The sequence below is a fragment of the Hemiscyllium ocellatum genome, chromosome 10 (assembly GCF_020745735.1).
Source record: "Hemiscyllium ocellatum isolate sHemOce1 chromosome 10, sHemOce1.pat.X.cur, whole genome shotgun sequence".
Lineage (NCBI taxonomy): Eukaryota > Metazoa > Chordata > Chondrichthyes > Orectolobiformes > Hemiscylliidae > Hemiscyllium > Hemiscyllium ocellatum.
Window position 1 is genome coordinate 91,292,720 of NC_083410.1, and position 72,089 is coordinate 91,364,808.

Genomic DNA, 72,089 nt, shown 5'->3' on the forward strand with positions numbered 1-72,089 from the left:
GGGAGGCAGCATTGAGAGTTCAGAACTTTAATTGTTGATGGAGCAGGTTAGACCGTGAACTGTAACCCTGGTGTCTCCTGTTACAGCGCCATCTTTCACAAACGCCTTTGCCAAGGTGGAGACATCATCCACCCTGTCCAGGGCAGGCCTAAGGTCAAGGAGTGAGCCCTTCCCTGTATCGCAGTTATCGAGCAGATGTTAGCAGAGGTGGGCAGTAGATGTGGGCGTGGCTGGTCAATGTGGTTGACGTGCTGCAAGAGGCTGAGTGAGAGAATGCGGTTCAGTGGAGGTGTGGCCAAACTGACTCTGATGGAGAGGAGGAGATGTTGCAGTTGATCACTCACCTGGAGACCCATTGGGAAGCTGGAGGCTAAGGGGCAGGAATGGGAGTACACACGATAAGATTCAGAAGGACCAAGCTTACTCCAGGAATGGAGGGCAGAAGAAGGGAGATGTTGTCACCATTGGCGGAGGGAGAATGTTGGCATCTCCTCTGAAATGGAGACGTTTGTGACACTGTTCAACTGATTTCACAGAGAGGGCAGGTGTCCTCTTAAATGATCACAGATGAAGGTGTAATCATCATTAATCTCTTCTTTTTAATAACAGATTAACAGTTGATCTCTGTAACCACTCCTCAGTGAGCAGCGTTGCCCACTGAGGGGGAACAGGGAGCTATACAGGGGCTTTGGGCTTGTGTCTGATGAAGCATCACATCTTGATGGGTTTGTGCACATCTGCTGAGGGGTAGCGGGTTGGGAGGTGGTCACAAGCACATCCCAATCTCTGGTGGAGGCTGATCGTGCAGCCCTCAGACACTGACAGCAATGGTGGAAGCTGACGAGATGCTGTGCCCCAGTCTGATGGTGATGAGCCTCTGGAGCTGTCTGTTGTGTGACAGATACTTGATGTGCAATCAGCTGAACTTCAGAAGTGCTTGTACAACATCAAATGGACAGTGGAGGAGATGATACAGGTCAGGAACACAGTGATCACATTTCACAGGAGCATGCAGTGTCCCGGTTGGGAAAGTGGCAATTCTGACACAGATTCTGAATCAGCACCTTCCTCAGGTGCTGTGGTGTACGCATTCCGATTTGCAATAGGGTTCGGGTCAGTGTTTGGGTTAGTGTTAAGATTAGTGTTAGGTATAGGATTAGTGTGAGGGAATGTTTTGTGTTATGGTTAGGATAAGGGTTAAAACTGTGTGCTCGAGTTAGGGTTCGGGTTAGGGGAGGTGTTAGGATTACGGCTAGGGTTAGGGTTAGGCTCAGGGTTAGGATTAGGGTAGGTTTAATGTTAGGTTGAATATTTCCATTAGCGTTAGTGTTAGGTTTCACTGTTAAAGTTAGGAATACTTCAATCTATCGTTGCATTTGTGGTTTGGTTATGTTTAGGATTTTGGTTCGGATTCAGGAAAGGGTAAAGCATGTTTGAGGTCGATGGTTAGGGTAATGGTTAAGAATGTGGTGAGGATTAGGTTAGGAAGTGGGATTCTGTTTCGTGTTCAGGTTAGGTTTCAGGTTCAGTTGGGGTTACAGTTGGGATTAGGCAGAGGATGAGGGTTAAGGTTAGGGTTTGTTTGAAGGTGAGGATGAGGTTTGGGTTTTGTTTTGGTTCAAGATGTGTGTAAAAGTCCGGGATCGAGTTAAGGTTACTGTGATCCATTGCATTGTCACAGAACTCAAGGAGCAAGAGAAAAGAGGATGGAATTATCTGAACTCATTGCCAGGTCATTGTCTTTCAGTTATGAAAGTACAGAGGGCCAAGTGAGCCTCAGAGTGGGACATGTTGAGGAGCAGTGACCATCGGGAAGTACCTGTCAGGGCACTCCTGATGGAGACAGTTACTCCTCTACCCTCTGCCACTGACACAGTGCTTCAGAGAGCCATGGTGATGAAGGAGATTCCCGACACTGTGCAGGAGAGCCTCACCATGTCAGGGTCAAGACAGACTCAGCCAAACAGAGGACCACCTCTAAGGCCATTCCAGACAAAGGGATATTAGAGTCAGCCGCCTGCCTCCAGGACCACTGGCAGCACATGGGGAAGGCTACAGTGCAGCAGTCAGGAACAATGTAAGAAATCACACTGAGTCCATATGGGAGAACACGGGAAATAATGTATGATGTCTTTACAGGAATGGTATTGCTGATAAACTTCATTAAATACATGCACATGAGGATGGATGTGTAGTTCCTGCTGTCATTCATTTGGCTGGTCTTATAGGTGGATGTTGACTTGAGGATTTAACCAGGGTTTGTTGTTGGTGTGTGTCCCAGCATCCTTTTCAGTACCTGCCTTACCTTTGCCATAAACACAATGGTCCAGTCACTGGTCATAACTTGAGGTGACATTGTCATGTTGAGCAGGATGGTAATCCTTTTGCCAGATAGACTTGGAGTTTGCGCGAATCTTATTGCAACACGATAGAACATCTGATTTATGTTGTTTCACTGAGTTCATGAACCATCTCTGCAATAGACAGCCATTCCCTCCCAGAATCTATCTCTCCAATGACTGTGGTAGATTGCCCACTATGAAACCGAGGGGTGTTGAAGGTTGTATGAGTCATGACCCCTCCCTGGAATACACACACATATCTGGAGAAGCCTTTGTTGATAATTGCTGACTAATTGGACACTGAGTGAGTGAGCCCCTTTAATATTTACAAATGTCCCTGGTTGTCTCACTGAAACCTCAGCAGCAACATGCTTGTAATCGATGACACCTTCCAGTTTTGAGAATCCAGCAAGATTCCTGAATCCTGTGGCCATATTCCTGCCTGGTGAACCTTATCTGTGGTGAAAGTGATGTCGGTGTGAGCACACGAAACCCTTTTCAATGTTCCCACCATCATACCGTGTTGTACAGGAGCTTACAGCCCACTGTAAACATCTTCATGTCATGCTTACAAAGAGCTGGAGGCACAAATGCTCAGTGCCACGGGTAACCATTAAAACTCAGTTTAAAACTCAAATGAATGATTGCAAAGAGCTGGAGGCATAAAAGCTGCAGACATTGAACACCCATCAGGGAATTGGAACTGATTTGTCACAAAGAGAGGTCAGTGACTCCCTGGAGTCTCAAAGCCCCTAACATCACACTGCTGGGAAAGCCTATCCCCATACTGAATTGTGTGTGCAATCTCTGTAAAATAGAATGGATCTTGTACAATTGTGGTCAGTTGAGCTGAGAAGGAGCTTCGATTTTTTAAAGTTTGTCAGTGTTCAAAGGAGGCAGCCCGTTCCCAAACCCCACCCTCACCCACCCTTCTGTTTAGTTATAGACAGACATAAGGCAAAATGGTGGGGGGGAACACCCACTCAATCCATTCCTGTAAAGGGATTCTGGTTGGGAAAGAAATTTGCTTCCGTCCAATCTGTGCAATATTTCTACATATTTGTGAGTTTGTCTGAAGGGAAATCTTAGTAAATGCCTGTGGATGAAAGAAATAATATCTCAATATTGTAAGATGAAGTCAGTGGGAGGAAACACGTGCAGTGTGAACCTCAGTGTAAACCCATTGGGCCGAAAGGTGGTTTCATGCTGTAAGCTCCAAGCAACGTTGTGTTACTAATCTGGGGATTCTGCTTTTTTCTTTGTAGCTAACTTTCTGACAATTGTCCTTCTAAGTCGTGGAGGCTGTGGTCTATCCAAAGGGATCTCCCTTTATTTGGTGGGTATGACAACAGTTGATCTCCTGGTCATTATTTCCAATGTGATAATCTACTACATGCTTTACTACTATTTTCCATTTTCATTTCTACGCTTCACCTCAATAAGGAGCATCAATGAGGTAATCAACTTACACAGCTGTTGACTGTTCTGTTTGGCTCACGGTCGCTTTCACTGTCGATCGCTTTGTCCTCATTTGTTGCCAGAGGTTGAGAGCAAAGTATTGCAGGGAGGAAACTGCAGCTGTGGTTATAGTGATTGTGATGATAATTTTCTCATTCAAAAACATCCCTGTGTACTATGCTTTTGAACCAATCTATATAATTAACAACGTGGAGTGGGGCGCTCATTTCAAACCGGACTACTTTATCTTACCAGGATGGATCACCTTTGACTGGCTTGATACAATCTTAAACCCACTATTGCCATACTTCTCATTTTACTGCTCAACGCTCTGACTGTCCGACACATTGTGGTGGCCAATCGAATACGCAGAGCACTGCAAAGTCAACGCAACACCCAGAACAGCGACGATCCAGAGATGCAGAGCCGAAGGAAATCCATCACTTTACTGTTCGCCATTTCTGGCACTTTCATCGTGCTGTGGATGCCATACGCTATATTTTTCCTCATTTCTAGAATTACAGATACATTTTATGAACCAGACCATTATATGGATCCCTTACTTATTGCAGAATATACTGGCGATATGTTTCAGCTGCTGAGTTCCTGTACAAACACATGTGTTTATGCATTGGCTCAGTCTAAATTCAGAGAACAGTTGAGAATTGCAATAATGTCTCCATTCCGTGCAATTATTAAATGCGTCAAATACTTTTTCATTGCATGACTGGAAAAAAGGTTGCAAAGTGTTCATATCAATCTATATCATCCTGCGAAGAATTGTTCCTCATTGTTCGATGTTAACTGTAAATAATAGTCTTGTCTCTGTGGTGATATTCCTACCACTGCGTCACAGGGTCATGTGATCAAGCACATGACTGAGGCTGACAGAATTCCACTTCAGATGAGCTGTTAACACAACACCAGTCCACGCTCCTCATTGGATGTAACATTTCCCACAGCCTCCTTTGAGGACAGCAGTGAAGTCATCCATGATCTTCTGTCTAATATTTATTCTCTAAACCACATCACTGACAGCAGATTGTTTGATCATTTCTCTTATTGTTGAATGTGAGGTCTCTCTGTGTACAGATTCACTGCTGCATTACAACAATGACTCATTGCTGGCTGGGCCTGTATTTATTGCCTGTCTCGAATTGCCCTTCAAAAGGTGGTAGTGAACTACCCTTTGACCTGCTGCAGTCCTGCTTTCGGGTGACCCACGATGATCAAAGTGAGGGAATTCCAGCAGTTTTCTGGAGTGAAGGAGATAGTTCCATGTGGAAGCTAAAAAAAGCCGTATTAGAATGTGCAACCTGTTCAGGGGGCGGTTGTGAAGAAACTGCCAGATTGCTTTCAAGGATTTTCTTGCAAGGGTAAGGTTTACTTCAGTATGCTAGGAGGAGCAGGTGAAGAAATTAAATTTTAAGAGATACAGGAGCAAGTCAATCTTTGTTGGTGAGAGATGAGGAGATATGTGGTATGTCGCAGAAGAAGTAATGCCAAGAAACGTGGTAACATGTGGTATTCATGGTGAGAAGAGCAGTGTCCCATTATATTAAGTGAAGTTGGTGAGTCAGGTGGCAAATGGAGAAGTGTTGGTTGGAGTAATAGAGAAATTCTTGGCTACAAGAATACAATTTATCCTTGGGAATGATATAGCTTGAACACAGGTGTGAGTGAGGCCTACTGTGGTTGAAAAGCCAGTGGAAAACCAGACAACTATGGTGTTGCAGGAAATATATCCTGTGATTTTTCCTGACTGCGTGTTACCAAGGTCACAAAGCCACAGGTTCAAGTACGAGGAGAAATCAAAGAATAAAGATGCAGAGATGGAAAGTGCAATTATCAGAAACCATGTTTTATTAAACAGTTGAGAAAAGGAAATACGAACAAATGGAGAATAAAGTGGATACTTTTATTTCAGAGCAATTAACTGAATTAGAACAGGAAGATGAAAAATTAAAGATTGGTAATAAAAGGCACATACAGAAGAAAAATCTCAATGTGTGCCAGAATGTCACTATGTTAAAACTGACATCTTGATGAGGAAATGGAGGCCATATTCAGGTGGATATGAAATGGGCAGAAATTCATCAAGTTATATTACCAGTGGGTTATAAAAAGGAGGTGTGGGTAGCACATGAGTTTCCCGTTGGAGGCTATTTGGAAGTAAGGAAAACCCAAGCCAAAATACAAAGGCATTTTTATTGGCCTGCATGACGAACTGGTTAAAATTTGTGAGTCATGTCATAAGTGTCAGTAATGGATGTATCTACTAGATTTCCAGTAGGCATTCCATTACGCAGTATCTTGCCTTGAAGGATTGTAGAATATTTACTCAATTTTTTAAAACTAGAAGTGGACTACTCACAGAAATACAATTCGATCAAGGGGCAGATATTACATCAAAATTATACAATGAAGTTACCAATAACTGAAGAATAAAACAATTTAAGTCCACTGATAAACACAGGGAGTATTAGAATTGTGGCAGCAAACTTTAAAGACCATGTTGAACGGCTTATAGTCATAAGGATTTAGAGGACTGTGATAAAGAAACTGTATTTGTACTTTTTGCAGTTAGGAGTGCACCTGATGAAGTAACTACATTCAGTCCATTTCAATGAGTTTTTTAGCCATGGGATGAGACGGCCACTGAAATTAATTACTGAGACATTGGTCATTGGATACCTTCCAGAGGGAAATTAAAATGGCCTGAAAGAGTCATTACAAACACATGGGTGATATGTGGATATAAGCTTGGAAGTACTAATCTGACTGTGAATGATGTAAATAGAGGAAACGCTGTTCCCATTAAACAACATGCTTATAGATTTAACCCTCCAATTTGGAACAGGTTCAAAAAAAGAGTGAACGCATGCTGAATGGAACTCACCCATAGTGATGCTGCTAAAATCAGATGGTACCCGATGATCAAGTGCAGATTTCACAAAGCCTGATTCATATCCTATTCCACATTTGGAAGACTGTACTGAGAAGGTGGGATAAGCAACTTATATTTCTAAGTTGTACTTACACAGAGGATACTGGCAGGTACCTTTATCTGAAAGAGTGAAGAAAATTCTGGCTTTTGTGATGCCAAATGGACTGTATCAGTTTAAAGTCATGCCATATGCAATGAAAAATGTGCTAGCCACATTTCAAAGGTGAATCAACAAAGACATTTCAGGATTGTCCAGTGGTGTTGATGACCTGGTGATTTTTTTCACATGTGGAAAGAACATTTGGACCATCAATCGGAATTGTTCAATGGACTTTGGGAGGTAGGCTTGGAGATAAACCCAGTGAGTGAGTTCCAAAAAGCCCAAGTCATGTTTTTGGCCTATGTTATTGGACACAGACAGATTGTCCCATGCGATGTGAAAGCAAAGGTGATTGGGGAGTTTCCCATACCATCGACACTGATGTTAGTACTATTAGTTCTGAGGTTGAATCGTTTTCATCACAAGTTCTTGCCAAATTCTAGCTGTATGGTTCCTCCACTGGCTGAATTATTGAAGAAGTGCAGAAATGTTCAATGGACAACAGGCTGTCAGAAGACATTTGACAGCCTGAAAATTGTGTTAACTACCGCCCTGGTGTTAGCCACACCTAATCACATAAAGCCATCCAAAATGGCTATTGATGCGAGTCATATGAGTGTCAGTGCTGAACACTTGGAAGAAGATAAAAAGATCTATTTGACATTTTTCCAGAAAATTGAAGAATAATCAACAGAAATATTCCACAATTGAGAAGGAGACCTTGAGCTTGGTGATGGCATTGCAACATTTCAACACTTAACTTTATCAGTAATGTATCTGAGACAATTGTATATACTGATCATAATCCGTTAAGGTTTTTGGAAAAAAATATGGATAAAAATTCCAGGTTCTTTCAATTGAACTTGCTATTGCAGGCATTGAATTTGGAAATCACATACGTAATTGCTGACATGTTGTCATGACTTTGATGAAGGAAGACAGAGTTGTCCTGTGGTGGGATAAAACAGACTGAAATGCACTGTAGTAATGCTGAGAGTCAGTGTAATGTAGATGCACCCTGGGGTACTAATCGTGTCAGACTAATGGTTTTCAAAAATGAAGCCATCTTTGTATATTAATGGCATATTTTTAAGTGGGGAGGTGTGATGGTGCTTTGGCTTTAAAAGATGCAATCTGTACTTTTTTTATGAAGAATGGTTGAGACAGAAATGCTGCAAAGTCAGCTCCAAACCCAACAGAGAAGCAGCTTGTGAAGGCTTAGGATTTTTAAAAAGTTGGAATAATAGAAGCAGCCTGAATGGTTGGGGTCAAGCTCCAGCTGCACCAGGACTTTTAGATTTACCTTTCTGTGGTTGCTGGGGTCTTGAAGCTCTTGTCCCTCTCTCTGTTACAGCTAAAAACTGGGCTTCTCTTCCTGCTACTAGAATTGTATGTGAGACAATTTGTTTTATTCAATATGCCTTTGCCAAGGCTGTTTTTATGAGACGTTATTATATTGGAACATTTTATGAGTAATAGTTAATATATCTATTAATTTAAGCATTTCAATCGTGTTAAAGTTAAGCCAATTCTTTCATTTTTATTTTGTCTGTATTTTAACTGTCAAGTAAAAATAAAGTATGTCATGTTTAACTTCAATTAGCTTGACCAATCAAATTGCATCTGCAATTCAATGCCTTACACCACTTACCTTTAAGATAAGAAATTGTTAGGGTCTGGACTATCTTCTTAATACATTCTGAGAGGGTTTGATCTGGACCATAACATAAGTGAGAAAATTCTGAATTAGGCATATGATAAACAGACCATGGCAGGAAGAGATAGAGCGCATATCCAAGACTAAACCAATAGATAAGACTGGAGGTTTCCAAAGGCAATAAAACTACAGATCTGAAGGCTCAGTGTCTGAACATGCACAACATTTGGAACAAGGCAGATGAACTGAGAGTTCAAATAGAAATAAATAAGTAAGATCTTATCGTCATTACTGAGACACAGCTGCAGGATAACACAGACCTGCAATTCTGGTCTCCCAGCTAGAGGAAGAATGTTGTAAAATTGAAAAGCGTTAAGGAAAGGCTAAAAATGATGCTGCCTGGGTTGGAGGATTTGAGCTGCAGGGAGAGGCTGAATAGGTTAGGGCTATTTCCCCTGGAGCATCGGAGGCTGAGGGGTGACCTTATCCAAGTTTTATTGGATAGTGTAAAAAGACAAGATTTTTTTGTTTTCTCCCGGGGTGGGGGAGACCAATACTAGAAGGCATATGTTTTAGGTGAGACGAAAGATTTAAAAGGGAACTACAGGGCAATTTTTTCATGCAGAAGGTGTTATGTGTATGGAATGAGCTGCCAGAGGATGTGGTGGAGACTGGTACAATTACAATATATGAAAGGCATCAGAATGGGTGCATTTATAGGAAAGGTTCAGAGGGATATGGGCCAAATGCTGGCAAATGGGACAAGATTTATTCAGGCTATTTGGTTAGCATAGATGAGTTGAACTGAAGGTTCGGTTTCCATGCTGTACACATCCATGACTCTATGAGTCTGTGAGAAAGGCCGCAATACATTTGTGTGAGTGGTGCAGAGGCCCCCAAACAGTAACAAGACAAGAATGGTATGTAATTGTTGCCAAAATCAATTTATGATCTCGACTTCTGATCGACTGCATTTTGCTTACCCTGTTGATGTTCTTTTTGCTGCCATGTGTTCATGTTTAACAATTTCTCTTCTGTCTGCCTTTATCATGGCTGAGTGCGTGTATTTGGATTTTACATTAGATTTCCTAGTGTGGAAACAGGCCGTTCAGCCCAACCAGTCCACACCGACCCACTGAGGAGTAACCCACCCAGACCCATTTCCCTCTGACTAATGCACCTAGCACTATGGACAATTTGACATGGCCAATTCACCTGACCTGCATATCTTTGGACTGTGGGAGGAAACTGGAGCACACGGAGGAAACCCACACAGACATGGGGAGAATGTGCAAACTCCACACAGACAGTCACCCGAGGCTGGAATCGAACCTGGGACCATGGCACTGTGAGGCAGCAGTGCTAACCATTGAGCCACCCATTTAAAGGGCATAGTTTAAATTGCATGGTGTTAGATTATCAATCGTTTCTTATTCTCTATTCTTGTTAAAATTTTGTGTTATAATTAACAGTAACTTTTTTGTTAATGACAAAACGTGGCAGGAATTTTCCTGAGTGTCAGTCAGTCAGTCAAATCATTGCTCACCAGGTTTTGGCGGCTTCATCAGGATTTTAAACATTTCTACATTTTGCAACAGCTTGTGTAAGAGTGAGACACAACTGTCCGCACTCTGCTCCCAGCTGAGTTGTGATAAATGAAGGTGGCAAATTATGAAAGGGGAAGGTCAACAGAAATGCAGTGACAGATGTGTGAGAGGATTCTTCAGAATGTACATAATAGACACAATCCAACAAGAGAGGGTGAGGGTAACTCAACCAGGTTAAGGTATTGACAGCTTAAAGAAAAAGCATATCATTGCACAAAGATGGGAACCAACGCAGAGGACTGGACAGAGTATTAAAAGCAGCAAATTACCACTGAGAGATTAATGAGTAGGAAAAGTTTAGAGTATAAGAGAAAGATAGCTAGAAATATAAAAGCTGTTAAGTGTTAAAACAAGTACTTTATAAAAGAAAAATAGTTGGCAAAATGAAAGTTGGTCCCATAGACAGGTTTTTTGCATCAGTCTTCAATGCAAGTGATACAATTAACATCCCAAAAACTAGCTGTAACCAGGAAAAGGAAAGGAAGGATGAACTCAGAAAAAGTGAAAGCAACAGCAAAGTGTGACTGAGCAAATTGTTGGAACTGTGGGCTCACAAATCCCTGAGTCCTGCTGATGTTTACCCGCAGGTCTTTATATATATATATTTTATGCACTGTTTCTAATATTTCAAATTTCCTGAGATTCTGGTGCGGTTCCATGAGATTAGAAGAGAACAAATGCACCATCTTTATTGAAAATGGGAAGGAGTTAGACAGCAAGAAATGGCAAAGATATCAGTGTAACATCTGTCACAGGAAAGTGTTAAAATCTATCATGAATCATTTTACGGCAAGGCATTTTGAGAAATTGATGCTAATCAGGCAGAGTCAACATGTTTTTGTGAAAAAGACATTGTGTTTCCCCAATATATTGCAGTTCTTCAAAGAAGCTCCATGTGCCCTATATAAAGAAAGATATCCTAGGTCTAGATTTTCAGAAGGCATTTGAGAAAGTGCCATGTCAAAGGCTGTTGTGGAAAACAAAGGTTCATAGTGCCAGAGGCAATGTATTGGCATGGACAGAAGATTAGCAAGATAACATGAAGTGGAGAGTGGGCGTAAGTGAATCATTTTCTGGGTGGCAAGATTTCATATGTGGTGGCTCAGTGGTTAGCACTGCTGCCTCACAGCGCCAGGACCCAGGTATGATTCCCGCCTTGAGTGATGATCTGTTTGGTGTTTGCACATTCTCCCAGTGTCTGTGTGGGTTTCCTCCATGTGCTCTGGTTTGCTCCCACAATCCAAAGATGTGCAAGTCAGGTGAATTGGCTAAATTGCCCATAGTGTTAGGTACATTTGTCAGGGGTGTATATAGGGTAGTGGAATGGGTCTGGCTGGGTTACTCTTCAGAGGGTCAGTGTGGACTTGTTGGGCTGAAGGAGCACAGCAGTTCAGGAAGGATCCGAGGAGCAGGAAAATCCCCGTTTTGGCCAAAAGCCCTTCATCAGGAATACAGGCAGAGAGCCCTGAAGGGTGGAGAGATAAGTGAGAGGAGGGTGGGGGTGGGGAGAAAGTAGCATAGAGTACAATAGGTGAGTGGGGGAGGGGATGAAGGTGATAGGTCTGGGGTGGGGCAAGGGTGGAATGGATAGGTGGAAAAGAAGATAGGCAGGTAGGACAAGTCATGGGGACAGTGCTGAGCTGGAAGTTTGGAACTGGGGTGAGGTGGGGAAAGGGGAAATGAGGAAACTGTTGAAGTCCACATTGATGCCCTAGGGTTGAAGTGTTCCGACGTGGAAGATGAGGCGTTGTTCCTCCAGCCGTCTGGTGGTGAGGGAGTGGTGGTGAAGGAGGCCCAGGACCTCCATCTCCTCGGCAGAGTGGGAGGGGGAGTTGAAATGTTGGGCTACAGGGTGGTGTGGTTGATTGGTGCAGGTGTCCCAGAGATGTTCCCTAAAGCGCTCTGCTAGGAGGCCCCCCGACTCCCCAATGTAGAGGAGACCGCATAGGGAGCAACGGATACAATAAATGATATTGGTGGATGCGCAGGTAAAACTTTGATGGATGTGGAAGGCTACTTAAGGGCCTTGGATAGAGGTGAGGGAGGAGGTGTGGGCGCAGGTTTTGCAATTCCTGCAGTGGCAGGGGAAGGTGCCAGGATGGGAGGGTGGGTTGTGGGGGGTGGGGGGACGTGGACCTGACCAGGTAGTCACGGAGGGAATGGACTTTGCGGAAGGTGGAAAGGAATGGGGAGGGAAACATACCCCTGGTTTTGGGTCTGTTTGGAGGTGACGGAAATGTCAGCGGATGATTTGGTTTATGCGAAGGTTGGTAGCGTGGAAGGTGAGCACCAGGGGCGTTCTGTTCTTGTTACCGTTCGACGGTTGGGGTCTGATGGTGGAGGTGTGGGATGTGGACGAGATGCGTTGGAAGGCATCCTTAACGATGTGGGAAGGGAAATTGCGCTCTCTAAAGAAGGAGGCCATCTGGTGTGTTCTGTGGTGGAACTGATCCTCCTGGGACCACATCCATCAAAGTTTCGCCTGCACATCCACCAATATCATTTATTGTATGAGTTGCTCTCGATGCGGTCTCCTCTACATTGGGGAGTCGGGATGCCTCCTAGCAGAGCGCTTTAGGGAACATCTCCGGGACACCTGCACCAATCAACCACACCGCCCTGTGGCCCAACATTTCAACTCCCCGCACACTCTGCCAAGGGCATGGAGGTCCTGGTCCTTCTTCACCGCCGCTCCCTCACCACCACACGCCTGGTGGAAGAACGCCTCATCTTCCACGTCGGAAAACTTCAACCCTAGGGCATCAATGTGGACTTCAATAGTTTCCTCATTTCCCCTTTCCCCGCCTCACCCCAGTTCCAAACTTCCAGCTCAGCACTGTCCCCATGACTTGCCCTACCTGCCTATCTTCTTTTCTACCTATCCACTCCACCCTCCTCCCAGACCTATCACCTTCATCCACTCCCTCACTCACCTATTGTACTCTATGCTACTTTCTCCCCGCCCCCATCCTCCTCTCCCTTATCTCTCCACCCTTCAGGCTCTCTGCCTGTATTCCTGATGAAAGGCTTTTGCCCGCAACGTCGATTTTACTGCTCCTCGGATGCTGCCTGAACTGCTGTGCTCTTCCAGCACCACTAATCCAGAATCTGGTTTCCAGCATCTGCAGTGATTGTTTTTATACTTGTTGAGCTTAAGGGCCTGTTTCCATACTGTAGGGAATCTAATCTAATCATGTGATTTGCCACAGGGACCAGTGCTGGTGCTGTAACTGTTTAAAATGCAGAGATAAAGACGTATGACGTGAATGAGAGTATGGTAGCTACATTTGCTGATGGTACAAAGATGGGTTGGAAAGTAGTTTGTGATGAGGACATTGTGAGACTAAAATTGGGTATAGATAGATGAGTGTATTCCTAAAAAACCTGGCGCCACAGAAATATTTTGAACAGCACCGACAAGATGTAGTCAAAGACACCCATGTCTTTCCAAGTCGAGGGAGAGAGCACAGCGACAGGAATAATGACCCAAAAATCCCTGGTCCCTCGAGACATCAATCTTCAACTGCACCAACTGTGCCACTCTGGACAAGAGAGGAAAGAACATCTTCCATCCTGCTCTTTGCCAGGTTGTGAGGAGCTTCAGGATGTTCTGATGTTGCAAAAGGCCTGACATAGTCCATTCCTGAGTGCAATTCTTTGGTGTGAGAGAGCACACGTTCCATTGCAGTGAAGGTGCATCTCCCCATTTTGGTTCAATGCACAAAACAACATCCAAAGACAATGCATCCTCACTGAAGCTTGGAAATAAATGGAATAGTCCTGGAAATTAATAAATACATCCTGATGTAGGATTTAGCACTTGAAATAAGTTAAATGCAAAGAATTTGACTGGGGCAGATGGACCTCAGTTTGGCTTCATGTTCAAATTGGTGATGAGACTATGCCTAAAATAAGGAGAAACATCACGGGATGTTAATGATCAATAGCATTTGAACTAAAACTCTAAATGTATAAGTATGCAACAAATTCTACACCAACCGGTGTAGTACATTATCAGCAACAGTTACAATAACTCACACAGAACTCCAGTGACCCCAAGGATGGGATAGAAAATGGGTTCAATATCAATGAGCAGAAACATTAGATCCACCAGATTCCTGTTGTGTGGGGAATTTGAGTTTCCTTCAGCATCAAACAGGTTTCATTAACGCTATGAGCTCACTCAGTCAGTGAAGCCATTTATGAATCCAGGTGAGTGACACTCACTGAGCCCAGGACGCTGACGCAGTTGTTGTAACACGTTCCAGCCACTGGAGGAAACAGATTAACTCACTGAGTTTAATGTATGGCGGTGAAGAGAAACAGAACTGATTTACTGACACTTGATAAAGTAAAGACCAAACACTGGAGCAAAAACATTGAATTATGAAACTAGCAACAGAAAAATGACCATTGAACTTCTCAGACCTGCCCTGGCTCCTGTCAGAATGATCCACTCACACCCATTTCTCACTCTCCTTTCCCCGTACTTTTGTCCTTTTCAGAAACATTTCATGGATTCTCCTTCCTTTTGGTTGCTGCACACTCTGACAGCTCCATGTCCAAACATGTGCAGGTTGAGTGGATTGGCGATGCTTGGGATGTGGAGGTTAGGTGCATTAGCCGTAGGAAATGGAGAGTTACAGCGATATAGTAGAGGGTCGGTCTGGCACCCACCAAACACATCTACCCATCCTGCCCTGGTCAGTATTCCATATGGGATGCTCCATCTGCAATACACTGGTCCTTTTCTCATTCTTTGGAGGGTCATTGTGGACTCATTGGGCCAAAAGGCCTATTTCCACACCATATGGCTTCTATGATTGTACAATTCTATGAACCCTTGTCCATGTGTGCTCATGTGTGTGAATCTCAACTCATGGCCTCACAACTGCACAAGATTCCTAAATCCAGGTTTATATTGGAAGCTGCCAATGTAAATTTGTTACAATGTAATCCCTAGTGAGAGGCTATGATGCAGGGTGAGAGATTGATGAAGAGAGGCAGATGTGAGTTTTCAAGATTGAGAGTACATCACAGTGAGTCTAAACCAGAGTGAGGAGGGAATGGAATGAGGAACTAACAGAGTGAAGGGGGAATGGGAATGACACAATATGGAAGGTGTTTAGTCAAAATGGAGGACAAAGCACATGGTCTCAAATTCTGGAGGGAAAAGACAAAGTGCCGCACATGAAGAATTCCTGCAAAAAACCCTGACATTACTTGCACTTCCCTAAAACTAAGTTTTATAGTTTTGCACAACTTGTATCTACACTGTTCATTAAGAAACTTACTTGTTGACTCACTCAGACAAAATCCCTATCAAGTCAACTGTAAATGTGTAACTTTATAACTCTTATACTACTTCCACACATTTTTAGTCTACAATTTGGTGCCACCTTTTTTACATTTACAGCTAACCTAATCGCAATCATAACACTGTCACGAGGGAAGTGTGGTCTTTCTAAAGGTGTCACTTGGTACCTGATTGTTATGGCTGTCGCAGATTTGCTGGTTGTTGTTATTCAGGACATACTGTACAAGATGAATTACTTATATCTACACATTGTATTCTTCCCCATCCCTCCTGGTTGTAGCATCAGAGACGTCCTTGGTTCCACAGCTGTAAGTAGCTCAGTCTGGCTCACAGTCACTTTCACCTGTGACCGGATGGTGGCTATTTGTTTCCAGAAACTGAAGACAAAATTCTGCATTCAGAGAAATGCAGCTGTCATTATCACAACTGCCAGTTTACTGAGTTTATTAAACAAAATCCCATTGCATTTTAAGTATGAAACATACTTTTGTATAATCACCTGTAAATACATGCAGTACCCTGCATGGATAGCTTCTGACTGGGGGAATCATATTTTAACTCCAGTGCTCCCTTTCTTCCTGATCCTGCTGCTCAATGCTGTCACCGTCAGACACATCCTTTTGGCTAGTGCAGTCCGCAGGAAGCTGAGAGGACAACAAAACGGGGAAAAGCCGAATAATTTTTTACCGCTAATGGAGTCAGGTGTTACTAGGGGACATAGCTTTAAATTAAGGGGTGGTAGGTATAGGACAGATGTTAGGGGTAGATTCTTCACACAGCGGGTTGTGAGTTCATGGAATGCCCTGCCCGTATCAGTGGTGAACTCTCCTTCTTTATGGTCATTTAAGCGGGCATTGGATAGGCATTTGGAAGTTATTGGGCTAGTATAGGTTAGGTAGGATTCGGTCGGCGCAACATCGAGGGCCGAAGGGCCTGTACTGCGCTGTATCCTTCTATGTTCTAATCCAGAAATGAAGAATTGAAGAAGATCTATCATTTTGCTCTTTGCCATATCGGGCAGTTTTATCCTGTTATGGATCACTCGTGTCATAATTCTCGCGATTCAGTGACTTACTGGGTGGTGTACATTAACATCAGAGGGTTATTGGGTGGGAGATCTCATAGGAGCAATGCTTCAGTTATCCAGATCCTGCAACAGCACATTTATTTACACAGTCACACAGAGCAAGTTCGGAGAGGAGATGCTGAATACTGTGAAATATCCCTTCGTCACCATCCAGAATTCCAATAAACGACATGAACAAAGCTGGTCAATGTAAGCACGGTCCGTAAAGGAATATTATTATTCATCTCCAGCTCAGCTGCTGTTGAGGCAGTATGTGCAAAGAGATTTGAAAATGAGTATCAGATTGTTCCCCAAACTGTGTGAACAAATGATTTAACAAAAGTGTGTTGTGAGGGCATCTGCTCCTGCTCAATAAAGATCCATGACTATCTCATTCATGGAGTCACAGAGTCACAGAAATGTACAACATGGAAACAGACCCTTCAGTCCAATGCATCCATTTGCCCCATTTGCCAACACTTGGCCCACATTCCTCTAATCCCTTCCTATTCATGTACCCATCCAGATGCCTTTTAAATGCTATAATTGTGCCAACCTCCACCACTTCTTCTGGCAGGTCATTCCAAACATGCACCTTCCTCTGTGTTAAAATGTTTCTCCTAAAGCCCTTTTTAAACCTTTCCCCTCTCACCTTAAACCTATGCCCTCTAGTTCTGGACTCCCCTACCCCAGGAAAAAAGATCCGATCCCTGCCCCTCATGATTTTATGAATCTCTATAAGCTCACACCTCAGCCTCTGATGATCCAGGGAAAACAGCCACAGCCTATTCAGCCTCTCTCTGTAGCTCAAATCCTCCAATCTTGGCAACACCCTTGTAAATCTTTTCTGAATGCTTTCAAGTTTCACAGCATCCTTCCTATAGGATGGAGAACAGACCTGAACACAATATGCCAAAAGTGGCCTAACCAATGTCCTGTACAGCTGCAACATGCCCTCCCAACTCCTGTACTCAATGCTCTGAACAATATAGGGAAGCATACCAAGGGGGTTATGACTTTTTGTGCATACCAAAGGCCATCAGCTTCACAACAACTATCTGATTGATTCTTCACCTCTGACAGTGCAGTGAGTGTTTTTGTGTATTGAAGAACATGGCGTCAGGCACAGAGAGAAGAATACTGCCTCATGGTCACTTTCAATATTAAGCTTCAAGGACAGAATTTAAGATAGAATTCAGTAAAAATGTTTGAATCTGTGTTTCTTTATTTCATGTAATGATTATTTTGTATAGACAATAATTGTAATAAATGGATATGGTATCACAATTCTCAGTTTTTGTCTGAATTTAGTCTGGGCCAATGCATAAACGCGTGTGTTGTACAGGAGCTCAGCAATAGAAACATATCTGTGGTGCAGTAATGGATCTGTGGATTGATCTGGCTGACAATGACATTCCATAATGATGCTCTTTAATCCTGGAAATGAGGAAAAATACAACATTTGGCATCCACAGCATGATGAAAGTGAAAAAGATGGCAAACAGTAAAGTGATGGATTTCCTTCGGCTCTGCATCTCTGGATCATCGCTGTTCTGGGTGTTGCATTGAAGTTGCAGTGCTCTGCGGGTTTAAACTCAGTGCCCCACTGCACTGCTCACCATCATTGAGAATGGGTATGTTTGTGGAGTCTCTGCCATTGGTACAAGTGAGCATCATCACCATTTCCCACTGGGATTTACATGGGACGTGAAAACAAAGGCGATACTTTTAAAAGTGTTTGGGGGTTGTTTTCGGTCAGTTGATAAGTGAATGGGACATGGTGCAAGGTAAATATGGACCGCAGTGTTTTTGACTGCCAAAAGGTTATGAAGAATAGAACATGGGAGGCCAACAAGCTGTACATTGGTCTAGTTAGGTCAAGATGCAATGGGAACAAGTGAGGGTTTCAGCAAGAGATGAGTCAAATATGACTCTGTTTACAGGAAGCCTGCTTTATTATTAAACAGTTGTCAGAGGGATAGAGTCAGAAGCTCAGGAACAGAGTTGGCTGCAGGAATATAAACCAATGCTTGTCTCCCTCTGAGCATAATCTCCAAGCAGTGCCATGGGATCTTTTACAACAACTCGCCAAGGTAGAGAGGGCCTTGTGTAGTGCTTCATATGGAAAATGGAAGCTCAAAAAGTGAAGTATTCCTTCAATTCTGCACTGGACGATCAATCTTGACATTTCACCACAAGCTCTGAAACAGAGACTGGGAGATCCAGGACACTGTTCAATATGACCATACCTCGTCCCTATCCCAATGCCATATTCTTACTTTGTCCCCATACTCCTTAATATTTTTATTACCTGAACCATTATCAATCTCTTTCTTGGTGATATTCAGTGACCTGGCCTCCACTGCCTCCTGTGGGAGAGAATGACATTGGGTCACCAGCCTCTCAGTGATGAATTGCTTCCTCATCATATGGGACTGGAATCCAGAGCCTTGTGATTTAGACAGAGGGGATCCCAATTGAGACACAGTTACACCTGGAAAGGAAATATTTACAGGGAATGGACAGGGGAGTGGGAAAGACTGGATAACTCTTTCGTAAAACCAGCCCAAGCCAAATAGATTCTTTTCTAATGAGTAAATGAAGATAAGGGAAAATCAGATACTCAAATTGAAACTTCAGTCTTATTTCATGTTCAAATTCATTTTTATCAATTCAATCAAAAAGACCTGAAAGAGGTGAACAGAGCAGAATAAACAGTCTCAGATAAATGAGTAATAACAGTGTTAAACTGTATTGTAACAAATGGCAGTAACCTCTGTATTTATCGTGGCATGTGAAGAGTTCCTGCACTGATGCTGCGGATATGAGGTGAGCAAATGGTCTCGGGGAACAGAAACATGGTCCTATTTGTTGTTCATTTCTCAGACTATTTCTATTGTTCAGAAACACAACAACCAAATGTTTAAGGAACTGTCACAAACAGAGAACATCTGGTGATTCAGGGTCTGTCTTCATTAATTTCTGTCATCTCTGCTCTCGAAAAACTCGGTCTAATGGAACTCTCGATAATCGAACAGACAACTTTCATTTCCTATAATTTTTTTGTATCTTCTGAGTCCCTGGGAAGAAGCTAAACCTGATTGCTTTTATCTGAATCCCTTTCTCACTCTGTTATTGTTCTTGATGTATCTTTCAACGTACGACACCTCATTCTCTCTCTCTGCGCTGAGTTCACTTTTAGGATATTCTTTCAATTAACAATTCTTTCTGCTATTTATTAAATTTATTCTCTCTCAGCAAACATTTTGGCATTTAGTATCAGGTGTTTAGGAGGAGATTAATGATAAATTAACCAACCTTGAGAGGACTCTATCACTGAGGGTTTTCCTTGCGTCATATATGTCTGGGTCTGCTGTCAATCCATGGACAAAGATTGATCGCTATGATTAATCAACAACCTCATTATCCTGGAACATGCAAATATCAGGATGGGAGAAGGCAAACTCAATAGTCTTTGCTCTTCTGTCTATAAGTTCCTGTCTCCCATGTTATGTTCATAAAACATCCCAGTTTGGGGAAGGAATGTACTGCATTGTAATCTGTGCAGTATCGCCACCCTAATAAGGATATGGTGAATTTATCAGTTAGAGGCTCGTCACTGTGGAAGTGAAGAGGAAAGTAACATTTTGATATCAAAGTCAAATAATGCAGATGCTGGAAACCTGTGGAAGTGTTTTGAAGAAGAGTCTTACTGGACTGGACTTGAAACATTAACTCTGTTTCTTTCTCCACAAATGCCATGAGATTTACTGAGTTTCTCCAGCATTTCCTATGACATTTATATGACATTTTGATATATGAGAGGTTGCAGGTTGTTGTGGAGCATAAACACCACACAGGTATGTTAGAATAAATGACCTGATGCTGAGCTATAACCTCCAAGCAATGCTCTGTCATTAATTTGGAGATTTTGCTCTGTTCTTTGTAGCTAACCTTTTGACGGTTGTCCTTTTGTCCTGAGGAGGATGTGGTCTGTCCAAAGGAATCACCCTTTACTTGGTTGGTATGACAACAGCAGACCTACTAATCATAATTTTCAATGCGATCATTTTTTCCATGCTTGGATGCTGCTTACCAGTCTCATTTCTCGCCTACACTCCTATACACAGTATCAATGAGGTGACCAACTATGTGGACCTTGACTTCTCTGTCTGGCTGACAGTCACTTTCACTGTAGTTCGCTTTGTCCTCATTTGTTGTCAAAAGTTCACCGAGATATATTACAGGGAGAAGACTACAGCTGTGGTTATAGCAACTGTCTGTATTGTGCTCTGCTTCAAAATCTTTCCCCGTACTTTGCTTTTGAGCCTGTCGGTGTAGTGGGGTGCTCAGTTCAAATCACCATATTATACGTTAACAGGATGGGTGACTTTTCACTGGCTAGCCCGCTGACAGATAGGCCACCCCTTTAGTATTCTCAGGGGGAACCACTTCATAGAACGTATTCTGCAGGAAATTCTCATCTTGTATGCCGTGGAGAGACTCAATGCTCAGAACCCTGACGTTGAGTAACCAGAGGCACTTTTCACACATGGTTATGCAGATCATTTCAAAGTATTCTGGTGTTCAATCTGTTCTGAAGTTGAAGGCATGTACTGGACCTTGAAGAGAGGGTGAATGCTGTTCTGAATTGAGAGATTGCAAACACCTGTGTTGATGGAGTGGATGGCAATCGCAGCGTATACTGGAAAATTGAAAATATGTAATATTCAGATTTGAAATGGATACCTGAGTTGGTTGCTGTTTTGACCACAATTCACATTTAACCAATCAGTTTAAATTATGCGAGTCAAAAAGTGTGGCAATGGAAAAGGACAGCAGGTCAGGCAGCATCTGAGGAGATATTAAAACCCAATCGAGTTTGAATTTATTGTTTCGCCAACATTGAACCAAATACACTGTCTGATTTTTTCGAGTTAAAAAATAAACTGATTTTATTTTCTTTAAGTTGTGGAATCTGGGAGTCGCTGGTAATTTGACAATGGTATCTTCAATTCTCCATAATAGGACCCTGGATGAAAACACACAGATTTCCAACGTCATGAGGTTGGACAAGGAGCAGTCCTGTCTTTGGAGGGGCTTTATAATGATACTCTGAATTCTAAAGTGCAATAAACAGTACTGACTTCTAACTTCCAGACTCTCAAACATACTTAAGTCAAACAAAAAAAAAACCTCATCCATTCATGGATGCAGCTCACCACTTGCTCTGAAAGAACTTCACGTTGGAGACCGGAAACCAACATCTCAGGGCACAGTCCATGGGCATTGCTCACAGGCTCCCCACCTCAGACATTGAATTCCAAAACGTGGCAGCCTAAAAAATCCCCATGTCATATATCGCGCCCACTTAGAGGACCATTCTACCCTTCAATGCTGCCCCTTGGTGTGCACTGACAACTCTCATTGTAACGCTGCAGCAAGGACCCTGTACATTCAGGGCCACACACCCAGCTCATGGTCTGGACCAGGCTGCATCACCAGGCTCTCCACTTACTTTCAGAGCACAGTTATCTGTATGAATAGTAGGACGGTAATGTTCGGGGATTTTAACTTACCAAACATAGACTTAGACTGTCTTTGTGTTAAGGGCTTGGATGGAGTGGGATTTGTTAAGTGTGTTCAAAAACTTTTCTCATTCAACATGTGGATGTACCGACCAGAGAAGGAGGAAACCTTGATCTTCTTTTGGGAAATAAGGCAGAGTAAGTGACTGAGGTGTCAGTGGGGGTTCACTTTGGAGCTCGTCATCATAATTCCATGATTGTAAAGCAGTGATGGTAAAGAATAAACTGCATCTAAATGTTAGCGTTCTAAACTGGAGGAAGGCCAATTTTGACAGTATCACTCCAGGACTGTCAAAAGGTGATTGGGGACAGATATTCACAAGTAAAGTGAGAGCTGGAAAATGGGAAATCTTCAAAAATGCAACAAGACGAGTCCAGAGACAATAGGTTCATTTAAACAGAGTAGGATAAGGGTGGGAGGAGTAGGGAATGCTGAATTACGAGAGAAATTGAGGGTTTGGTCAAGAAAAAGAAAGTAGCATATGTCAGGTATAGACAGTAGGGATTGAGTAAATCCCTAGAAGAGTATGAGGATAGTAGCCTTTTAGTGAAATGGGAAATCAGGAAGGCAAAAAGGTGACACACGATAGCTTTGGCAAGTAGGGTGAAGGAGAATCCAAAGGGATTCTAAAACTGCATTACAGACAGAAGAGTAACTAGTGCGAGACTAGGGCCCCATAAAGATCAACAAGGCCATCTATGCATGGAACCACAGAGGAGGAGGGAGATACCAACTGAGTATTTTGCATCACTGTTTACTGTGGAGAAGGATATGGAAGCGAGAGAACTTGGGGAAATAAAGAGCAATTTCTTGCAACTTGACAATAATAATGGAGGATGGTTTGCTGGACAATTTAACATGCAAAAAGAAGGATACGTTCCAAAGATCTGATCAGGTGTAACCTCGAGCACTGTAGGAAGCTAGGGAAGTGATTTGTATCATCAGTTGCCACAGGTGAGGTGCCAGAAGACTGGAGATTGCCCAACATGGTGCTACTATTAAGAAAGGTGGGAAGGAAAAGCCAGAAAGCTATAGACCGGTGAACCTTATATTGGTGTTGGACAAGTTGTTTAAGGGAATCCTGAGGGACAGCATTTACATGTATTTGGCAAGGCAAGGACTGATTATGGACACACAAGATGTCTTTGTATTTGGGAAATCATGTCTCACTAACTTGATTGAGTTTTTGAAGAAGTGAGGTAAAGGATTGATGAAGGCAGAGTGATGAATGTGATCCATATGGACTTCAATAAGGCATTTTACAAGGCACCTGTTTAGTAAGGTTAGATCACATGGAATAGGGAGAACTCACCATTCGCTGCATAACTGGCTGACAGGTGGGAGACAGAGGGTGGTGGTGGAGAGTTGCTTTTCAGACTGGAAGCCTGTGATCAGCATTATGCACAAGGATCAGTGCTTGGGCAACTGCTTTTTGTTGTTATTATAAATAATTTGAATGTGTACACAGCAAGTATGGTTAGTAAATTTGCAGGTGACACTAAAATTGGTGGCGTGGTGGAAAGCTAAGAAGGTGATCTCTGAATACAACGGGATCTTAATCAGTTGGGCTGATGAGGTGGCAGATGGAGATTAATGTAGATAAATGTGAGGTGCTGCAGTTTGGAAAGGCATATCAGGGCTAGTTCTGAGGAGCGTTGCTGTTCAAAGAGACCTTGGAATGCAAGTTCATAATTCCTTGAAAGTAGAGCCACAGGTAGACAGGATAGTAAAGAAGGCATTTGGGAAGCTGGCCTTTATGAATCAATACATTGAGTGTGGGAATTGGGAGGTCGTTGGAATACTGCATTCAGTTCTGGTCTCCCTGTTAAGAGGAGGATGTTGTGAAACCTGAAAGGGTTCAGAAGTGATTTGTAGGTATGTTGCCAGGATTGGAGGGTTTGAGCTATCGGGGAGGATGAACAGCTTGGAGCTATTTTGCCTGGAAGTTGCAGGCTGAGGGGTGACATTATAGAAGTTTACAGAGCCAAGGGTGTTTCCTGAGGGTAGGAGAGTGCAAAACTGTAGAGGATACATTCGAGATGAGAGGGGAAAGATTTACAATGGATCGAAGAGGCAACATTTGCACAGAGCGGGTGGTTGATGCGTGGAAAAAGCTGCCAGAGGACGTGGTGGAGCCTGGTAAAATTACTAGATTTACAAGCCGTCCAGATGATACACAGATAGGAAAGGTTTAGAGAATATAGGTGAAATGTTAACAAATGGGATGAGATTAATTTGGGATGTCTGGTCGGAATGGACGAGGTGGATGTACAGCTCTATGATTCTCTGACTGTGTGGGTGAGGGGACAAAGTTAGAAAGGCCAGGCAGGGATGGTGTGATCATCCATGTGGAGAGCACTAAGAGAGCGAACAAGGGGCCCTGAGATGGACCTGGCCCAATTGTTCTCCTTCAATCTTCCAATGTAGGTGAAGGTTGTATTGTGTAATATCTGTTAAAATTAACTGTGACTGTTTGTTCTAAGACCGCAAACTAATTTCACTCTCTCTGCAACTGCACAAAATCACAGGGGAGATTTAGTTACTTTATATAACAGATGAATGTCTGATGATTCAGATCTGTCAACAACAATTGCCATTATCACCTCTCTGAAAATGGAATTATCAACAATTGAACAGACAGCTTTCACTTACTACCATTTCCTCGCAATCTTCGGAGTACCTGGTAAGAAGCGGAAGCAGGTTGTGTTATCTTTTCAATCCCACTTTCATTCTGTTCTTTCCCCTGATATATCTCTCAGTGTATAAACCCTCCCTCTTTCTCTCCTCATGCTGGATCCAGTTTCAGGTGTTCCTACAAGAAACAGCTCATGCTGTAATTTGTGAATTTTAGTTTAGTTCCATGAGGACATGAGGAATCTGTGACCTGACGTGTGCTAAATGGTCCTTGTCTGGGAGGAACAGGTACTTTCAGATTTCTGGATCCCAAAGCTCTCTCCGACTGGGTTTTTATTGCCATGTGCCTGGGTCTGTTGCTGGGACATGGGCCTGGATTTGATGTTGGTCAGTGGGATCAGGCAGGTTGATGGGATAGTACCCGGTCCACGTGCTCACACACCTGAATGATCTTCGCAGTCAAAATCACTCCCAAACTCTGGTTGGGGCTGATCAGTCAGGTGCTGTGGAATATGCACTCTGAATAGCAATAGAGTTAGAGTGGGAGTTAGATTGAAGGGTTAGGTTTATGTCCAGGATTTGGTTTAGTGTTAGGTCTGCAGTTATGGTTAGGATAGGGTTATGGTTCACGTTCGGTTTTATGTTGCTATTAGGCGAACATTAGGCTAGGGTTGAGGGTTAGTGTTAGCTTTCGGGATTGTGTCGGTTTGTTTACTTTTAGGGTTAGGATTAGGATTAGGTCTAAAGTTTTGGTTAGGGTTCAGATTACGGTGAGTGTTAGGGTTTGTGCTCATGTGATCCATTGTATTGTCACTGAGCTCAATGTGAAAAAGTAAAGAGGATGGAGATATCTCAAGTCATTGCTGAGACAATTTTCCCCTCAGTCAGGAAGGTCGGGAGAGCCAAGTGAACCTCAGAGTGGGACATGGGGCGAGGCAGCCACCATCGGAAAGTACCTGTCAGGGCACTCCTGATGGGGACAGTTACTCCTCTACCCTCTGCCACTCACACCAGTGCTTCAGAGAGCCATGGTGATGAAGGAGCTTCCTGACACTGTGCAGGAGAGCCTCACCATGTCAGGGTCCAGATAGACTCAGCCAAACAGAAGACCACCCCCAAGGCCATTCCAGACAAAGGGATATTAGAGTCAGCCGCCTGCCTCCAGGACCACTGGCAGCACATGGGGAAGGCTACAGTGCAGCAGGCAGGAACAATGTAAGAAATCACACAAAGTCCATATGTTAGAATGCGGGGAATAATTTATTTTGGCTTTACAGGAATGGTATTGCTGGTAACTTTCATGAAATAGTCAAAGCCATGAGTAACCTTTAAAGCGACAGACACTGAATAGCCAGACACACAAACGGAACTGATTAGTCACAGAGAGAAGTCACTGACTCTCTGGAAAGACAAACCATGGGGCTCCAGATGCAGCATGTAGTTTGTTTTCTGTTTACAGACTCAAGGCACTGATTGTACATTCTCCTTTCAGGCTGCAGTTATTCTCAATGGTTTCCTTACACAGAACGAGGTCCATTCTGTCCTTGTTATACAGAGCCCACCTGCCCCTGGCTATCTGCCTTCTTGAACCTTCTTGCCTTGACCTCCTCCCCCTTTTACAATCCCTATGGGGACAGTTGCCATTGGACTCCTGTTTGAGTCTCAGACATAACAACACCACCACCCCGAGGCCACAAGTCCTCTCTGTCTTCTGCTCTGCTTTTTATTTAACCTGCGGAACAACACAAAGTTGCTAAAACAAAATGGGAGCTCAATGCTTCCACCTTCACACAGAAAATCACTGAATACATCCAACTTCTCTCTCAGTGCCCCTGACATAACACTGCTGGAAACCCCACCGCCCACACTGTTGTTGTCTGTGCAACCTCTAGAAAGGAAAATGGATCCCATACAATTGTGGTCAATTGGACTCACAATGAGCTTCAGTGTTTGTAAATTAGTAAATATTCAAAGAAGGCAGCCCCTCCCACCCCGACCCACCCTTCTGTTTAATTATAGATTGGCATAAGACAATGTGGTGGGAAGTGCACTCACTCAATCCATCTCTGCAAAGGGATTCTGGTTTGAGAAACTTTTTCTTCCTTCCAATCTGTGCAATATTTCTACACATTTGTGAGTTTGCCTGATGGGAAATCTCAGTAACTACATGAGGCTGAAACAAATAATATCTCAATATTGTAAGGTGAAGTCAGTGGAAGGAAACACATGTGCAGTGTGAACCTCAACGTAGATTTATTGGACAAAATGACCTGGTTTTGTGTCATAACTTCCAAGCATTGTTTTATTAATAATCTGTGGATTCTGCTCTTTCCTCTGTAGGTAACCTCCTGACAATTGTCCTTCTAATTCGTGGAGGTTGTGGTCTCTCCAAAGGGATCACTCTTTATTTGGTGGGTATGATGACAGTTGATCTCCTGGTCATTATTTTCAATGTGATAATCGACTACATACTTTACTACTATTTCCCATTTTCATTTCTACACCTCACCTCAATAAGTACCATCAATGAGGCGATCAACTACACAGCTGTTGACTGGTCTGTTTGGCTCACGGTCGCTTTCACTGTTGATCGTTTTGTCCTCATTTGTTGCCAGAGGTTGAGAGCAAAGTATTGCAGGGAGGAAACTGCAGCCGTGGTGATAGTGACTGTGTGTGTTGTGTTCACTTTCCAAAATATTCCCCTATATTTTGCTTCTCAGCCAATCTCCACAATAAACAATGTAGAGTGGGGCGCTCATTTCAAACCAGACTACTTTATCTTGTCAGGATGGATCAGTTTTCAATGGCTTGACATAATTTTAAACCCACTATTGCCATATTTGCTCATTTTACTGCTCAACACACTGACTGTTCGCCACATTGTGATGGCCAATCGAACCCGCAGAGCACTGCGAGGTCAATACAACACCCAGAACAGCGATGATCCAGAGATGCAGAGCCGAAGGAAATCTATCACTTTGCTATTAGCCATTTCTGGCACTTTCATCGTGCTATGGATGCCATATACTGTGTTTTTCCTCATTTCCAGAATTACAGATACATTTTATGAACCAGATCATTATACTGATCCCTTACTTATTGCAGCCGACACTGGAGATATGTTTCAACTGCTCAGTTCCTGTACAAACACATTGGTTTATGCCTTGGCTCAGTCGAAATTCAGAGAAAAGTTGAGAAATGCCATAATGTATCCATTTCTTGCAATTATTCAATGTGTCAATTTTTTTTAAATAAGTGACTAGAAACACAATTGTACAGCATTCACATCATTCCACTGAACGCGACAATTCTGTCCTCCTGTGTCGACACTAACTCCAACTAATAATCTTGGCACTGTGGTGATATTGTCACCCCTGCATCACAGGGTCATGTGATCAAGCACATGACTGAGGCTGACACAATTCCACTTCAGATGAGCTGGGAACACAACACCAGTCCACGCTCCTCATTGGATGTAACATTTCCCACAGCCCTCCTTTGAGGACAAGCAATGACGTCATCCATGGTCTTCTGGCTAATATTTATCCTCTAACCAACATCACTGACAGCAGATTGTTTGATCGTTTCTCTTATAGTTGAATGTGAGGTCTCACTGTGTGCAGACTCACTGCTACATTACAGCAATGACTCATTTTTAAAGTACTTTGTGCATTGTGCAGGTTTCTTTACTCACTCCCGGGATGTGTGTCTCTCTGACTGAGCCTAGCATTTATTGCCTGTCCCTTTTCCTATTTTTTGAATTTCTTGCCTTATTTGATTTTACATTTGAATGCCTGTTTAGCCTGTCACTCACTGATTATTATTCCTACGCTATTACCTTCCTCTGTTATCTCATATTTCCTTTTGATTTACCACATCCCCTCTCATGTGACCATTTCCATAATGATGTAATTTAAAAAGCTGCCTCCCATCCTGGTCAGACCAACTAAGATGTAGAGTGCATACGGTGTGGAGCTTTATGGGGAGGACGGAAATATAGGAAATGTGTATTCAGTTAGAGGAGGACAAATAGATAAGGATCAAACTGAAAGAGGTCTGGTACACAAGGCTTAATGCTAACTATCACAAAAGGATCCAGAGCAACACACAAAACAGCCATTACAATATCGATCCATCACAAACATCAATAGAATATAAGTAAAAGGGACGATTGATCAAACTGTCATGACCCTTTTAAATAGAACCACACCTGAAATAGCTCCACAGAGGCTGGTATCCCTTCACCAAGTCACCCTTTATTCACACATGGAGAGTCCTTGACATTGATCCAGCTCCCTCAGAGCCAGCTCTCAGAGTCAGCAGAATGTCTGACCCCCCCGTTCTTGTCTGTCAGACAGGGCTCCCGGATTGGACCAGATTGACAGCACCAATCAGGGAACTCATATTCTCTGTGTCGAACTGACTGCCCTCGTTACAATCACTACACCCTCCCCGCTGAGTCCGAAGACAAAAGCCAGTTCTATTTTTTGTGGGTCCTCCTAAGGGTCTTTAGCACTGATTCAGGTTCCTCCAACTCTGCCTCTGACACGGGCGGACAGCGGGTAACACACAGTAGCTTTGCCTCTTGTGTCCAGAGAGTCTCAGAAGAAGCTCATTCTCTGCTTCAGGGAGCAAAGACATCAAGGAGGCAACATCCACTGTGTCCATCTCAGATTCCGAAGAGTCTCTAACACCTAATGGTCAGGGAGAGTACCCGGGTTCCAGACAGTGGGATCGGTTGTTGAGGAGCCCGGCACGTTTTGTCTATGACAGAGGGGGATGGTTGAAGCTTGCTTTTCAGACTGGAGGCATATGACCAGCGGTGTGCCACATGGATCGGTTCTGGGACCACTGGTTTTCATCATTTGTGTAAATGATTTGGGTGTGAATGTAGTGTATGGTTAGTAAGTCTGCAGATTACGCCAGAATTGGAGGTGCAGTGGACAGCGAAGCATGTTAGCTCAGATTGCAAAAGGTTCTTGATCAAAATGGCCAATGGGCTGAGGAGTAGCAGGTGGAGTTTAATTCAGAGAAATGTGATGTGCTGCAGTTTGGAAAACCAAATCAGGGCAGGCCTTATTCATTTAATGATAAGGTCCTGGGGAGTGTTGCTGAACAAAGAGACCTTGGAGTGTATGTTTACAATTCCTTGAAAGTGGAGTCCCAGGTAAACAGGATAGTGAAGAAGATGTATGGTATGCTTGCCTTTATCAGTCAGTGCATTGAGTAAATGAGTTGGGAGGACATCTTGCGGCTTTACAGGACATTGGTTAGTCCACTTTTGGAATACTGTGTGCAGTTCTGGGTCTCCCTGCTATCGGGAAGATGTTGTGAAAATTGAAAATATTTACAAGGATGTTGGCAGGGTGGAGGGTTTGAGCTCTTGGAAAAAGCTGAAGTGACTTGGGATATTTTCCCTGGGAAGTTGGAGCCTGAGAGGGTGACCTTATAGAGGTTTATAAAATCATGAGAGGCATGGAGAGAGTAAATAGACGAGGTATTTTCCCTGGAATAGGAGAGTCCATACCTAGAGGGCATAGGTTTAAGCTGAGAGGGGAAAGAGTTACAAGAGACTTAAGGGGCAATATTTTCACAAAGAGGGAATGAGCTGCGAGAAGAAGTGGTGGAGGCTGGTACAATTCCAACATTTGAAAGGTATCTGGATGAGTATATAAACAGGAAAGATTTCGAGGATATGGCCCAAATACTGGGAAATGAGATTGGATTTATTTCGGATATCGGATTGGCACGCATAGGTTGAACTGAAGGTTATGTTCTGTACATCTCTATGGCTCTGTGACTTATTTGTGAGTTGACAACTTTCATATGGTCCACGTGCTTGTTCAGGACCGTTACACCGACATGAACATTTTCCATCACTGGATCTGACCTCACGTTAACTCTGCCTCTTACCCATGCAGGGACATTCCTGTGGCTCATCCACTCAACTTTGTCTCCTGAAGTGAGCTGTCTCTCTCACTTAACAGAGGCTTGTATCCCGCATTGACATTCCTGATGCCATTTCACCCTCCCCACCCCAGGGCCCAGAAGATCAGATTCACCTTGGTCAGGAGTCTTCATCACATTAGTAACTCTGTTGGAGCTATCCCTGTAGTTCCATGAGGAATTGTCCCATAATCAAACTGGAACCGGGACAGTGTGGTATCGAGTGAAGCTGTAGGCTGTTTCTTTAAGCTTGCCTTCAAAGTTTGGACTGACCTTCCTGACAGATCATTGGATGATTGATGTTCTGGAGTGGTGCGTTTATATTGAATACCATTTGCCTTCAGGAAATACTCAAGTTCCCTGCTGGTAAACACCTGCCTGTTATCTATGATCCACACTTCTAGGAGTCTGTGTATTGAAAAAAGACGGGCAGTTTTTCTGTTGTTGTCCCTGTATTTGAGGAATGAGCTTTCAGCACATCCAACCACTTCGAGTGGACATCCACATGACTAAGAACACTGAGCCCATGAAAAGACTGGCATCGCCGACGTGAACCAAATCCAGGGTTACCCAGCCGTTCCCACGCTGGGCACTGCCCCACCAACACATGGGAAACATTTCCAGTGGAGCTGGGGAACAGAAAGTGAACTGTGATGATCCAGTGGCTTTAAGAGGTTATTTTGTCCTTTTTTGGACGAAAAGTTTTGAGAAAGAGGCATTGAGTGGGAAACAGAATCACGAGAGTAAACAGTGTGTGAGGCCACGGGTATTTCTTTAAAGTTGGAACAATAGAAACAACCTGGATGTGTGTGGTCAAGTCCAACAGAACCAGGATCATTAGGTTAGCATTCAGCAGTTGTTATTGGAGTTTTGAAAGAGTGGGAATTAGTTTATACCCCTCTTGTTCACAGCCAAAAGCTGGGGTTTTCTGTCTGCTGCAGGAGTTGCATGTGAGACAATCTGTTTTCTGAATTTGCCTTTTGCCAAAGCTCTGCTTATGGGATCCCACTATATTCATTAGTAATAGTTTGTGTAACTGTTATTCTGTTCAGTTTTCCAATAGAGTTAAGTTATTCCAATTCCTTCTTTCTTTTGTTTATTTTAGCTATAGTGATAATAAAATGCATTCCGCTTTAAATCCAATAGTTTGACCAGACAATGTCGAATGTGAAACCTTACACTTACCTTCAAAATAAGAAAATGTTCGCGTTTAGACGATCGTCTGAATATTTTGAGGGGGGTTTGGTCTGGTCCATAACAAAGTCGGGGCTCCTGTCAAGATTGAAATCTCTAAATCCAGGATGGGTTTCGGATTATTGTACTCAAAGGCAGTGAGTGGTTAGTGTTAGCGACTTTAATTTCGGGTGATGGCTTTGGTTGGTTTAAACAGAGTGTGCCTTGTGTAATAAAGTCTCGTTCAGTCATTGAGAGTTTCCTGGGGGTGAAAGGGACCACTTTGAGAGTTTTACAAAACGTGAGCAAGGCAAGCTTTTGGATTTGGTGTTGCCTTCGTCTGTGAGAAAAGGGGAAGTAGTTGTGACAGTTGTGCAATGTTTACAATTCCCAGGAATGCCATCGGAAGCTTTGGAAAGGGTTAACACTCAACTGGAAATGAAGCAACTTGAATTTGGGAGAGCCTCGCTGCACCCCTTCCCTCCCCTTTTTTGGGCTGGTCCATTTTTGCAGGCAATGGCTTCTAAATAGAGTCATAGAATCATAGCGATCTACCGCATGGAAACAGACCCTTCGGTCCAACCCGTCCATGCCAACCAGATATCCCAATCCAATTGAGTCCCACCTGCCAGCACGCGGCCCATATCCCTCCTATTCATATACCTCCTAAATGGTACAATTGTACCAGCCTGCACCACTTCCTCTGGCAGCTCATTCCATACACGTACCACCCTATGTGTGAAAAAGTTGCCCCTTAGATCTCTTTTATATCTTTCCCCTCTCACCCTAAACCTATGCCCTCTAGTTCTGGACTCCCCAACCCCAGGGAAAAGACTTTGCATATTTATCCTATCTATGCCCCTCATAATTGTAAACACCTCTATAAGGTCACTCCTCAGCCTCCGCGCTCCAGGGAAAACAGCCCCAGCCAGTTAAACCTCACCCTATAGCTCAAATCCTCCAAACCTGGAAACATCCTTGTAAATCTTTTCCGAACCCTTTCAAGTTTCACAACAGCCTTCTGATAGGAAGGAGACCAGAATTGCACACAACATTCCAACAGTGGCCTAACCAATGTCCTGTACAGCTGCAATATGACCTCCCAACTCCTGTACTCAGTACTCAGACCATTAAAGGAAAGCATACCAAATGTCTTCTTCACTATCCTATCTACCTGCGACTCCACTTTCAAGGAGCTATGAACCTGCACTCCAAGGTCTCTTTGTTCAGCAACACTCCCTACGACCTTACGTCTAAGTATATAAGTCCTGCTAAGGTTTGCTTTTCCAAAACGCAGCATCTTGCATTTATCTGAATTAAACTCCATCTGCCTATTCTCAGCCCATTGGCCCGTCTGGTCCAGATCCTGTTGTAATCTGAGGTAACACTCTTCGCTGTCCACTGCACCTCCACTTTTGGTGTCATCTGCAAACCTACCAACTGTACCTCTTATGCTCGCATCCAAATCATTTATGTAAATGAGAAAAAGTAGAGGACCCAGCACCGATCCTTGTGGCACTCCACTGGTCACAGACCTCCAGTCTGAAAAACAACCCTCCACCACCACCCTCTGTCTTCTACCTTTGAGCCAATCCTGTATCCAAGTGGCTAGTTCTCCCTGTATTCTGTGAGATCTAACCTTGCTAATAAGTCTCCCATTGTGAACCTTGTTGAACGCCTTACTGAAGTCCATATAGATCACATCCTCCACTCTGCCCTCATCAATCCTTTGTTACTTCCTCAAAAAACTCAATCAAGTTTGTGAGAAATGATTTCCCAACCACAAAAACCATGTTGACTATCCATAATCAGTCCTTGCCTTTCGAAATACATGTACATCCTGTCCCTCAGGATTCCCTCCAACAACTTGCCCATCACCGATGTCAGGTTCCCCGGTCTATCATTCCCTGGTTTGTACTTACCATCCTTCTTAAACAATGGCACCACGTTAGCGAACCTCCATCTTCCGGCACCTCACCTGTGATTATCGATGATACAAATATTTCAGCAAGAGGCCCAGCAATCATGTCTCTAGCTTCGCACAGAGTTCTAGGGTACACTTGATCAGGTCCTGGATTTATCCACTTTTATGCCTTTCAGGACATCCAGCACTTCCTCCTCTGTAATATGGACATTTTGCAAGATGACACCATCTATTTCCCTGCAGTCTATATCTTCCATATCCTTTTCCACAGTAAATACTGTGAATAAAAAAAGTTATAACTTTTTCTAAGGATCTTCCTCCTTATTTCTCTCCTAATGCTCCCCTGAAAGTTCAGCAGTCATTTGACGTCCTCAAAGTTGCCTTAGTTGCAGCCTCAGCTCCTGGCCGCCCGGTATATGGCAGACCCTTTCAGTTGGATGTCAGTGGAATTGATGAAGGTGTCACTGGTGTCCTCGCTCAGCAGCATGGTGACTGTCATCGCCTGCTGGCCTATTATTCCAATAAATTGGATCCTGTTGCCTGGGGCCTCCCTCCCTGCACAGAATTTAACTAACGTCTACTTGTTAATCCAGGCAGCTTCTAATGTGACCCTTCACCAGTCCATACAGGTGTACACCTCACACTCTGCTGTTACCCTCTTCACACCTCAGCAGACAAGATCTAACTGCATGGAGACAGGCCCTTCAGTTCAACCATTCCACACTGACTATGTTCCCAAACTAAACCAATCCCACTTGCCTCTGCTTGGCCCATATCCCTCCAAACCTTTCCTCTTCATGAACTAATCCAAATATCTTCCAAAGATTGTAATTGTACCTGAATCCACCACTTTCTCTGGCAGTTCATTCCACACACGAACCACTCATTGTGGAAAGGGTTATCCCTTATTTCCTTTGTAAATCTTTCCCCTCTCACCTTAAAATACGGCCCCCCAGTGTTGAACTTGCCTTACCTGAGGGAAAAGACCCTTGTCATTCTCCTTATTGATGATCCTCATGACTTTATAAACCTCAATAAGGTCACCCTTCAAACTCCTAAGCTCAAAGGGAGAAGGTCCCAGTCATTCCAGTATTTTCGTATTTCAAACTCTCCATTCCCAGAAACATCTTGGTATATCCATCTAAACTCTCTCCAGTTTAATAATATCCTTGCAATAACAGAATGATAATCGTTCCTACCATTGATCATCAAAAATCTCTCTCTGTCTGCCTTTTGGACATTGAAAGATCCTACACCCACTTCCTTTTGAGGAGGTGAATTCCAAAGACTCACGAAGATCTAAAGGAAAAAAGTTTCCTCATTTCTGTCTAAGTGGGCACCCCCTTTTTTTTAAACAATGACCATGTGACGTCTGAGCAGAATTTGGCTATTTTGCCCATTGAGTCTGCTCTGCCATTGAATGAGATCACAGCCAATCTGATAATCCTCAACCCCATGTTCCTGCCATTTCCCCATAACCTTGATTCCCTTCCTGATTAGAAATGTGTCTATCTCAGCCTTGAACATACTGAATGGCCCAGCCTCGACAGCCCTGTGTGGTAAAGAATCCCATCGATTCACTGCTCTCTGACAGTCAGAGTTCCTCCTCATCCCTGTATTAAATGAGTGACCCTCACTGTGAGACTGTGCCCTCTGCTTCTCGACCCTCACACTGGGGAAGCCCCCTCTCCATATCGACCCTGTCAATCCCCCTAAGAATTGTGTATGTTTCAATAAGGTGATCTCTCATTCTTCAAAACTCCAATGAGCACAAGCCCAACTTACTCAACCTCTTCTCATTAGAGACTGTTTCCATACTGAGAATCAACCGAGATTTTTATTCACTCACGGGATGTGGGTGTTTCTGGGTCGGCCAGCATTCATTGTCCATCCCCAATTCCCAGAGGGAAATTAAGAGTCAACACCATTACTGTGGGTCTGCAGTCACATATCACCCAGACCTGGTGAGGACACCAGTTTGTTCCTTAAATGACATTAGTGAACCAGATGGATTTTCCAACAATCGACAATGGATACATGGTCATCATCAGACTCTGAATTCCAGATTTTAAAAATTGAATTAAAATTCTCTCAGCTGCCACCATCCAGCAGGATTTGAACACAACTCCCCAAAACATTCCCTGGGTTTCTGGATGAACAGCCCAGTGACATCACCACGACACCATCAGCTCCTCTTCATTGGTCCCCTTTTGTGAACCTTCTTTCTTGACTGCCCCAAGCCCCTACCCCCCCTCCTCCCCCCATGTCAGGATATCTTTCCTTAGATAAGGGGACCAAAAGGGTTCACAGGATTCCAGCTGTGGCCTGGCCAGTTTTAACAAGGCATCCCTATTTTTTATTCTCCATTCCCTGTGAAATAAAGGCCCAACAGTCCATTTGATTCACTATGGCCTACTGAGCTTAGATGCTCGATTTTTGTGATTCATACAACAATCCCGATGTGCTGCAGCTTCCTGTAGTCTTCAGCTCTTCTACTCCTCCTGCCAAAATGCATAGCTTACATTTTCCCACATTATGTTCCATCTGCCAATGTTTTGTCCATTCAGTTGTGATTATGCTGCTCCTTTAACAAGGTTACGTTGTCCTTGGTTTTTTTTTTCAAGATGTCATAAACATTCAGGTTCGGAAAAGTCTGTGTTTGAAGGGTTTTAGGGGACAGTTTGATGATAGCTCACAGATACTGCCTCAGACAAAAGGCTCTTAAGTTTAAAAAAAAACACTTGTGCAATGCAAGGCGAGTGGCCCGTTCTCCCAGCTCAGTGTCACTCTGGTTTGGTTTTGGTCTGGCTGATCACTGAAAGCAGTCAGGTCATTGTAAAAGCTGCTGGATCTAAAGAAGCAAGTATAGGCTGATGCTCCTCTCTCTCTCTGACATCTCTCCTGGAAGACCCTGGGATGATGTTACCGTCTGTGCCATGGGGTGTTTATGGGGATGGTTGCAAGGATTGGGAACAGCATCATTAAGTTGGGATAACCTGCTGGTTTTTCAGATTGGTTAAGATTCTCAGTATTCTGTTCTCTTTTGTTTGTGTTTCATTTGGTAATCTTGGAAATAATTCTGTTTTATTTATAACTGAATGGTTTGATCAACGGCATCCCTCCTGGAATATCCGCGTTGCATCTGCTGAAAGCAACGAGCAAATTTATGGTCTGGGTTACTTTCTTGAAATGTTTTGCAGGGGTCAGGCCTGGTCCATAACAGAAGAGTTAGATGATTGTTTTTGATGGACACATACTCAATGAGCCAAACGGTGTGGGCAGGGTGGAGAGGAAGCAGCTACTGCCCTTAGGTGAAAGGTCTGAAACAAGGAGGCATACTTTTTGGGTGTGAGGGTTCAGGAGGACTTGAGGAAAGCTTATTTTTCCCAGAGGGTGATGGGAATCTGGAATGGATTACCTGGAAGGTAGAGCCAGGAAACCTCACAAACTTTAAAAAAGGAAGTATCTGAACAACTTGTAGGTGTGAATGATTGGTCAGGATTTATTGGACCTTATATTGGAGGTGAGAGGGCTGCAATAAAAAAAATCTCAGCCTGAAGAAGCCAATTTTATTCTCCTTTCCTGTTTCTGTGCAGCTGTGGCTGTTAATATGTCAGTGACCTCTATAATTATGAACCAGTCACCCTGTGCCTACTTCAAAATAGTGAAAACAACTAGAAAAACAAATAATCATCTCAGCAAACCCTGTGCACAGTGACCATTAAACTACCTACCCAGCTTTTCCCTCTAACCAGAACACCAATGCATTTTGTCTGTTTGTTTGTATACATAGATGGGAGTTCATTGGTGGATTAGATTTTGTTTATCAGCAGTTCATAATTATTTCTCTTCTGTTAGAATCTATTTATTTGTAGTAAATAATCTTGTTAAGTACACACACCAAGTCCATGCTTTCTGTCAACCTGGGTCAAAAAGACAGGTAAATTGGCTAATTCTGCATATGATCAGGGCCATATTGGCATAGGCTCAGGCCTCATTAAAATGAGGTTACAATGCCTGTATTGTTCTGGTGGAGAATTGCAGTGTAGTCCAGAAAGGCTGTCCTGCATCATTGCCATATGCTGTGCACCTCCCAACAGCTAACAACAAAAGGGGGAGATGTCCTGGCTCCAGACAAAATGGGACCAACAACAATCTGCTGAAGCTGGAGATGAGGCCAGGGATGAGGACATTCAAAGGGCTGTGCAATAAATCCTGACAGAACAATGCATCATTGGGATCGGAGTGGAATCAGCCTCAGGCATGAATGAGCTGGTTATGGACTTTATTTGAATGTTTAACATTCTGTTGGTAATCTGCATTGCTTGCTTCGTGCAAAGGACTTGTGGACCTTGTTGCTTGTGATTGGACACTTGATATATTTGTGTGATCCCCCTTTGATATTTATGTATATAACATGACCTTCTGACCAATGGGGCAAACTCTGCAGTCTGTGAGACACACACTAACATTGCACAGGGCAATGGTTCGACAGCTCTTAAGGTATTTAAAGACATAGTATCATAGAGGTGTACAGCACCGAAACAGATCCTTCGGTCCAACTCGTCCATGCCGATCAGATATCCCAACCTAATCAAGTCCCATTTGCCAGTACTTGGCCGATATCCCTTTTAACCCTTCCTATTCATCTACCCATCTAGAACTCTTTAAAATGTTGCAATTGTACCAGCCTCCACCACTTCATCTGGCAGCTCATTCCTTACACACACCACCCTCTGCGTGAAAACGTTGCCCCTTAGGTCCTTTCTCTCTCTTTTCCATTTCACCCTAAACCTCTGCCCTCCAGTTTTTGACTCTCCCACCCCAGGGAAAAAATCTTTGTCTGTTTATCCCATCCGTGCCCCTCATGATATTATAAACCTCTATCAGGTCACCGCTCAGCCCCCGATGCTCCAAGGAAAACAGCCCCAGCCTATTCAGCCTCTCCCTGTAGCTCAAACCCTCCAACCCTGGCAACATTCTTGTAAATCTTTTCTGAACCCTTTCAAGTTTCACAACATTGTTCCAGTCGGAAGGAGACCAGAACTGCTGGACTTCACTTTCCTTTTCCCAGCACAGCAAATCACCGTTCTCTTTTTCTGTAATCTTTACAGCTTTTCCATCCTCTTCTGAGAAAATTGCTCACTTGGTTTGGTCAGTTAGATTTATCAAGAATTTGCTTATTTCTGACAGACCCTCTCCTTTCACAGCAGCTGTGTGTTATAAACCGAAAAGAAATTCTCCATCATAATACTCTTCCTGTCTAAATTCAGTAGCTCCATGTATACTTCTTTGAAAACAGACACTACGTTGTCATCTCCGTGCTGACCTTTTTAACACAGTCCCTGAACCATCCTGTTCAGGTTCCCTTCTGATTCTCTTCCATGTCTGCTGGGACTTATTTCCTTTGGAAGTCCATATTTTTCAAAAGCATCTCAACCACCCAAACATCCAAATGGACCTCATCCTGTTTAAATGCAGAATTGTCCTTTAATTGTAATTTAGTTCTCTTTATTCAACCTTTAGCAAAAAGGAGAGATATGAAATTGTGGTTTTCTTTGTCTGCAGTGCTTTGATGAATAATATCTATTATATTTACTACAAGAATTTCAAGTAATCAATGATCACTTGTTTCTCGTCAGTTCACAAATACTTTTTGTCTTAATTCTTCCATTCAGGACAAGAGATGTCCAGTTCCTTCTCACAAGATCAATTGCTTCACTGATTTCAAGCTTCACTTTATGTTCCAGAGCACAACTCCTTCTTCATAGCTCCATGATGTCATTATTTGTTATCATGGATTCATTCAGGTTCAGAGCAGTTCTTTCCTTTGTTCCATCATCAGCTTTGTGTTACTATCTGCAGCAGCAACGTTTCCTCAGGTCCTGCTGCAGCGTCACTTGGGAATTGCTTCAATCCATCTCCCAGAGCCGCCTGCTTACGAATGTTTGGAGTGCTCTGGCCTCGTCCATAACAGACTGGGGGCTCTTTGTGGGATTTTAAACAGCGAGTGGCAGGTGCTAGGCTCTTTATTTGGTTTGGTTGGGTGGACAAAGCTTGGGACAGGAATGGCTCTTTCAGTCGCCAAAGTTTTTCTGGAAGTGGATGCGGTGACTTTGGAAGTTTTTGCAAAAGGTGAATAAGACCAAGCTGCAGGAATGAGCAGACCAGCTGGGATTGGACCTGCCAGCTTCTGTGAGGAAAGGAGAGCTCAACATTTAAACTTGTCAGAGAAACCATCAGAATCTATAGAGATGGCAAGAATTCAATTGCATATGATGCAGCTCGAGATAGAGGTGAGAGATAAGGAAAATGCCGCAGAAATGAAATACTTTGAGTTACGATTAAAAGCAGAAGAGAGGGAAAATGAGAGAGTAGCAGAGAGGTGGGAAAGTGAGAGAGCAGCAGAGAGAGGGGAAAGTGAGAGAGCAGTAGAGGGAGGGGAAATGAGAGAGCAGCAGAGAGAGGGGAAAGAGAGAGAGGCAGAAGAGAAAGAAAAAAGAGAACATTTGAACTTCAGAAACTGACACTTAAAAAGGAAAGTCAGTTTAAAAGGCTGGAGATAAAGGCTGAGGGTAACCTTAGTGAGGAAGTAGTGTCAACTCATGTGGAAGAGTAGAGAGTTACAATGGCAAGCTTGCCATCTGGAGGAGCTGATGGTTATGAACTGGTCCATAAAAGTTGGTTTGGATTCCAGAATCAATGTCAGTCCGTGAGGGATAGAAATTGGGGCAAAAAGAAATTTTCACTTTGAATGGGAAAGGTAGATCTCAGTGAAGATCATACGGATAACTTACCACGGGGTAAAAAAGAAACCCTTGAGGGGGACAAAGAAGTTAAAGAGTTTCTGTGTTTTCCTTATAATAAAGTGGGCCACACAAAATCACAGTGTTGGTGGGCCAGGAGAAAGCCTGATGTAGGAAAACCAGACAAGCCTGGGAGGTTTTGTTGGACTTGTAACAAAAAGCACCAGGTAGGTTAGACAACTGCCTCAGAGTGTACAAGATGATCAGAGGTTGGTTAAGGAGGAAGTGCCAGATCTGCTTAAAAAATATCCATGCAAGGGTAAAGTTTATTCACATCGGCCAGGAGCAGTAGGTAAGGAGGTTGCAGTGTTAAGGAACACAGGTTCCTCTGTTTCTGTAATGCTGAAGGATGAGGAAATATGTCCTCCTGAAGGACCATTGCCAGAAACTATTGGCCACAGGAATTAATGGTGAGACAAAAAGTGCCCAGTTATGTAAAGTGAGGCCAGAGAGTCCAGAGAAGAGAATTTGTGGTTGGAGGTCTGGACAAACTCTCAGATGTAGGAATACAGTTTGTCCTTGCAAATGATATTGCTGATTCACTGGTAGGTGTGCTGCCTACTCTAGTTGAAAAGCCAGTGGAGACTCAGGAAACTGAAGACATGGAAGATGTTTACCCAGGAATTTTCCCTGATTGTGTGGTCACATGATCACAGAGGCACAAGCTGAAGCAGGAAAGTTCAAAAGGCACAGAAAAGGAAATTGACATATATTTATCGGAGTTTTTTTTATCAGATAAGTGGGACAGAGCAGGAGCAACTAGGTAAACATGCCAGTATCTTTAGCTCTGCTAAGCTGATTGAGTTACAGCAGCGAAATGAGAATTTAAAGCAGTTATGTCAAAGGGCATAAGAGAGTGAATGCATCCCTATGTGATAATACTTTACAAAAATGATGTCTTAAGGAGGAAATGGAGACCATCGCACATTCAAGCAGATGAGAAATGGGCAGAGCTTCATCAGACTGTTTTGCCAGTAGGGTATAGAAAGGAGGTGCTGTGGGTAGCACATGAGCTACCACTTGGAGGTCATTTAAGGGTGAGGAAAACACAGGCCAAAGTAAAAAGACAATTTTACTGGCCTGGACTACACAAGGATGGAGTTGAATTTTGCCAGATGTGTCATACATGTCAGCTAATCAGAAAACCACAGGCAGTAATATCACCTGCACCTTTAATAACTATTCCAGAATTTGAGGAACCTTTCACAGGAGTCTTGACTGATTGTGTCTTTCCCCCACCTCAAACAAAAAAGTGGGAATAAATGTTTATTAACAATAATGGATGCATCAACTAGATTTCCAGAGGCAATGCCATTTCACAACATGACAGCTCAAAGGGTTGTAGAAGAATTACTTAAATTTTTTCTTTGACATGGACTCCCAATGGAGATCCAGTCAGATCAAGGATCAGACTTTGCATCCAAACTATTCAAAGAGGTTCTGGATAATTTGGGAATAAAGCAATTCAAATCTACTGCATACCATCCAGAATCACAGGAGCACGAGAGATGGCATCAAACACTAAAGACCATGTCGAGGGCTTATGGTCAGGATTATCCAGATGATTGGGAGAAGGGAGTACTTCTCGCGATCAGAGATGCACCAAATTAATCAACCAAATTCAGTCCATTGAATTCATTTTTAGGCATGAAGTAAGAGGACCGTTAAAATTGATTAAGGAGAAATTAATAAGTCAGAATTCAGAGACCACCCATTTGGACTTGGTGCCAAATTGTAGAGAATGATTAAATAGAGCTGAAGAGTTGGCTAGACAGCATTTAAAAGTATCCCAGCATACAATGCAACAGGAAGCTGATCAGAAATTACAAATTTGCAATTTTGCAACTGGGGATAAGGTATTGGTATTACTTCCTGTAACAGATGACCCTTTAAAAGCAAAGTTTATTGGACTGTATAAAATCGAGAGGAAATTGAGTGAGGTGAACTACTTGATAAGGACCTGAGACAGGAAGAAATCTCACAGAGTGTGTCATGTGAATATGCTCAAAAGGTATTTTGATGGGGAAGGAAAGCAAGAGGAGAAGGTGTTAATGATTACAGCACAGAAGGATGAACCAAGTTCAGAGGATTCTGAATTGGACATTCCTCAAATCAAATTGGACAATGAGGAAGTTGCCAAAAGTTGGGATAAATTGTTGAATTACCTTCCACAAGAAAATCGAAATAACCTGAAAGAGTTATTACGATCACATGGGGAGAGATGTGGAAATAAACTGGGAAGTACTAACCTAATTGTGATGCCCACTTAAGAATGTTTTGAGTGGTCTGGCCTAGTCCATAACAATTTAATTCACAATATGGAGTGGGGCACTGAGTTTAAATGCGCAGAGCACTGCAATTTCAATGCAACACCCAGAACAGCGATGATCCAGAGATGCAGAGCCGAAGGAAATCCACCTCAAACAAAATCCATCACTTTACTGTTTGCCATCTCTTTCACTTTCATCATGCTGTGGATGCCAAATGTTGTATTTTTCCTCATTTCCAGGATTAAAGAGCATCATTATGGAATGTCATTATGAGCCAGATCAATCCACAGATCCATTACTGCACCACAGATATGTTTCTATTGCTGAGCTCCTGTACAACACATGCGTTTATGCATTGGCCCGGACTAAATTCAGACAAAAACTGGGAAATGTGATAATTTATTGCAATTATTGGATATACAAAATAAAGAAACACAGATTCAATCATTTTTACTGAATTATATCTTAAATTCTGTCCTTGAAGCTTAATATTAAAAGTGACCATGAGGCAGTATTCTTCTCTCTGTGCCTGACGCCATGTTCTTCAATACACAAACACACTCACTGCACTGTCAGAGGTGAAGAGCCAATCAGATAGTTGTTGTGAAGCTGATGGCCTTTGGTATGCACGAACAGTCACAACTCCACAAACCAATCAGCAACCTCCTTCTGGCTGCATCTCACTTTGTACACAGAGCCAGCGTCTCCTCATCTCTTATTCCCCAGTGAAAAGCAACAGTGCAAACTCCACTGACAATGAGTTTCCGTAACTCACTTTTTAAAAGTACAGCAATACCTTCCTCAGTCTTTTGTTGTAAAGCAGTCCTTTTCCCATTTTAATTTACAATCAAAAATACAGGAAAAAAGTTATTTTCAGACAGGCATGACCAAAGACAAATCCAAGTGGGGTATTAGTCAGCAGGCTGTTACTGACTCAGTGCAACGTAACCTGGCAGAGTGGAGAAGGACAGTGACCTTCTTTGGACAGCGTTGGGCATTCTTCCAGGCGGCTGAGACTGCACTGACCCGGGTGGGAACCTCAGACAGGGCTGGCATGGTCTGGTATTGGGGTCTTTTCTCCTGCTCCTGGAGCTGGAGAAAGTCCTGTGTCAGCTGCCCCCCATCCAGCAGGAGCCTGCCCGCAGTGCGGGGTACCGAGTTCCCCCTGTCTGCCATTCCGGGGCAAATATCAGCAACTGTGCAGGGCAGCTCCACACTGACAGCTTCATCATTCAGTCACAATCCAAGCAGAATACAGAAAGTACAGGAGAGAAATTAAGAATGGAATGGGTAAAGAGATTTTATCTAACCTCTAGTTACTGACTCTCTGCTCATAGGGTTTTGTCTCTCTCTCTCTAATCTCTTAAAACTTTTCAAAATTTTGAAAGAGAGAACAATCCCAAGTTCTTTTGTATCTCCACACAATTTAAATCTAACTTCCTGTAATTGGGCGAACAGAACTGGACACAGTATTCCAGAAGAGGCCTCACCTCAACATGACTTCCCAACTCCTGTACCCAAAGGTCTGAGCAATGAAGGTATGTATGTCAAAAGCCTTTTTATCCACCATATCTGCATGTGATGTAAACTTCAAAGAATTATGTACCTGAACCCCAAGGATCCCTGTTCTGCAACACGGTCAGATAACATGTAAACAACAGTACAATCTGTACCAACTCAGGAGTTAGACATAATCAAGCGTAAAGAGAAAGACAAAAATGTTGGGATAGAACATAGAACATAGAACATAGAAGGATACAGCGCAGTACAGGCCCTTCGGCCCTCGATGTTGCACCGACTGAATCCTACCTAACCTATACTAGCCCAATAACTTCCAAATGCCTATCCAATGCCCGCTTAAATGACCATAAAGAAGGAGAGTTCACCACTGATACGGGCAGGGCATTCCATGAACTCACAACCCGCTGTGTGAAGAATCTAACCCTAACATCTGTCCTATACCTACCATCCCTTAATTTAAAACTATGACCCCTAGTAACACCTGACTCCATTAGCGGTAAAAGGTTCTTAGTATCTACCCTATCTAAACCCCTAATCATCTTATACACTTCTATCAGATCTCCCCTAAACCTTCTCTTCTCCAATGAGAACAGCCCCAAGTGCCTCAGCCTTTCCTCATAAGATTTTCCTACCATTCCAGGCAGCATCCTGGTAAACCTCCTCTGCACTCGTTCTAAAGCTTCCACATCCTTCCTATAGTATGGCGACCAAAACTGCACACAATACTCCAGATGAGGCCGCACCAGAGTCTTATACAACTGCAACATGACCTCAGGACTCCGGAACTCAATTCCTCTGCCAATAAAGCCCAGTACACCATATGCCTTCTTCACAGCACTATTTACCTGGGTGGCAACTTTCAGAGATCTGTGTACATGGACACCAAGATCCCTCTGCTCATCCACACTACCAAGTAGCCTACCATTAGCCCAGTAATCCATCATCTTGTTATTCCTACCAAAGTGAACGACTTCGCACTTAGCTACATTGAATTCCATTTGCCACATTTCCGCCCAGCTCTGCAACTTATCTATATCCCGCTGTAACCTACCACTTCCTTCCTCACTATCCACAACTCCACCGACTTTTGTGTCATCCGCAAACTTGCTTACCCAGCTTTCAAGTCCTTCCTCTAGATCATTTATAAAGATAACAAAAAGCAATGGTCCCAAAACAGATCCTTGTGGTACACCGCTAGTAACTGCGCTCCAAGATGAACATAATCCATCAACTACTACCCTCTGTCTCCTTCCAGCCAGCCAATTCCTAATCCAAACCTCTAATGTATCCTCAATGCCATACCTCCGAAGTTTTAGCATTAGCCTACCATGGGGAACCTTATCGAATGCCTTACTAAAATCCATATACACAACATCTACTGCTTTACCCTCATCCACTTCCTTGGTCACCTTCTCAAAGAACTCAATAAGGTTTGTGAGGCACGACCTGCCCTTCACAAAACCATGCTGGCTATCCCTGATCACGTTATTCCTACCCAGATGTTCATACATCTTATCCCTTACCATTCTCTCTAAGACTTTGCCCACCACTGAAGTCAGACTCACTGGCCTATAGTTACTAGGGCTATCCCTACTCCCTTTCTTGAACAATGGGACCACATTCGCTATCCTCCAGTCCTCTGGTACTATTCCCGTTGACAACGACGACATAAAAATCCAGGCCAATGGCTCTGCTATCTCCTCCCTAGCTTCCCATAGGATCCTGGGGTAAATGCCATCAGGCCCAGGAGACTTATCTATATTCATCCTTTCCAATATTCCCAAAACCTCTTCCCTGCATATTTCCAGGGCATCCATTCTAATTATTTGTGATTCCATATTCACATCAGCAACAGTGTCCTGTTCCTGAGTGAATACTGATGAAAAGTACTGATTTAATGTCTCGATAGCAAGTGAAAAAGAAATGGGATGAGGAAGTGGGAAAAGGAGAGCAAAGATTTATTCAGGAACAAAGATTTCAATGGACTGAAGAGTTTGAGGAGAGTGAACTGCAAAGCATGGTTCCCATGCCTCAAGGCACAATCACCAATGGGAAGGTGAAAGGATCATGGTACTCGAGTTCAGGGGAAGAGACAGTGTTGTATATTTACATGTTGGTGAAGTCACACATTGTTACAGCTGATTCTACTGCAGTCTGTATTAAAGTCTAAAAATGTGGAGATTTGGGGAGGGCCGATTAGCTCTCTAAAGAGAGAAGAAATCTAAATACTGGAAATTGTGCATATTGGAACCAACGATGTAGGGAAAGAAGAGGATGACATTCTGGGAAGAGTACACACGAAATTAGGCAGGAGGTTAAAAAGTAGACCTCGGAGGGTAGTAATGTCTGGATAATACCCATTGCCACGTGCTCTGAGGGTAGGTATTTGAGGATACAACAGCTGAATGTGCAGCAGAAGAGCTGTTACAGGGGGGAAGGATTGACATTTTTGGATCACTGGAATTTCTCTGGGGTGGAATGACCTGTATTAGAAAGACAGAATGTACCTGAATTGGAAGGGGACCAATAAACTGGTGGCAAGATTTGCTGGGGCTTCTCGGGAGGATTTAAATTAGTCAGGGGGACAAGGTGGGACCCAGAGAGATCAATGAGAAAAGAGATCGGACTGAGACTGTTGCAACTGGGGAAAGGAACGAGTCAAACAGTCAGTGCAGGCAGGAACAAAGCAGAGAATGAGGTAGGACTGATAAATGAAACTGCATTTATTTCAAAGCAAGAGTCCCGACAGGTAAGGCAGGTGGAATCAGGGCATAGATGGGAAAATGGGACTGGGATATCATAGCCAGTACAGAGACTTGGCTCAGGGAGGGACAGAACTGGCAGCTTAATGTTACAGGGTTTATATGTTTATAGGAAGAATAGAACTGAGGGAATGGAGTGGTGTTTCTGGTTAGGGATAATATTAGAGTTGTACTTAGGAAGGGAATATGCCCGGAGAAATTATCTGGATGAAACTGAGAAATGAGAAAGGAATGATCACCTTATTGGGATTGTACAGCAGGCCCCCACAACAATCAGTGGGAAATTGAGAAGCAAATTTGAAAGGAGATCTCAGTTATCTGTAAGAACAGGTGGGTGATAATGTTCAGGAAGTTTAACTTTCCAAACTGAGACTGGAACTGTCATTGTGTTAAGGGTTTGGATGGAGAGGAATTTCTTAAGTGTGCATAAGATCATTTTCTGATTCAGTGCGTGAATGTTCCTATGAGAGAAGGAGCAAAACCTGACCTTCTGTTGGGAAATAAGGCAGGCCAAGTGACTGAGGGGTCAGTTGGGGAGCACACGGGGGTCAGTGATAGTTATCCTGTTAGTTTTAAAATATCAATTGTCAAGGATAGAGTTGATCTAAAAGTAAATGTTTTAAATTGGAAGAAGACCAATTTGGATGATGTGAGGCAAGAACTATCAAATGGTGATTGGGAGTGAACATTTGCAGGTGAAGGAACAGCTGGAAAATAGGAAGCCTTCAAAAATGAGATAACGACAGTCCAGAGACAATATGTTCCTGTGAGGGTGAAGGGTGAGACTGATTGCTGCAGGAACTACTGGATGGTGAGAGAATTTGAGGATTTAGTCATGAAAAAGAAGCAAGCATATGTCTGGTGTAGACAGCAGGCATCGAGTGTATCCCGAGAAAAGTAAAAAGTCAATATACTAAAGAGGGAAAACAGGAGGGCAGAAAGGGGGACATGAGATAGCCTTGGCAAGTAGGGTTAGGCAGGATCCCCAGGAAATCGGCAAACTCACATTGGACAAAAGAGGAACTGGGGAGAGAATAGGGCCCCTTAAACATTGGTAAGGCCACCTCTGAATGTGGAACCACGGAGATGGGGGAGATACTAAACGAGTATTTGGAACACTATTTACTGTGGAGAAGGATATGAAAGATATGTAGAACAAGGAGACATAAATAATGACATCTTGAATAATGTTCATATTACAGAGGACAAGGTCCTGAACATCTTAAAGTGCATAAAGGTGGATAAATCCCTGGGACCTGATCAGATATAGGAGAAAGTGAGGTCTGCAGATGCTGGAGTGTCAGAGCTGAAAATGTGTTGCTGGAAAAGCGCAGCAGGTCAGGCAGCATCTAAGGAACAGGAAATTCGATGTTTCGGGCATAAGCCCTAATGAAGCATTCCTGATGAAGGGCTTATGCCCGAAACGTCAAATTTCCTATCCTTGGATGCTGCCTGACCTGCTGTCCTTTTCCAGCAACACATTTTCAGACCTGATCAGATATACCTGAGCACTTTGTGGGAAGCAAGGGAAGTGGTTGCTGGGCCCCTTGCTGAGATAATTGTATGATTGATTGCCACAGGTGAGGTGCCAGAAGACTGGAGTTTGGCTAATGTGGTGCCACTATTTAAGAAAGGTGGTAAGGAAAAGCCAGGGATCGATAGACCAGTGAGGTTGACATCAGCGGCAGGCAAGTTGTTGGAGGGAATTCTAAGGGACAGGACTTACATTTATTTGGAAAGGCAATGGGTGATTCAGGATACTCAACATGGCTTTGTGTGTGGGAACTCATGTCTCACTAACTTGACTGAGTTTTTGAAGACGTGAGGAAGAGGATTGATGAAGGCAGAGTGGTGGATGAGATCTACATGGACTTGAGAAAGGCATTTGAGAAGGCTCTGCATATTTGACTGGTTCTTCTGCAAGGTTCAATCACATAGAATACAAGGAGACCTTGCCTATTGGATACACAACCGGCTTATTGGTAGGAGACAGAGGATGGTGGAGGGGGATTGCTTTATGACAAACGGTGTGGTACAAGGATTGGTGCTGGGTCCACAGCTTTTTGTAGTTACTGTAAATGATTTGGAGGTGAACGTTGGAGGAATGGTTCACAAGCTCGCAGGTGACATCAACATTGGTTTTGGAAGGGACAGGCAAGAAGGTTACCTCAGAGTATAAAGGGATCTTGATCAGATAGGCTAATGGACCGAGGAGTGGCATTTCGATAAATGTGAGGTGCTGCATTGGGGAAAGGCAAATCAGGGCAGGACTTATACACTTAATGGTAAAGTCCTGGGGAACGTTGCTGAACAGAGAGACCTTGGAGTGTCGGTTGATAGTTCTTTGAAGGTGGAGTCCTAGGTAGATAGGATAGTGAAGAAGAGGTTTGGTACATTTGGTTTTATTGGTCAGTGCATTAAATGCAGAATTGGGAGGATATGTGGCTGTACAGGATGTGGGAAAACTGCATTCAATTCTGGTCTCCCTGCTATGTGGAGGACGTCGTGAAACTTGAAAGGGTTCAGAAATGATTTACAATGATGTTGGCAGGGTTGGAGGGTTGGAACTAAAGGGAGAGGCTGAAAAGGCTAAGGTTATTTTTCTTGGAGCATTAGAGGCTGAGGGGTGACCTTATAGAGGTTTATAAAATCATGAGGGTCTTGGATAAGGTAAATAGCCAAGGTCATTCACCCAGGGTGGGGGAGTCCAACATTAGATGGCATAGGTTTAGGGTGAAAGGTGAAAGATTTAAAAGAGACAAAAGGAGCAAATCTTTCACGCAGAGGGTGTTGAATGTATGGAATAAGCTGCCAGAGGAAGTGGTGGAGGCTGGTATGATAGTAACATTTTAAAGACATTTGGATTGGCATATGAACAGGATGAACTTAGAGGGATATGGGTGAAATGCTGGCAAAAGGAATGAGATTAATAGAGGATATCTGATCTGTATGGGTGAGTTGGATGAAATGATCTGTTTCAATGCTGTCGAGCTCTGTGGTTCTCTGGCTGTGTGGGTGAGGGGGCAAAGTGAGAAATGCAAGGCAGGGCAGGGATGGTGTGAGCATCCATGTAGAGAGCACTAAGAGAGCGAGCAAGGAGCCCTGAGATGGACCTGGCCCAATTGTTCTCCTTCAATTTTCCAGTGTAGCTGAAGATTTTATTGTGTAATATCTGTTAAAAATAACTGACTGTTTGTTCAAAGGCCACAAACTAATTTCACTCTCTCTGCAACTGCACAAAATCACAGGGGAGATTTAGTTGCTTTATATAACGGATGAATGTCTGATGATTCAGATCTGTCAACAACAATTGATATCACCACCTCTCTGAAAATGGAATTATCAACAATTGAACAGACAGCTTTCACTTACTACCATTTCCTCACGATCTTTGGAGTTCCTGGTAAGAAGCTGAAGTAGGTTGTGTTATCTTTTTAATCTCTTTTCAATCCCACTTTCACTCTGTTCTTTCCCCTGATATATGTCTCAGTGTAAAACCCTCCCTCTTTCTCTCCTCATGCTGGATCCAGTTTCAGGTGTTCCTACAAGAAACAGCTCATGCTGTAATTTGTGAATTTTAGTTTAGTTCCATGAGGACATGAGGAATCTGTGACCTGACGTGTGCTAAATGGTCCTTGTCTGGGAGGAACGGGTACTTTCAGATTTCTGGATCCCAAAGCTCTCTCCGACTGGGTTTTTATTGCCATGTGTCTGGGTCTGTTGCTGGGACATGTGCCTGGATTTGATGTTGGTCAGTGGGATCAGGCAGGTCGATGGGATAGTGCCCGGTCCATGTGCTCACACACCTGAACGATCTTCAAGTGGGACCAAGAGTTGGTCACCCAAGTCACATGGTGCCAGGGGCCTCCTCAGTGAAGCACACGGTGAGGGTGGGTGTCCACTGGGAGAAGGGTCAGGCCGTGAACAGCAGGTCAGCTCCGGCTGTCATTTTACATGGCTGTGGGCATGAGCAGGCAGCTGAGGGGAAGTGGGATTGTGTAAATCTCCTTCAGCTGTTGGGGAGGCAGCATTGAGGGTTCAGAACATTAATTGTTGAGGGAGCAGGTTAGACTATGAACTTTAACATTGGAGTCTCCTGTGACAGCGTCATCTTTCACAAACTCCTTTGTCAAGGTGGAGATATCATCCAGGGCAGGCCCAAACCCGAGGAGTGGGCCCTCCCCTGTGTCCCAGTTATTGGGTAGAGTTAGCAGAGGTGGGCAGTAGATTGGGCATGTCTGGTCAATGTGGGTGATTTGCTGCAAGAGGCTGAGGGAGAGAATGAGGAACAGTGGAGGTGTGTCCAAACTGACTCTGATGGAGGAGGAGATGTTGGGTTAATCATTTACCTGGAGACCCACTGGGAGGCTGGATGGGCAGGAGGGTCTGCATGAGGTGAGATTCAGCAGGACCAAGCCTACTCCAGGAAGGAAGGGCAGAAAAAGAGAGATATTGTCACCATTGGCAGAGGGAGAATGGTGGCATCGCCTCTGAAATGGAGAAGTTTGTGATTCTGTTCAACTGATTTCAAAGAGAGGGCATGTGTCTTCTAAAATGATCACAGATGAAAATATAATCATCATTAATCTCTTCTTTTTTTTCAAAACATATTAACAGTTGGTCCCTGTAACTGCTCCTCAGTGAGCAGCATTGCACACTGAGGGGGAACAGGGAGCTACACAGGGGGCTTTGGGCTTGTGTCTGATGAAGCCTCACATCTTGATGGATTTGTGCACATCTGCTGAGGGGTTGGGGGTGGACTGATCACAAGCACATCCCAATCTCTGATGGAGGCTGGTCAATCAGGTGCTGTGGAATGCTGTACAACATGCTGATTTGTAATAGAGTTCGGCTGGAAGTTAGATTTCAGTCAGGGTTAGGTCTCGGATTTGGATTAGTGTTAAGTCTATGGTTAAGGTTATGAATAGGCTTAGGTCTAGAGGTTAGGGTTGTGGTTAAGTTTTGGGTTAGACTTACACTAGGTTTAAGATTAGGTTTGTGGTTGAGTTTAGAATTCGAATTCAGGTTCGGGTTAACGTCAGGGTTATGATTGGGGTTAGCGGTCGAGTTAATATAAGGGTTCAGTGGAGATTAGGATTTGATTCGGGATTTAGTTTTGTGTGAGAGTAAGGGTTAGGTCTACAGTTTAAGATTGGGTGAGGATTCGGGTGAGTGTTAGGGTCAGGGCTTGTGTAATCCATTGCACAGTTACTGAACTCAATGTGCAAGAGAAAAGTGAATGAGGTTATCTGAACTCATCGTTGGGTCATTGTCCCTGAGTCAGGAAAGTAGAGAGGGCCAAGTGATCCACAGAGTGGGACATGGGGAGGAACAGTCACCATTGGGAAGCACCTGTCAGGGCAATCCTCTTGGGGACAGTTACTCCTCTACCCTCTGCCACTGACACCAGTGCTTCAGAGAGCCATGGTGATGAAGGAAGTTCCTGACACTGTGCAGGAGAGCCTCACCATGTCAGCGTCCAGACAGACTCAGCCAAACAACGGACCACCCCCAAGGCCATTCCAGACAAAGGGATATTAGAGTCAGCCGCCTGCCTCCAGGACTACTGGCAGCACATGGGGAAGGCTACAGTGCAGCAGGCAGGAACAATGTAAGAAATCACACTGAGTCCATATGGAAGAACACGGGGAATAATTTATAATGTCTTTACAGGAATGGTATTGCTGATAACCTTCATTAAATGCATGCACATGAGGATGGATGTGTAGGTATTGCTGTCGTTCTTTTGGCTGGTCTTAGGGATGGATGTTGACTTGAGGGTTTACAAACCATGGCTTGTTGATGGTGTGTATCCCAGCATCTTTTTCAGTACATGCCTTACCTTTGCCATAAACACAATGGTCGTGTCACTGGTCATAGCTTGAGGTGACATTGTGGAGTTCAGCAGGATGTCAATCCCTTTGACAGATTGCCTTGGTGCTTGTGTGAATCTTATTGCAAAATCAATCTCCATCTGGTCTCATGTGTCTCACTGAGGTCATGAGTCATCTCTTCAATCGACAGCCCTTCCCTCCCAGAATCTATCTCTCCAATGGCTGTGGTACATTGCCCACTATGGACCCGAGGGCTGTTGAAGTTTGTATGGATCATGACCCCTCCCTGGAATAGACACACATACCTGGAGAAGCATTTGTCGATAATTGCTGACTAATTGGATCCTTCGGGAGTGAGCCCCTTTAATATTTACAAATGTCCCTGGTTATCTCACCGAAACCTCAGCAGCAACATGCTTGTAATCGATTACACCTTCCAGTTTTGAGGATCCAGCAAGATTCCTGAATCCTGTGGCCATCTTTCTGCTTGGTGAATCTTATCTATGGTGAATGTAATGTAGGTGTGAGCACACCAAACCCTTGTAGATATTACCACCATCGTACTGTAAAGAGCTCAGTCTAATGGTTACAGACAGCTGGAGGTATGAAAACTCAAAGCTACGAGTCACCTTAAGATGAAGCAGGTAAAAGTTTCGTGTCTGCGTGGGTTTCCTCTGGGTGCTTCGGTTTCCTCCCACAGTCCAAATATGTGCAGGTTAGGTGAATTGGCTGTGCTAAATTGCCCAGAGTGTTAGGTGCAAGGGAAATGTAGGGGAATGGCTCTAGGTGGGATCGGAGGGTCAGTGTGGACTTGTTGGGCTGAAGGGCCTGTTTCCACACTGCAATTAATCTAATCTGTCAAAGCTTGGTGTGGGAGAAATAGGTTTGTATTTATGGGACATTGACACCGGTAGGAAGTGAACTGTTCTAATGGGATGGTCTTCATCTGAACCGTGCTGGGACCACAGTCCGAGTGAATCACAAAACCACGACTGTAGACAGGGCTTGAAACTAAACAGGAGAGGGGGAGTGGTCAGTTATCGGGGAAATTAGAAAACCCAAATAAAAGGAGAAAGTAAGAGCACAGAACTCAGGAGAGGTGATTAAAATCTCCAGCACAGACATAAATAGGACAGAGGGTATGGAAAGGTTGAGCAATCAGTCTTCAAGCAAGCTGGATAAACGATTGACAATGAGAAGAGGGATGATTAATACAGGAGTGAAGGTTGTTCCATCTGAACCCACACAGTATAAGGAATACAGTAAATGAGCTTGTGGCACAGATCAAAATGGGCAGGTATGACACGGTGAGCATCACGGAGACATGGCTGCAAGGGGATCAGGATCCTGAATATTCAAGGATATAAACCCGATCAAAAAGATAGGCAGGAAGGCAGAGGGGGTGGGGATGCCTTATTAGGAAGAAATGAAATTATATCGTAGTAAGAAATGAAGAAGGGTCAGATGGTGTAGAATCTGTGTGGGGAGAATTGAGGAACTGCAGAGGTTAAAAAACCATAGTTGGAGTTCAGTACAGATCTACAGATAGTCAACAGGAGCTGGGCACAGGATACACCCGGAAAAAATGTGTAGGAATGGCAGAGTGAGAGTGATCATGGGGGATTGCAATATGCAGGGGAACTGCTGATAGCAGTTTGGTTGGGAATTGTGGATTGTATCAGAGATGGCTTTTTGGAGCAGCTTATGGTGGAAACAGTCAATACTGGATTTAGTGTTGTGCAATGAGGCAGACTTGATGAGGAAGCTTAAGCTGAAGGAACCCTTCGGAGGCAGTGATCATAATATGATTGAATTTCCTCTGCAATTTGAGAGGGAGAAGATAGACTCAGAGGGAACAGTATTACTGTTGAATAAAGGCAACTACTGAGGTATGAGGGAGGGGCTGTGTGGAATTGACTGCGAGAGGAGCCCAACAGGAAAGACCATGGAACAGCAATGGCAGAAGTTTCTGGGAGTAATTCAGGAGACTCAACTGAGATTCATCCTGAGGAAAAAGAAGCATGGTACAGGGAGGATGAGGCAACCATGGCTGACCAGGGAGTCAGGGACAGCATAAACACAAAAGATAAAGCATATAATGTGGTGAAGGGCAGTGGGAAACCAGAGGATTGGGAAGTTTACAAAGACCAACAGAGCTGAAAATGTGTTGCTGGAAAAGCGCAGCAGGTCAGGAAGCATCCAAAGAGCAGGAGAATTGACGTTTTGGGCATAAGCTCTTCTTCAGGAATCTGCAGTCCTCACTTTCTCCTCAAACACCAACAGAGGGCAACAAAAAAAGAAATAAGGAAGGAGAAGGTTAAATATGAGGGTAAGCTAACCAGTAATATAATGGAAGACTGTAAGAGTTTCTATAAATTTATAAAGTGCAAAATAGAGGCAGAAATGGATATTGGACCACTGGAAAATGATGCTGGAGAGATAGTAGTGGGGAACAAGGAAATGGCTAAGGAACTGAACAATTACCTTGTGTTGTCTTCACGGTAGAAGACACGAGTAATATCCTAAAAATCCAAAGGGGTAGAGCTGAGTATGGTGGCCATCACCAAGGAGAAGGTGCGAGAAAAACTGTATTGCCTGAAGGTGAATAAATTACCTTGACGAGAAGAGTGTGAACGGAGATAGCTGAAGAGAGAGTGGAGGCGTTATTGGTGATCTTTCAGGAATCACAAAATCACAGAGGCTCCCAGAGGACTGGAAAATTAAAATGACATCCCTGGTTAAAAGAGAATCAGGCAAAAGATGGAAAATTACAGATCAATTAGACAAACTGCGGTTGTGGTTAAGATTTGGAATCTATTGTGAAAAATGAGATGTCTGAATATTTGGATAGAAAATAGGGCAAAGTCAGCATGGTTCCACCAAGGGGAGGTCATGCCTGACAAATCTGCGAGAATGCTTTGAGGAAATAACAAGCAGGTTATACCGAGGAGAGCCAATGGATGTTATCCACCGGGGCTTCAAGAAGGCCTTTGACAAGGGACCACACAGGAGGCTACGGATTAAGATAAGGGCCCATGCTGTCAGAGGCAAGGTGCTAGCATGGATAGAGGCTTAGCTGTCTAGCAGAAAGCAGAGAGCAAGGAGAAATGGGGCCTTCTCAGGATGGCAGCTGGTGACAGGTGGTGTTTGTAAGGCTCAGTGTTGGGACCACAACTTTTCATTTATACATTAAAGATCTAGAGGAAAGAATTGAGGGCATTCTGGCTCAGTTTGCAGACAATACAAAGATAGGTAGAAAGACAGGTAGCATTGAGGAGGTGGAGAGGCTGCAGAAGGATTTGGACAGGTTAGCAGAGTAGGCAAAGAAGTGGAAGATGGAGTACAGTGTGGGAAAGTGTGAGGTCATTCACCTTGGTAGGAAGAATAGAGACATGGACTATTTTCTAAATTAGGAGAAAAGTCAGAATTCTGAAGTGCAAAGAGACTTGAGAGTTCCAGTCCAGGAAGGCAAATACAATGATGGCATTTATTTTGAGAGGACTTGAATATAAAAGCAGGGATGTACATCTGAGGCTCTGTGAAACTCTGGTCAGACCACATTTGGGGTATTGTGTACAGCTTTGGGTCCCATATCTCAGGAAGGATGTACTGGAGTGTGTTCAGGGGAGGGTCACAAGAATGAAAAGCTTAACATATGAGGAACGTTTGAGGACGCTGGGTTTATACTCAATGAAGTTTTGAAGGATCGGTGGTGGGCAGATCTAATTGATACATACAGAATACTGAATGGCCTGGACAGAGTAGATGTTGGGCTGGTGTTTCCATTGGTAGGAGAGACTCGGATCCGAGGCCACAGCCTTCAAGTAAAGGGAAGACCTTTTAGAACGGAGATAAAGAGAAACATCTTCAGCCAGAGAGTGGGGAATGTGTGGAATTCATTGCTCCCGAAGACTGTGGAGGCCAGATCATTGAGCATACTTCAGACCGAGATAGATAGGTTCTTGAGTATCAAGGGGATCAAAGGTTATGGGGAGAAAGTGGCAGAATAGGTTTGAGAAGCTTATCATACAGGATTAAATGGTGGAGCAAACCTGATGGGCTGAATGGCCGAATTTCAGCTCATATGTCTTATGGCCATATGGTCCCTTGAAGCTATAGACACTCATACCCAGACACACAATTTGAACAGATTTGTCACAAAGAGACATCATTAACTTCTGTGCAGACACTTGGACTCTAGATGCTGCAGATAGTTTGCCCTCTGTTTGTAAACTCAAGGCACTGATTGTGCATTCTACTTTCAGGCTGCTGTTATTCCCAATACAGGACTAGGTCCATTATGTCCCTGTTATACAGAGCCCACCTGCCCCTGGCTATCTGCCCTCTTGAACCTTCTTGTCTTGACCTCCTCCCACTTTGACAACCCCCATGGGGACAGCTGCCCCTGGACTCCTGTCTGAGTCACAGAATTAACAACAGCCCTATCCCAAGCCCTCAGGGCTCTCTCTCTTCTCTGGTATGAGTTTTATTTGACCTACAGTAACTTGGCAAAATGAAATGGAAATCAATGCTTCCACCTTCATGAGAAACATCACCAACTCCATCCAACCTCTCAGCCTGCAAATATATTGATGGGTATTTATCCATCTCAGTGCCCCTGACATAACACTGCTGGAAACCCCCTCCCCTTTCTGTTTTGCCTGCGTAACTTCTGTAAAGTAGAATAGATCCCATACAGTGAAGGTGAATTCAGCTCATAATGAGCTTCAGTGTAAGTAAATTAGTCAACCTTCAAAGGAGGCAGCCCCTCCCAGCCCCACCCACTCTTCTGTTGAATTACAGACCGGCATAAGGCAATGTGGTGGGGGTACACCCACTCAATCCCTCTGTGTCAAGGGATTCTGGTTTGAGAAAGATTACATTTCCTTCCAATCTGTGCAATGTTTCTACACATTTGTGAGTTTGCCTGATGGGAAATCTCAGTAACTGCGTGACGCTAAAGAAATAATATCTCAATATTGTAAGATGAAGTTGGTGGGAGGAAACACGTGTGCAGTGTGAACCTCAACCTAGACCTATTGGACCAAATGACCTGTTGTTGTGCTGTAATTTCCAAACAATATTGTGTTATTAATCTGGGGATTCTGCTCTTTTCTTTGTAGCCAACCTCCTGACAATTGTCCTTCTAAATCGTGGTGGCTGTGGTCTCTCCAAAGGGACCACTCTTTATTTGGTGGGTATGACAACAGTTGATCTCCTAGTCATTATTTCCAATGTGATAATCTACTACATACTTTACTACTATTCCCCATTTTTATTTGTACGCATCACCTCAATAAGTACCATCAATTTGGTTATCAACTGCACAGCTGTTGACTGCTCTGTTTGGCTCACGGTCGCTTTCACTGTCGATCGTTTTGTCCTCATTTGTTGCCAGAGGTTGAGAGCAAAGTATTGCAGGGAGGAAACTGCAGCTGTGGTGATAGTGACTGTGTGTGTTGCTTTCCTGAATATTCCCCTATATTTTGCTTTTGAGCTAATGTATATCATAAACAATGTGGAGTGGGGTGCTAATTTCAAGCCAGACTACTTTATCTTAACAGGTTGGATCACCTTTGACTGGCTTCACACAATTTTAACCCCACTATTGCCATACTTTCTCATTTTACTGCTCAATGCACTGACTGTTCGCCACATTGTGATGGCGAATCGAACCCGCAGAGCACTGCAAGGTCAACGCAACACCCAGAACAGAGATGATCCAGAGATGCAGAGCCGAAGGAAATCCATCACTTTACTGTTCGCCATTTCTGGCACCTTCGTCGTGCTGTGGATGCCATATACTATGTTTTTCCTCATTTCTAGAATTACAAACCCGTTTTATGAGCCAGATGATTATACTGATCCCATATTGATCGCAGACTACACTAGAGATATGTTTCAGCTGCATAGCTCCTGTACAAACACATGTGTTTATGCATTGGCTCAGTCTAAATTCAGAGAAAAGTTGAGAAATGCAATAATGTCTCCATTTCTTGCAATTATTCAATGTGTCAAATATTATTTTACAAAATTGACTGGAAACAAAGTTGCAAAGCCTTTACATCAATCTACTGAACACGACAATTCTGTCTTCAGAGGTTGATATGAACTATAATTAATCATTATGTCACTGAAAGCAGATTGTTTGATCATTTCTCTTATTGTTGAATGTGAGGTCTCACTGTGTACAGATTCACTGCTACATTACAACAATGACTCATTTTTAAAGTACTTTGTGAGTTGTGCAGGTTTCTTTATTCACCCCTGGGATGTGTGTCTCTCTGGCTGTGCCCAGCATTTATTGCCTGTCCCTAGTTGCCCTTGAGAAGGTGGTGGGGAGCAGCCATCTTGACCCACTGCAGGCCATGTTCAGTAGGTGGATCCACAATGCCCTAAGGGAGGGAATTCCATGATTTTGATCCAGCAACAGTGAAAGATACACTTCCGAGTCAGGATGGTGAGGGACGTTGTGGAGAATATGCAGATTGAAGGTGAAGGTGCCACTGGTGTCCTCACTCAGCAGCATGGTGACCATCATCACCCAGTGGCCTATTATTCCATGAAAATGGATCCTGTTGCCTGTGGCCTCCCTCCCTGCACCCAAATCCTAACTGCTGTCTACTTGTTAGTCCAGGCAGCTGCTATGGGACACTTCCCCAGCCCGTACGGGTGTACACCTTACACTCTGCTGTCTCCCTCCTCACGCCTCAGCAGACCCAGCACCTCACCCAAGCTGGTTCTGAGATTTCACTGTTACCGAACCCTTAACTATCGGTTCGGTCCTGCTCCACCTTGAATCCTGCTCCGTTCCTTGAACAACCCCCTGCCGATCTCCCTGATCCCCCACATGACTGTTTGATTCAGAATCATTTCCTTACTGCTCCTCACCCAGATTTGACAGAGCTCCCACTTGAAAATCCTGACCTCATATTTGATGGTCCTTCCTCTGTTTCCCCGGATGGTGTCCGGCAGTCAGCTGATGCTATCCCAACAGACAATGCTGTTCAGGAGTCTGCTGCTTTTCAGGCCCCTGTCTCCACACAGAAAGCTGAGCTTTTTGCCCTGACCAGAGCTTGTATTTTAGCCACTGATCAAATTGCTCACGTTTGCACTGATTCCAGGGACACATTCGGTGTTGCCCAGGAGTCTGGCCGCCTCTGGCAGTAACACGGCTTCCTGAGTTCTACGGGGACTCCAATTCATAATGCTCTTTGGGTTAAAAATCTCCTCGATGCTGTTCTGCTTTGTCGTCAATTGGCTGTTATTAAATGCATTGTACACACAAAGGGGGACACTCCAGTACAATGAGGACATGCCCGTGCATTTTCAGCAACTTCACTGCGTGTATCACCCACAGGCAGCGGGGATTACGGAACAGGCCAACTGTAGCTTCAAAGAAAAATGATCTAAATTAGTCAAAGACAGGGGTTAATTTGCTCAAAGTATTCCTTTTAGCACTTTTTCACATGTGAGTGACTTTGCATTCGCGGGCTGGACTATCAGCTGCAGAGATAGTTTCTTGTTGAGCAATGAGGACTCTGTGGGATGCTCATGGTAAACCCCTGGAGGGTGTCGATCTCCATGTAATGGGTGAGGAAATGCAGAATTACTTGAAACAGTTAACTCTTTCCATGCAGTTTCTTCACTCGCAAGTCCAACAATTGCATCACCCAGCTGAGGAAAACACGATCGCCTCCCAATACCCACGAGAAAACCAAGGGGATTGCATGTTTGTCAAGAATTGGGAAAGAAACCAATTAGGACTTCACTGGAATGTCCCCTTTCAAGTCCAACTAACAACACCAACCTCTGTCACATCTGGAGGACATTCCAATTGGGTTCATTGATCTGATTGGAAGAAGATTATTCCTCAATCGGTCAATGACACAGCTTGAACATCATTTTGGTACGGTTGAACTTTTAGAATTTTTTGCCGTAGGTGAACATTTGACATTACCAAACCGGTCTGCTTGGAAACTGCATGCAAACACCTATTTACATTTGACATATATGTATGCCGAGAAATTGAACATAAGTAAGTGTTGGGTTTATACACATATTCCCATCCATTCAAACGAAGGAATACCTCTCCAGCCCCTCCCTTTCTATCTGTCAGAAACAATTGACTGGATGTTACAACAGAATCACACAGGCCTTAATGGGGAAATGAGGATATGGGAGTTGACAGGTTGGGAAATGACAACATTTTCGACATGGTATCAGCCTGCATATAATCACAACTCAGTTCCTTCTTCCCTTACAGTCCATTCCAATAACACTACAGGGTCCCTATGTTTTAATAAATATGGACAAGGAATGCTAATGAGGTAAAGCAAATGTAATCTCACATTTGACTGGCAAGGCCCCAGTAGTCAATATTTCAAGAAACAGGATGTTTAACTGTGATTGGACCAGGATATTGAATATTACATCTGATAGTCCCTGGGTCTATTCCACCATGCAGCCTTAGATGCCATTGGCTGGTGATTTTACAGCTTACAATGGCACATACTTTACATGTGGAACCAAAGCGTCCCAATTGGATAGGATCCTGCTGTCCAGGTTATGTTGTACCCGACATGCATCACCTTACCTCCCTTAAGCACGAGCATCCATGAACTATGAGAACAGTTGCTGGGCTAGACCAGTTCCTCATGTTGTCTTTTCCGTTGTACTGAATGGGATGGGAATTCAGCGAGCTGATTCACACGGCCTCAGCACTGGAACACCTTGTCAATGAGACAGCTTTCGAAGCCAAGGCAACTGGACAAGCCCTGACTGAGGTCTCAGCTGAGCTCGTGGCTGTCCGGACAGTGCCATTGCAGAATCGACTGCCTTTGGATTATCTGCTCACCTCACAGGAGGAGCGTGGGCTGTTGTGAGCCAGGAGTGTGTACTTATATTCCAGATCCATCTGAAAATATGACCAACCAAGCTGAAAGTATTAAATGACATGCTGACCACATACAATGCATTGGGAACCAAGTTGGTTTGATCACAGAATGCCTAAATGGATCTTTAAAGCCTTTTTGCTCATAGCACTATTGCTAGTGAGAATAGGATTATTCGTTTGCTTGTTTCAATGCATTTTCAATCGGATTTTCAATATGCCTCTGTGACTGATTGTCATGATCTGACAAAAGGGGGAATGTGGTATTGTGGGAAACATTTAACATTGCATGATGGGAAAAGATGGGTCAACTGTCGAGTTACAGTTCAGTCAGTGAAAAGGATTGTGGCAAAAGATCAGAAACAGCTTTCAGGACCAGGCTGAATGTAAACAAATTACATCAGTTTGATAAAACTTCAGTAATCTTCTTAACGGCTCATTGGATATTTCAAACTGCAGATTTCAGTCGAAACAAAATTTCTGTATAACAGAAACAGAGTTGTGGAATGACTCAAATGATTAATGTTTTTTAGGGCTAAGTTCAGTGTTACTGATGATGTACATTTCATGATAATCGGAAATTCCTCAGCATATTTTAAAGTGTATAATGCACTCCTTTTTTATTAAGGGGCGAAAGTTGGAAGAGAAATAGGGAACCACTTGGATCTCCTGCTCTCCTCAAGTTCCAGTCAAACTGCTGCAATACTTCCAATAAAGACTGATTATTGTCAGTTCCATTGATTTTTTTTCGGGTATTGTTGGTTTCTTCTGCTCTCACAGATCCTCGCTGATTAAATTCTGTTTCAACAGAAGGACATTGACCTTCTTCGGACAGCGCTGGGTATTCCTCCAGGCAGCTGAGACTGCACTGACCCGGGTGGGAACCTCAGACAGGGCTGGCATGGTCTGGTGTCGGGGTCTCCTCTCCTGCCACTCATCAATTAATTACCCAAATATCTTTTAAATGTTGTCATTGTACCTGCATCCACCACCTCCTCTGGCAGTTCATTCCACACATGAATCACCTTCTGTGTAAATTATTTGCCTCTTGTGTCCTTTTTAAATCTCTCCTCTCTCACCTTAAAAATGTGTCCCTCGCCTTGGTATCCCCATCCCAGCAAAAAGACAACTACCATTATCTCTACCTACTCACCCACCCCATTGTTTTATAAACATCTATAAGGCGGCCTCTCAATCTCTTATGCTCCAGTGAAATCAGTCCCAGCCGATCCAGCCTTTCTTTGGAACTCAAACCTTCCATACCTGGCAACATCCCGGGAAATCTCTTCTGAGCCCTCTCCAGCTTAACGATATCCTTCCTATAATTGGAACTGGATGCAGTATTCCAGAAAAGGACTCTCAGCTCCTGGACGCAAAGGACGAGACGATGCTAAATGCCTTTTTAACCATCCTGTGTATGTACAACACAAATTTCAAAGAAATATGTCCATTAATCTCTATGACTCTCTGGTGTACAACCCGACACAAGGCCCTATCATTAACTGTATAAGACCTACCTTTGTTTGTTGTACCAGAATGCAATCCCTCGTATTTATCCAGTTTCAATTCCATCTGCCATTGTCCAGCCCATTGACTCATTTCATCAAGTTCCTTTTGTAATCTGAGAAAACCTTCTTCACTGTCTACCATGCTGTCAGTTTTGGAGTCATCCACAAATTTACTACCCGTGCCTGCTATATTCTCATCCAAATCATTTATATAGATCATAAACACGAGAGATCCCTTTGGAAACCCACTGGTGACAAGCCTCCGAAAAGCAACCCTCCATCACCAAATGCTGTCTTCTGTCATTAAGCCAATCGTGTTTCCAATTGGTAAGCTCATCCTGAATCCCATGTGACTTAACTTTACTAATTAGTCGACCATCCAGAACCGTGTCATGGCTTTACTAAAGTCCAAGTGAACAACGTCTACTCCTCTGTCCTCATCAATCTTTTTGGTAACTTCCTCAAAACATGCAATTAGATTTGCGAGACACAGTTCTCCTCACACAAAATCATGCTGACTATACCCAATCAATTTTTAATCCTCTAAATGTCCATAAATCCTATCTTTTAAAATCACCCTAACAATTTATCCACAACCAGAAGCAGACTCACTGCTCTGTCGTTCCCAGTTTCTCCTTGCATTCTTTCTGAAACAAAGAGACAACGGTAACCATCCTCCAGTCTTCAGGAATCTCCCCTGTAGTTATCGATGATGTAATTATTTCTGCAAAGGATCTCGCAATTTCCTCCCATACTTCCCATAATGTTCTGGGATACATTTGATCAAGTCCCAGAAATTTATCCACCTTTATATTCTCCAAGATCTCCCCAACTATCTCTTCTGTAATATGAACTATTGCTAAAAATCAAAATTTATTTCCCTGCATTCTTCAGCCTCCGTTTCTTTCTCCACAGTAAAACCTGACACAAAATATTCATTTAGTATCTTTCCCATCTCCTGGTGTTCAACACAAAGCTGTTTTCCTTCACCTTTAAGGATCTCTACCTTCTCTCCAGTTACCCTCTTGCTTTTAATATACCTGTAGAATCTCTTTGCTTTATCCTTCACCTTATCCGCCAATGCTATCTCAGATCCCCCCTTTGTCTTCCTGTTTTGTTCTGAAGAATGCGCCGACACTCCTTACATTGATGAAGAGATTCAATTGAACCAAATTGTCTCTATTTAAAATGAGATTCTCTTCTATTCTTGACTGGAACTTCAATATTTATATTAATCTATTGGTTCTTAATCTTACTGGCCTTTTCCTTCACTCTAACAGGAACATAATGCCTCTGAATTCTTGCCATCTCACCCTTGAAAGCCTCCCACTTGTCAGACATCCTTTTACCCTGCGAGCAGTCTACTCCAATCAACTTGTGAAAGTTCTTGTCTCACGCCATTAAACCTTTATCCATATCTCATCCAAATAAAAACTAACTTTTATGGAAGGCTTGTCCTTTTCCATAACCATTTTGAAACTGACATAATTCTGATTGATGAGACCCAAAGTGTTCCCTCACTTTTACTTCAGACACATGCCCTGCCTCGTTGCCCACACAAGGTCTTGTGTTGTTCCTTCTCGAGTAGGAACATCAATGAATTGCTCAAGAAAATTTTCTTGAACACATTTGACAAATTCCTCACCATCCAAACTTTTAACACTATGGTAGCCCCAGTCAATATTTGGAGAACTAATAATCCCCATCCTAACAAACTCATTATGTTTACATATATCTGAGATCTCCCACATCTTTGTTTCTTAATTTCCCTCTTACCATTGGGGGTGGGGGGAGGGGGCGGGGGGTGCCTATAGTACAATCCCATCTTATTCCTTTATTATTTGTAATTTCTATCCATATATTTTCACTGAATATTTTTTCAGAAATATTTTTGCTTATTACAGCAGTAATATATTCATGAAATTAAAACACCACTCTCCCTCCTTTCTTGCCTCCTTTCCTATCCTCTGTATAGAATCTAAGACCTGGAACATTGAGCTGCCAGTCTTGTCCATCTCTCAGCCAAGTTACTGTAATAGCTGTGGCGTCCCAATCCCGTGTTCATAAACATGCCCTGAGTTCATAAACCTTACCTGTAAAACCCCTTGTTTTGAAATCAATGTAATTTAGTTCTTCAGAGTTGCTACATATACTCTGACTCTCTCTTGTCTTTCTTTTCCAACTGACGTACTCTCTTCACATTCAGACCCTCCCCCATCAATTCTTCTATTTACACTGCTCCTTAGAATTCCTCTACTCACCCTCTCTATCTGTCTCGAATCCCCTGTAATGGAATGAGCAAATCTCCCTGCTAAGATATTGGTTCATTTCCAGTGCAGGTTAGACCCATTCTCTTTGAACAGGTCTTTTCTGTCCTAAAAGAGATTCCAATTATCCCAAACCCTGAATCCCTGAACAATGCACCAGCTCTTCAGCCATTCCTTTATCTCCTTTATCCTATTGTTCCTTCCCTCATTTGAATTTGATATTGGGAGTGAACAAGAGATTACGGTTTTTAAGATTCTACTTTTAATCTTCCACCTTACCTTTTAAATTCACTCGAAAATACTTTCGTCTTTTCTCTAATAAAACATCCCTGCTAATGTGTACAATAATTCCTGGCAACTCAATCTCCCCTTGAACAATATGGTTGAAATACTTAGAGACATCTTTAATCCCAGCATCAGGAAGGCATCATCCCATCCGAAATGTACACTCACTGCCACAGAATCTCCTGTCTATGCCCCTGACAGGACAGTCCCCTGTAACAATTCTATTAAATTCAGCTGTAATTAAACATGAACATCGATTTGATGGAGGAATATCTCCTGGAGACATTTGAACTACCATCTTACCTTTCCTGACAGTCACCCAACTATCTGACTGATCCTGCTGTGTAATCACTTTTTAAAATCTGCTCGTCATCTCACTCTGTACCTCGTATAAACCCCCACTAACAATCCAGGGTAGACAAGCAGGAGGCTGGGAGAGCATAGCAAGCCAGGCAGCATCAGGAAGTGGAGAGGTCAACATTTAGGGTGTAACCATCCTTCAGAACTGAGGGGGTGGGTATAAGGGGAGCTGCAGATAAAGGGTATGGGGGAGCAGAGTGGGTGAGGTGGGGATACGTGAACACATATAGATGGTTCTACCTGGTTGGTCGATGGGTGGAATGAATCCAAGTGGTGGCTGGAAGGAAGGGTCAATGTGAGGAATGGAAGGGAGAGTCAGGGAAGGGGGGAGGGTCTAGGAAGGGAGTGGGAGGGGCTGGGAATTGTGTCGAGTCATGGGAAGGAAGGTTATTTGTAATCGGAGAACTCAGTGTTGGGTGCTCTGGGCTGTAGCTGAAAATGTGTTGCTGGTTAAAGCACAGCAGGTCAGGCAGCATCCAAGGAACAGGAAATTCGACGTTTCGAACCAGAGCCCTTCATCAGGAATTGGTTGGGGTTCGAGCGGAGGGAGTGGAGGGCTGCACGTTCTGAGGGTGAGAGGCTGGAGTGGGTGAGAGGGGTGGACAGGTCGAGTCGGTTAATGTCGCGGCAGCAGTTGGCTGTAAATAGATCGAGGGCGGGTAGGAGGCCAGCACGGGGTGTCCAGGTGGATGGGGTGTGTTGGAGGCAGGAGAAGCGGTCGTCAGAGGGTGGGCGGGATTCTTGGTTGTAAAATTATGCATGGAGGCGAAGGCGGCGGAAGAATTGTTCAATATCTTGTCGCGTGTTAAACACTTTAATCCGAGGGCATAGGGGAATGAAGGTGAGGCCTCTGCTGAGGACTGATCTTTCATCCTCAGAGAGGGGGAGGTCTGGAGGGATGGTGAAGATCCGGCACGGTTGGGAGCTTGGTGTGGAGGCGGGGTTAGGCATGGGGGCGGGGTTACGCGTGGTGACGAAATTAGGCGTGGGGGCGGGATTACACATGGTGACGGAAGTGAGCGTGGGGGCGGGGTTACGCGTGGTGATGCAAGTCGGCGTGAGGGCGGGGTTACGCGTGATGATGAAAGTCGGCGTGGGGGCGGAGACACCTAAGGCGTTGCGGTCGTGCAGGTTACTGATGTCAGTGGGGGCGGAAGTGGCTGATGTGACAGCAACCGAAGGGACGGAAATGGTTGTGACGACGAAAGAACCGTTGTCATTCCCGGTAGCCGCGGGGGTCGCGAGTCCGTCGGCGATCTTCCTGGCGATCGTGGAAGCGGTTGTCTGTGCGGTGATCGTCGGGCGGTTGTTTGGGCGGCGATCGCGGAGGCTGCGAGGTCAGTGGGGACGGAAGTGACGTCACGGTCGGCAGCGGCCATTGGTGCCCCGGGCGCTGTAGAGGCCGCATGTGTAATGGCGTCCGACAGGCCGATAGAAGATTCTGGAACAGTTGAGGAACCACGAGTGTGGGGGTAAGTACATGAAAGTTTTCGGTACTTACTGTCTTTAATTTTTGATATGGCTAGGAAGAACTGTTTGTTTAGTGTGTGGATTCTTCTGTAGATGAAGAACAGTAGAGGTCCTTTGCAGGTCTGTGAGAGTGTTGTCCTGAGCTGGGGTAGGGCTGATTGCAGGGAGTGTAGGTAGCGACGCATGGCTGCAAGGGTGGAGCGGAGGATCCAGAGGGAGGTCTGTTACTGGAGGCTTCGGATTTGTTGTAGGTACAGGTTGTCCTGGTTGGTTCCAAATTTTGTTGGTTGGAATGTAGTTCGGAGTCCGTGTGGAATCAGTCGGTTTCGTAGGCAGGTGCTGAGGAAGGAGATGTGGCTGTGGTAACGAGTCTGTTTGAGAACGTGGCTGAAGAGCTTCTGTGCAGAGGAGATGACCTGGGGGGTGCAGTGAGAGAGAGACTCACTGAAATCCTTGTAGAGGGAGGAAGAGAGCTTCTTCAAGGAAGGCATCCTTGCAAGAGGATTCGCAGTAGGTTAAAATCTTCGAGTAAAAAGTGAGGTCTGCAGATGCTGGAGATCAGAGCTGAAAATGTGTTGCTGGTTAAAGCACAGCAGGTCAGGCAGCATCCAAGGAAAAGGAAATTCGACGTTTCAGGCCAGAGCCCTTCATCAGGACTGTAGGCTGCCCGGGGGGGAAGATGAGGTGTTGTTCCTCCAATTTGTGATCAGATTCATTGTGGCAATGGAGGAGGCCAAGGATGGTGATGTGGGAAAGGGAGTGGGAAGGGGAATTAAAATGGATGGTGACTGGGGGAGTCAGGTCGGCTCCTGCAGGTCCGGCCGAGATGTTTGCTGAAACATTTCTTTAGTCTACCTTTGGTCTCCCTGCTGTAGGGAACATAGAATATAGCTGAAAATGTGTTGGTGGAAAAGCGCAGCAGGTCAGGCAACATCCAAGGAACAGGAGAATCGACGTTTCTGGCATGAGCCTTTCTTCAGGCTCTTGATTCCTGCAGAAGGGCTCATGCCCGAAACGTCGATTCTCATGCTCCTTGGATGTTGCCTGACCTGCTGAGCTTTTCCAGCAACACATTTTCAGCTCTGATCTCCAGCATCTGCAGTCCTCACTTTCTCAACATAGAACATAGAACAATACAGAGTACAACAGGCCCTTCAGCCCTCGATGTTGAGCTGACCTGTGAACTAGTTTCAGCTCATCCCCCGACACTATCCCATCATCATCCAGGTGCTTATCCAATGATTGTTTAACTACATTGGCAGGTAGGGCATTCCACACCCTTACCACTCTCTGAGTAAAGAACCTGCCTCTGACATCTGCCTTAAATCTATCACCCCTCAATTTGTAGTTATGTTCCCTCGTACAAGCTGATGTCATCATCCTAGGTAAAAGACTTTCACTGTCTCCCCTATCTAGTCCTCTGGTTATCTTGTATGTCTCTATCAAATCCCCTCTTAACCTTCTTCTTTCCAATGAGAACAGACCCAAACCTCTCAGGCTTTCCTCACAACACCTTCCCTCCAGACCAGACAACATCCTGGTAAATCTCCTCTGCACCTTTTCCAATGCTTCCACATCCTTCCCAAAATATGGTGACCAGAACTGTACACAATATTCCAAGTGTGGCCGCACTAGCGTTTTGTTTAGTTGCAGCATGATATTTTGGCTCTGGAACTGAATCCCTCTACCAATGGATCCTAACGGACTGTATGCCTTCTTAACAGACTTTTTTCCTTACCCCGACCATGACCCCAGCACGGCAGCACTGAACCTCGGCCCCAAACCCAGCACAGCAGCACTGACCCCTGACCCTGACCATAGCACAGCGGCAATGACCCCTGATCCCGACCCCAGAACAGCAGCACTGACACCTGACCCCATCCCCAGCACAGCTGCACTGACCCCTGACCGCAACACCAGCACAGGGGCACTGACCCCTGACCCTGACCCCAACGCAGTGGCAATAACCCCTGACCGCAGCACAGTGGCAATGACCACAGTGGAAGACCCCATCGGGATCACCAGATGGATAAACTAGGTTGGAGGAGGGGTAGGTGAACCCCTGTCTCACTTGGAAGGACTGTTTGGGACCCTGGATAGATGTGAGGGAGGTGGTGTGCAGGCAGGCTTTGCATCTTTTCCGGTTGCTGGGGAAGGTACGGGGTCCATGGTGGGAGTGTGTTGGTGTGGAGACTGGCGCAAACCAAGGATTGGCAAAAGGAATGTTCCTTGTGGAAAGCGGAGAGGGGTGGGGAGGGGAAGATGTTTTTGGTGGTAGGATCTTGGTGGAGTTGGCAGAAGTGTTTATGGATGATGCATTGGATGTGGAGACAGGTGGGTGGTAGGTGAGGACAAATGGGACCCTGTCTTTATTGTGTTTACGGGGGAGGGTTAGTGCAGTCACCTGAAGCCTAAAGACAGGACCTTTCAATAACACCTGATTTATAGAATAGACCACCTTTCATTACCTCCAGAAAGAAATGTCAAAATGGAAAAAAATGAAATATTCATCTGAATCAAACATATAAATCCTCAATAAAATCATTCACTGGGCTGATTTAAAATGACTCCTGTTCAATAAATACCTCGAAAAAAAGTTTTCTCCAGACCAGATTTTTTTCCTTACCCCAACCCTGACCCCAGCAGAGCAGCACTGACCCCTGACCCTGACCATAGCACAGTGGCAATGACCCCTGATCCCGACCCCAGAACAGCAGCACTGACACCTGACCCCATCCCCAGCACAGCTGCACTGACGGTCCGCAAAATTAAAACATAACTCTTCATTAATAAAAAACATTTTGGCTTTTCAAAAATAAAATCCTACTGGCAGAGAGCCTTATCACTCTCATCCTCGAGTACCTGTTCAGATTTTGCAGAGATTGCGATGATCCTTCAAGTATTTCAGGGATATACTTGTTACCGGTTTATTGAGGGTGCCAGTTCACATGGTGCCGGGTAAACCAAAGTTTGCTGTGTATAAAACAATATTTATATATTTGCATCATTATAAAGATGGACATTGTTGGAGCTGACTCTACTGTGGATTGTATTCAGGTCTAAAAATGTGGAGATTTGGTTCAGTTTCAGGTAGATTAGAGGTTGTTCGCTTTGAATTTATTCCGTGATGCCTGTGCAAGCTGATAAAGAATGTTTAAACTTTTGACCCAGCTGGGAGGCTTCTAGAAGCAAGACAGTCCTGAGGTTGCTATGGAGATAGTTGTTGAGGATGAGGCTATTCTTTAAACAGAAACTTGTATGTTTGGTTATAAATAGAAATGTAAGTTTCTTGGGACTTTGAGGAAGTTAGTGGTAATATCTTGGGGACAGTCTATATCACAGAAGAGGAAGTGTTGGATGTATTAGAATGCATGGGAGTGGATAACTTTCTTGGTCCTGACCAGATATAATCACGAATCCTGCAAGATGCTAGAGAAGAATTTGTGGGGGCCCTGGCTGATATTTTTGCATCATCATGAGCCATGGGTGAGGTCCCAGAAGACTGCAGGGTAGCAAATGTTGTGTTATTATTCAAGACAAGCTGCAAAGAAAAGCCTGGGAACTATAGGTTAGTGAGCCTAACATCTGTGGGAGGTAAATTACTTGAGAAGACTCTGAGAGATAAGATATACGTGCATTTGGAAAGACAGGGTTTGATTAGGAGTAGTCAGCATAGCGATGTGAGGAGGAGGTCATGCCTCACAGGTTTGTTATAGTTCTTTAATGAAGTGACCAGGAAGGTTGATATTGTCCATATGGATTTCAGAAAGGCCTTTGATAAGGCTCCATGTGGTATGGAACTCTGGGAGGATAGATCGCATGGAATGCAGAGGCAGCTGACATATTGGATCCACAATTGGCTTGATGCAGGAAGCAGAGGGTAGTAGTGGACGGATACTAGGCCTGTGACTAATGGAGTGCCTCAGGGGTCGGTGCTGGGCTCTTTGCTGTTTGACATTGAGATCAATGATTGGATAAAAATGTGACAAGGCATGATTAGTAAGTTTGCTGATGACACTAAAATAGGCGACATCATGGGCAGTGAGAAAGGTTATCAGAAATTGCATCAGGATCTTGATCAACGGGGGAAGTGGGCCAAGAAATAGGACATGGATTTTAATGTAGGTAAGTGTGATGTGTTGCATTTAGGAAAATCAAATCAAGGTAGGAGTTTCATGGTGAATGATAGGGCCTTAAGGATTGTAGTGGAACAGAGGGACCTTGAAGTTCAGATGCACAGTTCTCTGAAAGTGGAGTCCCAGGTAGACAGGGCAGTGAAGAAGGCTTTTGGCACAATGACCTTCATCAGTCAGGGCATTGAGCACAGAAGTTGAAAAGTTATGTTGCCGTTGT